The 72,089-nt window shown below is 45.8% G+C and overlaps 1 protein-coding gene across 3 annotated transcripts; it reads left to right on the top strand.

The window, feature by feature from the left end:
* Nucleotides 1-14,959: 14,959 nt before the first annotated feature.
* VGLL2 (vestigial like family member 2) lies at nt 14,960-40,689 on the top strand. 3 transcript variants are annotated; one of them, XM_078646870.1, is made up of 4 exons: nt 14,960-15,221; nt 23,620-23,914; nt 31,938-32,426; nt 38,879-40,689. In XM_078646870.1, the coding sequence occupies exons 1-4, from the start codon at nt 15,141-15,143 to the stop codon at nt 38,917-38,919; spliced, it is 906 nt and encodes a 301-aa protein (XP_078502996.1). In that variant the 5' UTR covers nt 14,960-15,140; the 3' UTR covers nt 38,920-40,689. The 3 variants fall into 3 exon arrangements, with proteins under 3 accessions (XP_078502996.1, XP_078502995.1, XP_078502997.1); XM_078646869.1 differs by having other exon boundaries at nt 38,715-40,689; XM_078646871.1 differs by lacking the exon at nt 14,960-15,221 and adding an exon at nt 17,708-17,805 and having other exon boundaries at nt 38,715-40,689.
* The last annotated feature ends 31,400 nt before the right edge of the window (nt 40,690-72,089 follow it).

Below are 72,089 nucleotides of genomic sequence, written 5' to 3'. Positions count from 1 at the left end.
AGCCTTAAAGCTATCCCAGACCATGCCGCTGGAAGCGCTATATCTATTAGCATCAAAGAAAGATTGGGACCACCCCTTTATATGTGCTATATAGTTGCTGTCCACTAGAAGTTTCCTATCAAAGGACCATGGTCTCATTTTTTCCCTTGGTTTGCTAACAGACATATTCAAGACAAGGGGATTGTGATCCGATATTAGCTTTGGGAGCATTGAAATTTCAACATTGCTAAGTTGTGTGGCTGATACAAAAAAATAATCCAATTTTGTATATTTATTAAATGGATGCGAAAAGTATGTAAACCCAGGTTCATCTTTCTTTTAGTTGCCCCAGACATCCTTCAGGCCATAAGAATGGATTATAGAGGACACCGCCCTAAATACTCGGGGCTTACGGCCACTATATGGGGTGTTACCTGTAAAATCGGCTGAAATATTAAGATCACCGCAGAATACCATAGGAGATGGCCGGTTAGTGAGCTCCCGTTCGATGTAATCCATCACCCCTGGGTCGTCCAAATTAGAACCATACACTGAGCATAGAGTGATGCCTAGTTTCAATTCGCAAATTGCCCATCTTCCCAACTGATCCGCTTTTGATTTTTTAGCCCCCCCCAATCCTACCCGGCCTAAAATGGCTACCCCCCTGATAGTTGAGGTCTGTGAGGAACAAGACAAGATTTCATACCCCCTTATATTCAACCAATGTTTCTTTTTCCATGGTAGGTGAGTCTCTTGTATACACACAATGTCGGCCCTGATTAATTTAACATACTCCTCAAACTTTTCCCTCTTTTTCCAATCGTTCAGTCCTCCTATATTGAGGCTGATTATCTTAATCCTTGACATACCCCTGGAGAGAGACAAGCCAACCTACTAACCAGTCACATTTTATCCTGAATCTAGCAATGACAAGTATAACCACTTTCGACATCTCAGATATATCAATAAACATATTTATTGCATGAACTTTCTTTTTGCTTCTTTTTCCCCCTTCCCCCCCTCCCTCGAGAGTCCCCCCCTCCCCTCCCCCCTGACCCCAACTCACTCCCAGGTGAGGCGCGCAGACTGAGTCTGTACGTGTGATGGGTGCGGCCCGGCAACGGACACAGTGCGATCAATAAATCCAACGATGATGGAATCAATTCACCAAGGAATAACTGCACATAGAGAAGAAACCCGGTCAGACAGCCTTAAATCCCAAGCTGCGATTAGAAAGATGAAAGCAGTGGTTAGAAAGCTTTCAAAAGCCTGGGTAAGTGTTGGAGACAGGGTCTCAAATCTAGAGGAGAGGGTGGTCGCCACCGAAGCTGAGGCGGCTGCAGCCACAAATAAAGTGGAAACGCTGGGAGCTCAAGCAATTGACGTCCAGTGGAAGCTGGAGGACCTTGAGAATAGGCAAAGAAGGAACAATCTCAGGGTCCTGGGTATTCCGGAAGGGGCTGAGGGTCAGGATGTTAAAATGTTTATTGTCAAAACATTTGAGAAAGCCTTTCCAGACATCGCCGGCTGGAACTGGACCACTGAAATACAGAGAGCACATAGGACACCCTTCAGATTGAGGAAAAACGCCAGAGAAGGTGATAAGCCTAGAGCAATCTTAATCTACATAGGCAATTTTCTTCTTCGTCAGTCCATATCAGAGAAAGCCCGGCCAGACTCCAAAAGAACCTTTGAAGGAGGGTCCTTCTTTGTCAGGCCGGATTTCTGCCATTCCACCGTGGAACGTCGGTGGAGATTAAGACAATTAATCAAACCTCTCCAGGACAAAAGAGTGCAGGTTTATCTCATCAATCCTGCTCAGCTAAAGATAATTCACCTAGGCAAGACCATATATTTTTCCTCGGAAATTAAGGCTCAGGAGTTTCTAGACTCTCTATAATATGTCACATTACTCATATAAGCCAACAAAGGCTAAGGTCCTAATTTTTGTCACTGGCTGAAGTCTAAGGTTTAGCTTAGTTTAAGTTTAAGTTTGAATTTCACAGAGGAAAGCGTGTCACGCTAGGGAGATTTGTGGGTACACACAAGGTCGAGGTAGAAGTTGGATTTATTGAAGAGTTTAACTTCTAGATTATCTAGGATTTCCGTGTCAAAGCTACCATATTGGGGGCATTTTAAAACACCATCCTTTCTGGTGAATTTGATCCACACTTCATTATATGTGATGGGGCCTACTCCATGTTTCACATACAGTTCATAAGTTGGAGTTCCAATTGGAGGAACCGGACACGAGTCCTCCAATCGGGTGTCCCTATTATAACCAAGACAAAACAAATTTCCAAGTCTGCTAAGACCAGGCATCTTCGCTTACTAGTCTAGCTTCAAACTTCAAAGGATTATCGAATACGATATTCTCGTGAATACACAAGTCCTTCGGCTTTGGTACTTGCAAGTTCCAAATCAAAGATCCCAAGGGGATACCCAATACTAAAGACTAAACTAAGGACTGGGAGACGCTCCACTTATACTTAAATGAAGTATCGATGACGTCACCAGAAGACTTCTATCGTTTCGCTCTACCAAACATCAAGGGTCCAAATCAGGGCGATAGCCAGGGCAGCAGTCCTTCGCAGCCGTCGGGAAGCGGGGAACCTCGCAGCAAAGTCTTTCGGACCACGTCGACATGCAGGGGTCGATGAAGTGGCGGCCTTCCTCCAGAATTTTTACACGAAGCTCCTCACGATCCTCTGGCTTGGACCGGTACCGCTGGTATCGCCCCACGTGGGCGCCAACTGAGGTACTGGGTTTTTCAGAACCGGTACCGAACCGGTAACCCAGCGGTGTCAGGGTACACCCTAAGACCTCGGGTACTTTCCTGATTCAGACACAGAAACTCAGAGTCTTCTAGGTGAAGCCAAAGATCGGACTTATTGGCTGCAACCAAGTAACAGATATCCTAGAAGTACAACACGGTGTATATTCTCAGGAGACTGCTCAATCTTACAAAGCCAGTCTTCTCTTTTTATACAGAATATTATGCTTCAGGCAAACATTCTTAGGTTTACAGTTGACCATTCACATATTTTCACTACAAAGAAAAAGCAGAGTCATGATGACAATCCCACATTTCAGTTTGTTCAGCCCACAATCAATTACCCGGCAAGGCCCAGTATTTTCATCAGATATCGACGGACCCCCAATAAAAACGGGCACCTCCTCCTCGTAAAGCAAGTCATAAAGTAGGAAACAGGGGCAGGTGTGTGCGAGATTAGGCATGGTTTGTGTGCGATGAAAGGTTTATGGCACGTTGTGCCTTGATACTATCTCGTTTGGCCACTGGGAGAGGAACTGACCGAACAGGTTTGGCCTGGGGCAGTGGAGTCAGCTTGCCCAGGTCGCAGAGAAGTCAGGAGAGGTGTACGTGTCCTTCAGGACCGTGTTTGGCCTTTATCATTGACCTATGTGAGGGCAACTCACAAAATGGCTGCCGTACACAAAATGGAACCCAAGGGTTCAGGACGAAAACTACGATTTCAAGGTGAAATCGTCACTTGAATATGACGAAAGTGCTTGTACATGGTGTACTAGCCATTCTCGGTCTTCTGATATAAAAATCGTCATGATACGATTATGTTTATAACACGGGTCCAGAAGTTCTACAGTTTCTTTTGGTTCTAGGTCTGGTAGTGTACATTTCTAATCCAACTCATATAATACATTTTGTTTACTTCACTGGTGAGAGGCGGATTTAACTTCTACACTGGAGGATGGCATTGATCCCTTGGCAAACCAGAGTAGATAGAACATAATTGAACATAGACATCAACAGGCAACAGGACAATTATGTTGTCAGCATATGTATTTGTCCTTATCTCTTATATGGAGTTAATTTTACATCAAAATGCTGAATGAAAAAAACATATGACTTGTCTTATTTTCTGGTGTCTTTTGGCGCGCTGCGCTGAGGAGAGCAGTCCCACCTGAGTTCAATGTGCAGAGACAGGCTGATAAGTTGCATGATTGTTTTACCACACACAATTCCCCCATCCTGAACTGATTTTTGTATAACTCATATTTATCAAGGCAGCAGGTGGACTTTGTGCATGGTTGAAAGGGTTGGCAGTGCGTGCACCCGCACTTTATGTGCCGTAAATCAATGTGACATTTTCTATTGGTTAGGGAGGCACTCGTTTCTCTTAATTGCCTATGTTTAAACCGAAACTCCAAATGGTGCTGCGACCAACAAGGGATGTCATCCCCTGTGTGTACTAAAGTCCAAACTGCTTACAAGCTGTGTAGCTTGCAACAGTCGCGCACTGTACACTAGGTGTGTTACCACAATTATATTCTCAAACAAATTAATTAATTGCTCTTTTCAGTTTCACTGTTATAGTTTATAGTTCATTTTTCATTACAATAAACCAATCATCATAATTATGTACATCGTATTTACAATGAATCAACTGATTTTTGTACATATTTCATTCTTGTACATATTACATAGTTCAACATGTTGGCTGTACAGTTAACATCTCCATAGCTGTTGCCCAATGCATTTTGGAACCTAATGGTTCCTTCCTCAGGGGCTAATCTTGTTTGTTGATAACGTGATCGTCCTTAAAGGTACCAAACCTTAGACCATCCGATGCCGTAGCACTGAGATGGTGATCACTTATACTCCCTTGTCTGTTGCGAGATGCCAAATGTATTCAATATCACTGTGATCTGTGAAATGTGCCAAATCTTGCTCTCCACTCGATAATCTCCAAACCGTTACATGTGGCTTGTGTCAATGTGTGCATGATTATATTCTTGTTTCAGGCACAAACCTAACCTTATACCCAGTTTTACCAGTCACTGTCTTTGTTAGAACAGATTCACAATAGCTTTATTAACCTTCCTGCTTTCTCAAATTTGCTTGAAAATGCACCATTTGCCCACTTTTTTTTCAAACTTTTCTCAGGGGGAGAACCACCCAAACCCCCCTTAGGTGGTTCGGGCTCGCTCCCTACTCTCACTCGCTTCATTGCCTTACTGTGTCACTAAATTATGCATGTCTAAAAAGTGTGTCACCAACATGAAAAGTTTGAAAAGCTGTGCCTCAACTAATGGGCAAAATGTTTCTGGGGCAACCCCTCACCACCACTTTTGTAGCACATCCTATTTGACTACCTAACATTTTACCATTCTTAGGGAAATCCAAGATGGCACAAGCTTTCTGTCCTCGGAGGGAGTTTGTGCAACATCAGGGATGTATTCAGGGAAATTAGCAGTACCCTTCCATGTGCCCATTCAAAACTGGTTCTGGGGTAGATTCCCTTCCACTGAGTTTTGAGACAGGCTGTGAACTCAGACTTTAAGCATTTCCCCTGGACGCTTCATCATCTTACTTGAGTTAAAGTTTTTTGGGTAAATCGTACATAAAGAAAAATACATTTAGTGAGGACTAAGAGACATAACTATATATCATCCTACCTGTCTTGACTGAATTTCATTTGTGTGGCTTCTCCGTGATACTATTTGTGTTTAATAGGTTTTATGAAGCACTTAATTTGGGTAGATCAGAGGAGGAATGGCTCTCAATCGGTTTACTTGTTTCCAAAAGAAACACATACATTTGGTGGAGCTTAGAACTTTCCTTTTCAAAACTATATCCTCCATCTGTAGCATACCTCAATTATCTATACTCCCATCTTATTTAGTATTTACATTTATATTAGGTACAAGTAGGTGGGGAAATTCAGGGAATTTTGTACTTGATTTAGAAGTATTAAGTTCCCATACATTGCAGAATCCTGCATAGTTAAAAGTCACTCAATCCATGAATTCCAGTGTCCCATCCAACAGGGACAGGACATCAGGATGCAATGATTGTTTATTTTGCTTTATCCTCTTTCTTTGTTATTCGATCCTCCTAGTCCAAGGGCAGGACATCCAGGAGCAGGAACAGAATTGATGTCTATGAGCCGCTGCCATTGTGCTTCCCCACTACAAACAGCATAGAAGCACAGTGACAGCTGAACTGTCACCTCACATTAGTTCCTCAGTCCGAGACGTTCTCCATGTGGGGTCTTCAGAACCATGAAACAGTGAAGGAGCACAGTGTTGCCTACTCTGTGTAATAAAAGATGGCCACAAAGTCCTGCATGGCAAGTGGACGTTCTTGCCACAGCAAAGTGGCCTCTATTTTTGACTTTTTATGTGTTTTTTAAAGAATATTGTCAGCTTCCCAATAGGTGACAAATTAACGTTATTTAAGAATAGCCCTGAGATGTGAGGAGTAAGGCTTCATAACTTCAACCACCCCTAGTTTGCGTGGCTCCAGATGATCAAATCAAAAAATAAGGGATTGTATTTGTATCCTGATAGGTGCAGCTACATCTACAGTGTAAGAAACTGGATTGTAGGTTCACCTGGGTGTGAGCCCTTGTTAAGCAGCAACCACAATCCTAGTCAGGGTAAAAAGCAGGCAACCCCTATATGAAGCTGTGCTCGCCTTCTGGTAGTTTGGCACAGAGCAAACAGGCTTAACCTAGAGGCAATGTGTACAGCATTTTAGCAACATTTTAAACAGTCAAGCAGAAAAACACCACACAAAATATTCTACACCAGATTAGAACAATGGAGGTTGATTTAATAAATGTAATAAATAAAACACGACAAAAACATCAAAAATCCAATAAGTAGAATTTGAAATATGAATTTTTAAAACATAAACTGTAAAATAGCACTGAGAAGCAATGAGCGCTAACTTGGGATATCTGGTTGTGCCGGACTGGAACAAAGTCAAAGGTTCAGGTGCACCGCGATGGAGAGTGGGCTGGATACAGGGACCCAGTAAAGCTCACTGAACAAAAGTACCTTAATCCTGGCTACGTCGAAGATGTGGGGTGCAGTCACAGTGATGCATTGGTGTCCATCCACACAGTGGTGGCAATGCGTCAGTCCTGATCCATGCAGCAGCGGTGCGGAGATTTAGCATTGTCATTAAGGATGTAGTCGATGGGAATTCAAAGACTTGTGCCAGGAAAACATTGCGCAGTGGTGATTCTGAAGGAGATGAGTTGGGGCTAATCCACACAGCAGAGGCTATTCGCCAGTTCTGGTCGACGCAACAGGGCTTATGTGCCAGTTTTAATCCACACAACGGTGGTAAAGCACTGGTTCAACAGAGGATGCATGGGTTTTGCTGGAGCAAGCACCTTAGGTCTACTTCGAAGGGTCCAAGTATGGAATGGCACCACTTGGCAGGGAAGACTCACAGGTGGCAGAGTCCAGGTGTAGAATCAGGATGGTTGGAAGTCTTTTATGTCCCTGAGACTTCAAATCAGGAGGCCACACAGCTAGCCCTTAGAGTCACTCTAGGTTCAAGTGATGCTGGTCTCCCCTGCCTTCTCACCCAGGCAGGGGAAAAGCAGTCAGCAGAGAAGCAAGGCAGGAGTCCAACAAAGCAGCAGTCCAGCAGAGAGGCAGTTATTCAGTAGCACAGCAGTCGATATTCCTGACAGAGTCTTCACAGGTCCAGAAGTGCACTGAAGTGGTGGTGTCAGAGTACCAGTACTTATACACAGTTGTGCCTTTGAAGTGAGGGACACTTCAAAGAAATGTCTTTGAAGTGTGCAGATATCCTCCCTGCCTGCCCTTTGTGCGGGGACAGGACACAGCCTATTCAGGTGTACATGAGGCTGGGTCCAGCTCCTCCCTCCCATCCTGCCACGATGGCCCATCAAGTCACACCTAAGCTCCCATTGTGTGTGGCTGTCTACAGGAACACACAAAACCCTAACTATCACCCACCCGAGACATGTAATTAGAGACGGGTAGTAGGCACTAAATGGCTAAAATTATAAAATGCAAACTTTCTAAAAGTGAACAACACAAAGAAACAAACATACCCTATATCAAAAAATTGTATTGAGTCACTGTGGTTTGGGCACTTTGTGTTGTTCACTATTGATATTAGGTCTAGCCCACGCCACATAAAGGACCTAACCCCTTTTGTTCCCAACTTTCTAAAAGTGGCATTTTCAAAATTATAAATTAAAAAGCAAATTTGCCATAAGTTAGAAATTTAAATTAGGATTCCAGAAACGCCAAGTAGGGAGGTCTATCTCTTCACAAATGGGAATTACATTTAGACCATGGTGTAAGGTAATCCTAATGTTATCCTTTAGAATAGATAGGTCTTGCAGTAGTGAAAAAACAATTTGAGAGTTTTCACTACCAGGACATGTAAAACTAGAAAGTACACATCCTGCCTTTAAAATACATTGCACCCTGCCCTCTGGGTTGTCCAGGGTTTATTTAAGGGGAGACTTATATGCATAAAAGGGAAGGTTTGGGCCTGGCAAAAGGTTTATCTTGCCATGTCGAAATGGCAGGGTAAACTGCACGCACAGGCTCTGCAATGGCAGGCCTGAGCAATGGTTAGAGCGCTGCGTAAGTGGGTGACACAGTAATTGCTGTGGCCCACTAGTAGCATTTATTTACTGGCCCTGGGCAAATGTAGTACATTTGACTAGGGACTTAAAAGTAAATTCAATATACAAATTAGGGATCAACCAATATTACCATGTTTTAGGTAGAGAGTATGTGCAATTTAGCACTCGTTAGCATTAGTAAGGTGCCCAGAGTCCTAAGGCCAGCAAAAATGAGGTCAGAAAAAATGGAGGAGGAAAGCAAAAAGTTGGGGGAAGACCACCCCAAGGCAGTCAGGTCTAACATGTGTCGCCCCCAGCTGAAAGTGGGGAGAGCTGCCCAACACCTTAGGGGTTCTTTTCACTAAAGGGGAAAAACCTGAGGAGACCTTCAGCATTGGCGTTGTCTGACCCCTGACAGTGTTCCACCGAGAAGTCCATTCCCTGCAGGGATATGGGCCACCTCAACAGTTTGGGATTTTCACCCCTCATCTGCATTAACCATCTGAGGGGCGTGTGGTTTGGCTGAACCAGGAAGGGAGTCCCAAACAGCTATGGTCTCAACGTCTTCAGTGCCTAGATCATAGCAAAAGCTTCTTTCTCAATTGCACTGTACCTCTGTTTCTGTGGGAAAAGCTACCGGTTGGTCTCGGCCCTCTTCATTCAATTATGCTAATACCGCCCTTACGCCATGCTCTGAATTGTTCGTCTGCACGATTAATTGCTTGGAGAAATCAGGAGCCTTGAGTACAGGTGCTGTATACATGGTTTCTTTGAGTGTATCAAAGAATTTCTGACAAGCCTCTGTCCAGATCACCAATCTGGACAGCTTCATAGACGTCAGCTCTGTTAAGGGGGCAACAGCGGTGCCATATCCCTTAACAAATCTTCTGTAGTGTCCTGTGAGGCCCAGGAAGTCTCTAACCTCTGTCTGAGTTTTAGTGGGTTGCCGGGCTATTATAATTTCAATCTTGGCCTGGAGAGGCAGCACTTTGCCACCACCCACCAGGTGTCCCAAGTACACCGTGGAACCTACCCAATCTGGCATTTACTGGCATTGCTGGTCAGGCCTGCCTGTTGCAGGACTGGAAACACCTTGTGGAGGTGATCCAGGTGTCCCTCCCAGCTGGAACTTTAGACAGCAATGTTGTCTAAGTAGATGGCACAAAATTAACTAACCTTTGCAAGGTAACAGGGGCATTCTTCAAGCCAAAGGGCATCACCCGAAATTGGAAGTGGCCGTCTGGGGTTGACAATGCTCACCTCTCTTTGGCCCCTCAGATCGATCTGCCAGTACCCAAGTGTCAAATCAAAGGTACTGAGGAATTTGTGGTTGAATGATAGAACAATGCTGTGAAATAGTCAGTATGTCTTTACCATGCATTTTTTACCCCACATTTTTTTGATTGCATATGCTCTTACAACATATGCCTTTACCAAGCATTTTTTATATATATATTTATATATGTAAACAATGAATCTGTGGGGGGGACATCCCACGCCCCTAAACTTAACCTTAAATGTGTGGTAAGTGCATATGTTATAAAAGCATATGCATTCTAAAAACATGCATGGTAAAGGTACAACGTGGTAAAAACCATGTTGTAAAGGCTGTTTCTTGGAATTTGACAGCTCCCAGCCTGTCAATGAACTCCTCAGCTCTAGGGATGTGGTGTGCATCAGTCCTGGTGATGGGGCTGAGTCCTCGGCAGCCTGCGCAGAACCGGAATTCTGGTGTGGCACCCAGTGGGACAGCCTGTGGTACCAGCACAACAGGGCTGGACCAGGGACTAATGGAGTGCTCAATCACCCCTAATGCCAGCATCTTGGAGACTTCTCCCTCGATGCTAGCCCTTGCTCTGTCTGACAACCTGTACATTTTGTTCTTCACAGGTAAGTTCTCCCCAGTCTCAGTATCGTGGACGCCCAGATGTGGGAGTCCATGGGTTAATGTGAACAGTGAGGCAACCTGTCCCAACAACAGGTGAGAGTCACTGTGATGTTCTTGGGTCAGGGTTGAAGAGAAGTTTACACCCTTGCAGAAGGAAACAATATTGTAATTGCACTGCGGTGAAGGCATTTTTACATTTTCAATGTGACACTATGCACAATTATGGGTGTAGATGTGCTGTATGGAAGTAATTGTGAATTCACAAAACTTTCCAGGACTGCTCCGGGTAATCTGCACTTTGTGAAGCTTTCCATGACGACTCGTGGAAACCACAATCCTAAACATCTGCACCCTAGCATGTAAGTAAATCTACTAAGGTGGGGAAAGGCAGATTTTTTTTAACGGCTCTATGACTTTTGTGCATGTGCTTTCCAGTGTGTTTGTGTGTCTTTTCTAGCCCTATGACTGGTCAGAAGCCACAATGCAAAAAATCATCAGATGTATGAGGGTGAGAGCAAATTTACATTTATTTTCTTTGCTTTTTTTATGGGAAACATTTTTCAGAATGAATAACTCCCCTTCAGTTTTGCAAAAAACTAAAGAGGCGGTTTTGGGGGGGTTCATTAGCACACTTTCCTACAATCATGACACCAATGCCTGCTTGAAGTAAGGGTAAGCTTGGAAGTGCTACCATTGTGGTAATTGCCCTTGCAGATGTCAGTGAATATCCACACAATTACAACGTTGTGGGTGTTCACACATAGTAATGACAACTCTTGTAGCGCTTCTTACAGAAACACAAATATCCTGCCCAAAATCCACACTTTCAAATTACATAAATCCAGCCACCTGGTGGATTCCACACAGCTGTGCCACTTGACACTTGAAAAAAGTCTTGCAACTCCTGATTGTGTGAATCATAATATGTGATGTGTAGTCTAAGATGCCAAGTGTGTACATCATATGATTGAGGATCAAGCTCTTAGCAACTGAGAACACAGGTGTCTATGGTGAGCAAGTATGAAAGAGGCACACTGTTACAGACTTCATTAGAGAGATGACCCTTTTTTCATTTCATGCACAGTAGTACAAAACTGGGGCACACTTACTGATCATATCTGTATCTCCCTTCAACGGAGGCCGACGTCATTATCGACCCTGTAACATACTTCCTACGTATGGATAGACTTCTCTGCCACATATTCATCTCTTAGATATACAAGCACTGGCACAAAACCAATAACTCTTGCTTACATTTTTGAGTCATGATTGAAACATTTACTTAGAAAACGCCTGTTATAGTGAAACATTTTAAAAAATAGATTGATTAATGAATCTATGATGTAAAAAATTGAATGTGTGATAATTCGATGTACTTTGAGAAGTAAAATGGTACCCTGTGCATTGTAAGGCAAGCATTTCAGAGAAAGTGGAATGATACACCAAACAGACAAAGCATGGATTGAGAGAGAAATATTGGTCTTGACCGAGTCAAGCCCACTCTATGTATATTTTACAGAATTGGCACCAACAGGTAATGTAGACAGGTCCGTTGTCAAGCTAGAACTTAAAACATGCATTTAATTTCTGAACTCTGTTTATCTGTACCCGATTTGGAACAGCATCGAGAGTCATCTATTCCTAGACTTTGATTTAATGTCAATTATCATTTTTTTCTGTAATACTTTCTTCTGGCGGTTAAACTACGACACATCTAGAGCACTTTTTAAAATCGTATTTCCGCAATGAGTCAACTGTGCGCTAATGGCCTCTGTTCTATCTTCATGGACCATTTAATGTGATTCTGAGAGCTACATTTGAGCTGCTGTGCATGTTGTCTGTGGCATTACTGATGATGACATGCTACCATGTTTAAATTGAATATTTCCCATTACGACTCGGAAAAACAAGATCCGATTTCGTTTCCGTCGTTTCACCTCATACCTGTGGAAACCAACACGTGTTATGCCCCGTGACCGTCCGAATGTGACATCTTGCTCACTGCGCAACTGAAGTGACTTTCAAGAAATGGTGGACTTCTTCCTTTCATGTGTTGTGGAAGTTGAGGAGATAAGCAGCTTTGCGCCCCCTCCCCAGGCCACACACACACCTAAATACCGGATTGCCTTTGTTTTCCCGTATGACATCACACGCGCGGCCACAAACATCCTCAGTGGTATACGGGCGCCATTGGCTGGCCCTGTCATTGTCCCGCGCAGTATATGTGACCATGTAATTTATGTTGTTGCAGGAAAACATAGTGACACTGATATTGAGAGTGATTTGGCCCATAGTTATGCTTACATAAAGCAGACATATGGAGCTAAGAATGTTACTTTTATCTTGATACCTTGTTGTAATTTAAGAATGAATCAGGTTATTTCAGAGTGACAGGCTGCAGACAAAACGTGCACGCGGAAGACGCTTGCTGTCAATAGCGTCCTCCAGACTGTTTAAAATGAGTCAAGGGTGTGTAAAATGTAAGGGCCTTATTTATGAAGGCCTTGCGCCGCCGGTGCGCCACTTTTAAAATGGGAAAAAGTGACGCACCGGCGGCGCAGGGCCTTCATAAATAAGGCCCTAGTATTTACTCGCTTTCGGCTGATTTTCTAAAGCGTTGCTGCCCAGTGGTAAAGTCCAAATGTAGCCTATTCGTTCTAAACACAGCCTCGCTATTTGACGGGAACTTTCTTCAAGGTTTGCGTTTCAGAATAACTACACGATTTCAAGCCTGTCAGTTTATACGAGCAATAAAATATATACATCGTCTAGTTGACAGTTACCGTTTCACACCTTAGAAGTCTGGACAAAATAAGTCAATTTAATAAACACTTGCATTTTTTTTCATCCAGTTTCTGCATCCCGGTTAAATGTGGTTGAATACGCCTAAACAGCAGCCGATGCAATCATTCACATATAGGTATTTGCTCACCCATTTCGGTAATTTACATCAGTGTATGTGATGCCTTGCTGTTTTTAACTAGTCTATATTCAATCAAGGCTGTCCCCCTTCGCTTTTAATGCCGAATTTGACCGAGATGAAAGAATAAGGGGAACATAGGTGATGCACAGCAAAACAGATAACAGAATAACGATGCATCGGCGGAGATTTCCAAATATAAGCCTTGTTAAAGTTAGCATTATATCCTCGATATGTTTTGTTAAACAACTTTCTTGTTACATTCCTGGTTCTTGTTTTATTTTTCACACCACTCTGGATCAATTCCGATCAGTATATTTTACATCACTCTTGATCATATCCGACTTCTGCACCCAAAAGAATGTTTGTTGTCCTATGTTGCAGACGTACTTTTTGTCTGAAGCGCGAGTGTAAAAACAGTATTATTTGCTTAGGATATTTGCAGTTGTCCTTCAGAACAGATAGAAAATATGGCATTGATGGCGTTATACAGGTATGTCGGCTGCATGTTTTTAAGTATAATATAAGTGAGAGCAAAACAAAATATGTGGTAATTCCTTTATTTTATAATTACATGTCAACCGTTTACTTGATGCTGAACGAACCACTGCAGTTCCTTCGTTGGATGAATAGTGGCTTTTTGTTGCAGATTCAGTGCTAGTTACAAGAACACAAATTGTATCCTGAGCACGCGGTGTTCAAATATGGTTTATCCCCACTCGAAGCGGCTGCTAGATTTGAGGACCGGTGTGAGAATTTCCAAACAGTCTCATTATTAATCACAGCTTAATATGCTTTATTTCCTCCATATCGTACTACACCCTAAACATAATTCAATAAATAAATGTTGTCGCATGCTATTAGCTGGCTGTCGGGTAGATATTCCGGGGGATTGCTCTGTGGAGCTCTTGAATCTGGCTAGACTAAGCATGGAATTATATACGCCCATGCAGACTTTTTAGTGGCATTCTTTAAAATAAGTAGCCCTATCTGTCAAAGTTTGGGACAGTTGCTGTAGCAGCTGCAGGCTCTCCAGCAGCACCCGCAGCTCAAGCCCTTGCTTTCCCTGGGTGGCCTGGTGTGCGTGCAGGTGGCTGCGGGGCGCCTGCCCTCCTCATTTCTGCCCCCTCTCGGCACACGCCCCCTATGTAAAACCTGTCTCTTTAGTCGGACAAGATGTTATTTACGAGAAGTTGTTGAATGGACGGCTGTAGCCTGCCACCCCCTGGGAAGCTGCTTAGCATATATCCAGAGCACTGGTAGAACAGTGCCAGCGCCTCCTAGGAATGCACCTTTATGCAGGTATACGCAGCAGCACTGTACCTTTCGGTGGCGGCCATATGCAAGCTGGAGATTTTCACTACGATAATGAAAACATTGTATTAGGATATAACAATTTGAAAATACATCAGAATTGAAAATGGTTTTAAATTTAAGCTTTATGGAGATTTCATAGTGAAATAAGAAGTAAAAGTAATTATTTTTTATCAGTTATATATTTAAAAATGTTTGTGCCTCGTCTTCGTCAGAATACCGCATTAGAGTTCTGTGTGCACCGTTTTAGCGTCAGAAATTCAAATGTTTTGACATCCAGTCCTTCTTCCATGTCTACGCAGCCGGGCAGCAAAATCTCTTCAGCAGTGTTGACAGCCAGATTTGGAGCCAGAGGCCACGCTCTCGGCCCGGCTCGCTCTCCTATTGGCCGCTGTTCTTCCTCTTCAGTTGACGTCACGCGTCAGAGCGTGCGGTTTAAATGCCTCCTGGGTGCAGAGCCGCGGCTGTTCCACTGGGACGACGCTGGGCCTCTGCGCTGAAGTCAGAGCGTGCGGGAAACTCGCGGACCACCAGCTGCACCTGCCCCCAACAACCCCCGCCATGGTCTAGGGCTGCGGGCCGCCCATGAAGCGACCGCCCGTCCCCTGCAGAACAAGAGTTGCAAGAACATAAACGAGCATACCAGCTGCCTCCAGCCATGAGCTGTTTGGATGTTATGTACCAGGTTTATGGTCCACCCCAGCCATACTTTGCAGCCGCCTATAGCCCATACCACCAGGTACGTCACTCCTCTTTACTGAAACATAGGTGCCAACATTTGATGAAAGTTTATTTTCTCATTTGCATTAACGTTTATAGCAGTGCGTAAGGCGATATTCACGGAAAGAATACGTTTTTTTCATAAAGATGTGTGAGTAAAATAAGAGTTTGATCCACTGCCTATCAGGATATATGTATTGGCCTGCATGCCCAGTCATACAGCTTGGCATGCAATGGTCTGAATCGGATTTTCGGATAGTTTAGAACACCTTTTCACTGAGAGCAAGCCGTATCAGAAATTTTGAGAACACCCCTCACCATCCTTTTTTGGGAAGTGTTTGAAGACTGTGGCCCTTATATGCCTTTCCCCACATATAAGGAATGGGTAAAACATTTTGATACATGCCTCTTACAACGTCGAGTCCTTAATTATGTTGAGTTCAGGTTTCTTTCTGAACCATTGCATTAAAGCCAAAGGGGAGGGTCTGTTTAAAGAGAATGGTGTAGGTTTGCTAAGAGGGGCAGTATAAGATGGTGTGGAAGCAACTGTCTGCAAAGATAAGGGTGCCACCGCAATGAAACGATTGTGGGGGAGGCTTAATGCGGTTAATCGGTGGGTGTCAGTGTGACAGCTGGGCTCGCTTGTTGCTGTCAGAGATCGCATGTCTTTCATTGCTATTATTGTGTCTGTGAGTTTATTGGTGACAGAACTAATATCCATCTGAACGGTCCTTGTTTAATTGCATCTGCATAATATTTCTAACAGTTTAATGAGTCATTTACCGCGCGCACCACGTCCACCTGTGCACCCCTCCCACGCCTCGTGGGCTCAAACTTTCAACATTACAGACGCTGCCCGCCTGGAAGGCTCGTGTGCGGCATCCCTTGTTGATGATCCGGGGGAAGGGGTAACAAAGGTGCGAAAGTGGGTGAAAGGTTTAACAATGGATTTTACACGATGAAGGCGCCAAGTATAACGCGTGACAGGAGAACTTTCATGCGAACCCTGCAAAGGAAACTGCCTTGTTTACACTGACCGTTCAACCACGCGTGAAATCTGTGTAAGTCGAATTAGTGACAAGCTGCGACACTGGCTTTTGCCCGTCTGGGTCTTCCGTTTCTTCTTGCTGCTGTGCGGACACCATCCACAAAACAGACACTGTGGTCGTGACTCAGCTTTGCTTTTAATGAAGATAATGGATGCATTGGTAAAACGATCCTTTTAACCAGTGTGCCGCAACCCTGGTTAAAACGCTATCGGCTCGTCGCCGCTTACAAGTTACTGGCACGTGTTAATTCACTCATTAATCGGTTGTTTCAACATTACATCAGCAAAATGTGCGTTGTGGATTGCGCCCCCCTGCTTGTGATCTGCCTCCATGTAACCCAACCCGACTGCATCACTTCGGACATCGACGTGCGAAGCAGCACTCGTGCCACCCTCTGCTTTTTGTGTGCAGTTGTGGTTCAGTTGTGTCGGTAAAACTTCAGCACGTGTTCCGCTGGATCGCACCCCTTCGTTAAATCCGCCGACTCCACAGCAACCGTTCTGTCTCTAAGAACCTCCATGCAGCAGTCTGCACCTGTTCCTGTGTTGTTCCGGGAAAACAGAAGCCAGTATGAACGAAATTCGTTTTCCAAATGACAAATTCAAAACAGATGCTGTTTCTTTTAGGTCCTTCGCGCTGCCTGTATGCGCCGTGATTTGACCCTCGGCAGACTTAGCACTGTTAAGAGTGGTGCAGTTTGGGCTGGAAAACACATCCCGTGTTTATATTTGTAAAACAGCATTTTACAGCTGCATCGCTCGGTTGCACACTTCCTGCGGGTCCTGGTGCCCACGAATGTGTGGACTTGAGAAGCGGGATCATTTTCCAGTTTATAACACTAGTCCTCAAATAAAACTTAGCATCAACTGTTATGGAATTTTTACTTAAAATTGAGCGCGGAAGCATTTTGATGCTTTATTTTTATATACTTGACAGTGCACACAAGCGCCACGAATTGGAAACACGCTGAAGGAAATCGAGCTAAGTGCATCCAGCGCAAAATGGGTGGCTTGTGTCTCTGATCTGAAATGTCTTGTGCTCTTTTCGTGGAATCGTGATCCTTCCACCACAGGGCAGCCATGTCACTAAAAGTCAGTCTGAGCAGGGATCGCTTCTAACACGGCGCATGATAATCTCAGGTTCCTGACAGAACCGACGCTTCCCTAAAATTGATGCGTTAAACCTACTAAACCTCAGTAGATAAACATCTGTTACTAAGTGCTATTTTGAAACGGTCACATGTTGTTTATAAAACATATATAGTTACCATAGTGACAGAAGGTACTAGTTATGCCCCCACCTTGCCTTCCCACGGCTCGTATTGCAGCACCCTGTTGCTTGTTTTGCCCAAGCGATCTCAAATGTATGTAGCAACTTCATATTTATAATGCCCGCTGTCCCACTCAAAATTGTACTTCACCTCGGGTGTTTCTGCGTGGGATCCACCAGAGGAGCGGAAGCCAAGCTCGTGGATCTGTTGGCATCTCGGCGCTCTGCCGACGCACCCTCCCCTCTTGCTGCCAGTTCTAAAATATACATGAACACAATAATAAAGTAAGTGCTGGGGTGAAATGATTTTCCAAGGAGCCCAAGCTCGGAGCTGCCGAATGCCCGGGAAGCCGAATAGAAAAGCTGCCTCGTTTTTTAATTCTTTTATTTCACCTCATGCCTTTGTCGTACACCTCTCTAAACTCCCTCTTTATATCTATTTCATGTTCACGTTCATCACTATCTCCCATTTTATGTTATGTTCGGTTTCTCTTAATCTTTCTCGCTCAGCCTTTCTATCGCTTACTCGGAATCAGTCTGGTGAGAAATGTATCCTGATTCCCCCAAAAAAACACCGGTGTTTTCTCGCACAAAGTAAACACTGTTTCCTGCTCCTACAACAACCCAGCATTCTCCGCGTATTCGGAGAATCTGGCAGATTAGATCTTGTTAGCAGACCATGCCCCCCCCTCCCCCCCCCCCCCCACACACTCGCCACTAGTGCACTGCAGGCTTGCATCGCCACACCAGTGCAAAGCATGTGCACAGGTTTGCTGACCTAGAAATGAATAGGTTTGCACTGTTGGTGTATGTTACACATTTCGCATAGCTCACTACGCGCAAATATCGATTTAGCACTAGTTCGGGATGAGCAGCGTTCTTGCAGTGTGTTATTGCACTGGTGCAAGGTGCACGCGCTCTCGGTCCTATCCTCGCACCCTGTATCCTGCTGCGCATTCTCTTCTGACGCACGGGACTGCAGCGCATTTGCTGTCACGGGCAACGCAGGAGCCACGTGTTTACTGGAAATTACGTTTTTGTTCATAGCCAAATAAACAGCCACTTGAAGCTCTGGCAGTGGCTGGAAGCAGACGCGCGGTTTGAGCATCCAGAACTGACGCCTCGTCTGATCCTTGACAACCACGGAGAGGCGGATGCAACTGAGCCCGTGTGTCTGTGTGCGCGTGATTTAGAATACTATGGCAGGGTGTCCGACCCTTCTCTGCCATCTTAGTTTTACCCAGAGGCGTGGCTTGGTGCAGCAGGTGCAGTGACACCGGGGCCCAATGGATACTGGTTTTTGCTGTATGTTATAGTTCAGACAACAGTCTGGGTCACACTGGCTACGCTGCTGGTGCCACCTACATTTTTACACGCTCGATTCCTGGCAACGGCGACTCCACGATTATGGCTCCAAAGTCGACATACCAAACGCTAGTAAGTTATTTTATAATAACAAAGCCGCTTATATGCACCGCTGTGAAACAGCTGCACTCCAGGAACAGGAGCTTTATAAAACACGTGTAGTGATGACATCAGCCGTGGTGTACATATGCTTGTGGAATCTAACAAATAACCACGTGTAGTTGCAGTAATGCACTTAATGTAGCCCATACTATCAACGCGCGCAGATCAGACGGAGTGCGTCAAACACGTTTACATTGAGCTTGTGATGAACTGGCCGCCGGTCACTGGAGCGCAGGAAGCCGTCTCAATATGTTAGCGTGACGGTTTAAGTTCAGTACTAGGGGGCGGCCGTGGGTCGGGCATCCTTATGAGAGGTTCCAGTCCAAGGCTATCCTTCCATAAATTGTGCCCAAGGGCTCAGACAGGGCGCGCGAGCCCTAAAAACGACGCATTCAGTTGTTTGACTGCAGCCAGTGGCCTAGTGCGCAGTAGGAGCGACGGTCTCTATAACCAAGGGACATCAGAAGAGGCAGGTGTGGTAAAAAAAGGACAGAAAAATTGTCGCGTGTCACACCCAGAGAAGCTAGAAAATCGTGTTTCTGTAGGCCGCAAAGATTAATTTGTGCAGGTACTGGGTACTCACGCTCATTATTAGGGACCTGGACTCGCTCTAAAACAAAGACGGAAAAGAAAGGAAGAAGTGGAGTGATACCCGGGGAGAAAACGCACAAAAAATAACATGCAAGAGTGAGGTAAAAAGGGGGACGTGTGTGGTGGTAGAAATAAAAGTTATGAGGTGGAATCGAGATTGGGCAGCTTTGGCATCCAGCAGCGCCGGTGACACTCGTTTGAAAAACGCTGGGCACGGACACTTGTTTTTTTTCATGATTACGATTTGCAAATTTAACTCTAATTGCGACGAAGAGACTGGGCGCAAGTCGATGTTTTTGGATCTGCCTTACTTTACTCTCTTCTTAGCCATTTAAACGGCCTTGACGTCTGGAAATCAAATGTTAGTGTCAAACTGCAGCAGGGACCCCTCGCTATGTATTTCTGCTTCCACGATGAGTCGATGCACTTTTTTGAAGGATTGCTGGATGGATGGGTTGATGAATGTACGGGTTGTTGGTATGTTTGAATGGATGGGTAGATGAATGACTGGGTTGGTGGGGTGGAGTGGGGGAACTAAGGTACATCGACAGCAGAATACCCTCCTGGGTTGGTCAGTGTGTTTCTAAAGAGATGTTCATTTTCCAGCAGTGCTGGAATTAGAAAACATTTACTCCGGGAACCCATTAATTGGGGCTCCCGGTGTGGCAGAGGAAAGGGGTCGGAGTCACGAGTGGCAAGAGCTTGAAAAGCAGCCAGTCAACTCATACATTTATTTTAAAAATCTGGTGCAAATAAATTGACATGACATATGTGACAGTAAATCTTTTCTAGCAATTTTGATGGGATGCAATAGTAGTTATTAAACTCTAGTGGATAACAGTTCTTAGAAAGTTCAGTGTACAGTCACAGTTTTGACTCCTAAAGTAGCATCAAGGGTTAATGTGCCTACTTCAAAGCACATAGTGTAACATTCAGATCACAGATTTGTATTTTATGTAGATGGGAAAGTGGACTACTGCTTTTGACACAGAGACCATGTTGTTACTTCTAGTTCATAAGCTGCAATCTTTCTAATATAGCGCAGTGCTCTATTTACTGGCTTCAATGTGCCGCATGCAAACTGTCAGTCATGGGTTTAGCTCCTTATTGGTTTCTTTTTTGATCTGTTACACTTATATTGGAAAGAAGAGAAGTGTACCTTTGGGAAGTAATGAAATCTTTGTAGTACAGACAACCACAATCGCTGCATTAGGTTTTATATCCTGACCTTGTGTTTTTCCCGACCATTCACTCTTAACATATAATGTCTTAAAGTATGGATGATATGTGACTCCTACACCTTATAACCCTTGTTGTCTTATGCTACATTTCCCTGATATTGGTTTACACACTTGTGTGATTTATTGTGCCTCTCTGTGTGATGTAAATCCCTGAATCCCTGCACTGGGATTAGTAGTGCTGCAAAATAATTAAGCTAATTGTGTAATTATTCTTTATTTATTTGTCTAATTACTCATACACACACAAATGTGCATTCTTACAGTGCATGCATATCTCTTTCATAGGGTGTTGAACAAGGTTAAAAACCAGCCTCCAAGTCAGTTTCTCTTAAGTACTTGTTGAAGTGATAAGCTGGGTACCTTAATATCCTTGGGGCAGATTTAGGAGTTCTGGCGCATCTCTGCAGATCAGCAGGGATACGCAGAACAGATGCGACACGTAATTCACTCGCTGCGCCACCACAAATGTGTTGCATTTACAATGCGGAGCACCGTGGCGCAAGGATAGCGCAATGCTTTTTCTAAACTCTTGGAAAGGCATATACATTCTGCTCTTACCGTTTTCGCAGAAGAAAATGCCCTCCTCCACTCCACTCAGTCAGGCTTCAGAGCCGGATACTCCACGGAGACTGCTCTGCTGGGTGTTACAGAAAACATTAAGAGACTTCTGGATGAGGGACAAACGGTCGCACTCATTTTATTAGACTTGAGTGCGGCGTTTGATACCATCTCCCATAGTAAACTCTTGGCTACACTCGAGAATAATGGTATCTGCAGGGATGCCCTAAAATGGATAAGGTCCTTCTTGACTGATAGGACATTCCAGATCAAATCTAATCTTGCCTGCTCAGACTCGTTCCACTCCCCTCATGGAGTACCACAGGGCTCTATCCTGAGCCCGCTGTTTTTTAATCTGTACCTTAGACCCTTGGCCGACCTAGCGGACTGTGCAGGATTAAACCTCATGAGCTACGCAGATGACTCACAAATTATTTTTTCATTGTCAAACTCAAATCCCTCAGCTCCCTCTGTCCTCAAACATGGGCTCCAGAAAATCTTCAACTGGATGACCACCAACCAGTTGAAACTAAACGGTGATAAAACCGAGATCCTTCTGTTAGGTAAAAATAAAGAACTCTGGAACTCCTCTCACTGGCCCACCGAGTTGGGAAATTTTCCCACTCCAGCAACCCATGTAAGAAACTTAGGAGTTATCATTGATGATGCCCTGTCAATGAAACAGCAGGCAAATAAAGTCGTAGGCCTCTGCTTCACCATAATAAAGTGGTTGAAAAAAATTATATGGATGTTACCACCCGCCACACAAAAGACCATAGTCAACGCACTAATTACATCCCGTCTTGACTACGGCAACATCCTCTACCTGGGTTCAAACCAAGCAGTCATCAAACGACTTCAGCTGATCCAGAATTCAGCCGCAAGACTCTTGTGTAAAATACCAAAAACTGCAAGGGTGTCAAAACATCTGAATGATCTGCATTGGCTCAGGGTCGAAAACCGTATAAGTTTCAAAACCCTGAGCCATATGTTTAAGATCAAATCTAAAACGGCACCAACCTATCTGCAAGCATTAGCCACTCCCTACCTACCAGCAAGAAACCTGCGCTCTCAAACTGCAGCAAACTTTGCTGTTCCCAGGTATAGACTGCAACGAATCGGCGGAAGATCTTTCTCGGTCAAGGGGCCCATCTTGTGGAACACACTTCCCTTACACATCCGAAAAGAAGACAACTACGCCAGTTTCTGAAAGAATGTAAAAACTTGGCTCTTCCAGAAACAACTGTGCTAAAACCATGCTCTTCATATACCTTTGTTCATTTACATGTCAAAGGCGCCGGGAAACCCTTTTTGGGTAGCTGTGCGCCATATAAGTGTAAGAAATAAAATAAATATATAAAATAAAATGCGTATCGCATCCTGTGGCGTAAGGGCGGCGCATTGCTGGAGTCGTGTTGCAAGCATGACGCGGCTCCAGCAATGCTTAGGGGCGCCCTATGCCTAACATGCTGCGTCACTCCTTACGCCTGCTTCAAGCAGACGCAGGGTATGGACGTAAAAGTGACTCCGTGAAATATTGTAGATTTCACTGCGTCACTTTTACAAGGCGTTTCTGCGACGGAACGCCCACCCTGCGCCAGAACGCCTACATGAAAACTAACGCAGGTTTCATGTGGCACAGGGCTTTACAACGTGACGCATCTCCCTAGATGCGTCACGTCGTAAATAAGGTGCAAAGTGGCACATGGTTTACGCCATCGCTGTGTCACAGAAATGACGCAATGGCGGCGTAAATGTGGCGCATGGGGCTTGTAAATCTGCCCCCTAGTATTTAGGTGGTAGGCTCCAGTTAGTGCCAGGATGATAGTTGAAGAAAAGAAGGGATGACGACCCTTTAAATCTGGCCTTTTTGTTAGGCACTTTAGGAAACAAATATAAGAAAGCCTCCTCGCTGCTCACAGGTTGCTACTCCAAAGAGAATGCAGGCAACATGCAGGCACTGCTGAGTTGTGACCCAATGTCTGAAAATGGCATCAGGACAAATTCAGCATGTTTCCCTGGGTATCCGGCCCAGAAATGGCTGCTGGAACTGTGTTCCGGTGGGTTCCCCCTACTTTCCAGCATTGTTTTCCACACACACTGCAGTCTTTGCTTTTTGATGGAGTGGTTTCAGTCTAGATGTTCTCGCCGTCAGGTTTACTGTGGCTCTTGAGCGTGTGTTGCTGACTGTTTCTGTGCTTCTAAGTTGGAGCTGACTGGATGTCTTTGGCTCTCTCCCCAGAAGCTCGCCTTTTACTCGAAGATGCAGGAGGCCCCGGAGAGTGCCAGCAGTGGCAGCAGCAGTGGCAGCTCCTTCTCCAGCCAGGCCCCGGCCAGCATTAAGGAGGAGGAGTGCAGCCCCGAGAAGGAGCGACCGCCCGAGGCCGAGTACCTCAGCTCCCGCTGCGTGCTCTTCACCTACTTCCAGGGCGACATCAGCTCCGTGGTGGACGAGCACTTCAGCCGGGCCCTGAGCCAGTCCAGCAGCTACTCTCCCAGCAGCTCCAAGGCGTCGAGGAGCGCCAGTGCCTGGAGAGGTGAGTGACGCCGCGGTGGTGAGTCTGAGCCCAGGGGCTCAGAGCACTGAATGGGAATACGTTGGGTGGTGATAGAGCACAGACAAGGCCCAGCCAGGCCTCCAGTCTCGCTGACTTCAGGGAGCCTGGTACACTGAATGATGATGCAGGGATGGATGCTGGGATACACTAAGAGAGGTATGTTCACTGACTGTGGATGGTGGTGGTGGGTTGAAGATTGATTGAACATAGCCAGGACCTTGTGTGTTACTGATCCCAGGGAGCCTGGTGCACTGGATGATGATGTAAAGGAGAGATGCTGGGATACACTCAGGGAGAGGCCTGTTCACTGCCTGTGGATGATTGGGAGGGGCGGGTGATGGAAGGTTGATAGGACATAGCCAAGGCCTTGAGTGTTACTGATCCCAGGGGCTCTGTGTACTAATGGTGTGGGGAGGTGTGAAGCACTTTATCCCAGGAATCCATGTGCACTGACTGGGCTGGGGAGTGGGGGCAGTGGTAACGGACCACAGCTATGGCCTTCAGCCTCACTGTCTCCAGGGAGGCCAGTGCACTGAATGGTGTGGGGAGGGAACACTGTGTTCTTACTTTGGGGAGGGGGGAACAGAAAAATACAGTCAATACTTTTATAGTCATTTTCCCCAAGGAGCCACTGTGGCAACTGAAGCCTGGGGATAAAGAATACAGCCATGGCCTTCAGTGTAATGGTCTCCAGGTGGCCTCTGTGGACTGAGTGGTGTGGGCAGGTGTGATGGGACGCATCGATGCAGACCTGACTGCTTCATGGAGACTTACTGAGGAGGCCCTGAATTTCACTGACCCATGGGCAGTGCTTAATTTGAGAAAAAATAAGTGCCAGGGCTATCGTCAGGAGGCCACTGCAGCTTGCACCACACATTACCCCTGCCGTGCTGCCAGTGTTTTTTTTTTTTTTTCTCATTCGCTGTCAATCTCACTTCAAAATCCACCTTGGGCGTCTGTACTCACTCCCATAACACTGAGGAATGTAGTCTATTGGAATGGAATGGAGCCCCGCCTACTGGTACTAGACACTCCCTGGGTATCAATGAAGAGTCCACTGAGATGCCCCTTCTGCCAAGCTCAAGAGCAAGCTGACTTTCGCCGAGAAACCGCCACATTACCTGGCGGCACACGGCTTAGCCAGAAGGGTATTAACAGCATAATCATAGGACTTAAGGGGGACAAAAAAAGACACCACAATTTGCCTCGACATCTAAGAGTTCCATTTATGTTGCAGGGGATTCCAAAATGCTTTCTTGCTGCTACCCTGTCTGGCTAAAGCAAGCTTGGAGACTGACAAAACTGATGACTGCCAATCCGCAAAAGTGGGAGGGCTAGATTCCGTCCATTTTATACAAATTTGCCTGCTGGCTAACAGGACAGAGTAAAAAAGCAAAGCTTCGGCATAACCAATGATGTTTTCTGCGAAACCAAATATTATTAATGGTAGATCTATATTGATAACGCAGCCTAACACACTTGTAAAAAAATCTCCAACCTCCCGCCAGAAAGTAGCAAGAGAAGGACATTCCATAAACATATGTATATCTGAGGCGCAGACTAGGCCATATTTTTTACAACTAACAGGTGGCCCAGCTGAGATGTTTGTCAGTTTATGAGGAGTAAAGTAGGCCCTGTGGATAGTGAACAGGTGGTTTCTCCCTAGCCAAGCTGGTTTCACAACTTCAGATAAGATCTTACATGATTTCTGCCATAGTTTAGCACAGTCTTGTGTGGGCAAAAGCACCCCCCCCCCCACAGTTCCACAGCAAGCTTGAATTCACAATCTACTTTCTCCAGCAGGGTTTGGTACCAAAGACAAATTTCTTTGTTGGTAACAACACACCTACTAACCATTCCACTCCTACAGGTGTGACTATTTCAGGCCCCCAAAGCCACAAGAATGACTTGGGCGGCAGGTAGTAGTCATTTTTAATGTATACTAAATTAATAACTGTTGTTGTGGTCCTCTCTAAATTAGCCAGACAGTGCCACCTTGTGGCAGACTGTCACAAGCGCCAGTGTTGACAATTAAGTGCCGGTGCTGAGCACCGGAAACCACTGGCTCAAATTAAGTACTGTCCACAGCGATCCCCGTGCATTGCATAGGGTGGAGAAGGGCTATAGAATACAGCCAAGGCAAGGATCTTGCAGAGACGTACCAAGGCATGGGCAAAGAATGCAATTGCCCACAGCTCCCACCTTCCATGGGGTCCCAGTGAAATGTAACTTTTTCTTTATCTCACCCCAGTCTATTTCTCTATCTCAGTCTTTAAAATGTATAAGTAATTATCGTTTGTCATCATGGGGCTTGAGTTGGTAGATAATTGCTAATACAAGTTACAGCTACTCTGAAGAAGGGCCAACAAATATTTCTTGCCCTGGGCCCCCAAAATTCTTAAGATGACACTGAAGCTTGGTGCGCTAACTAGGTGGGGGACGCAAATTTGTTATTTTAGTGATGAAGAGGACGTTGATGAACACTATATTTTGATCCGTTGGCTTTGTTCTGTGTCTCTGCATGCAGACTGTTGTCTGCCGGATATGGCCTTTCCGAATGAGAGTTCTGTAGGGAGATCAGCTTTGTGGCCTCTCTTAAGACCTGTGCAAGTGTGATCAGTGAGTCTTCGGTGTTCCACTTATAACATGCATGGCGGTGTCTCCCTCCTCAATTGTCAGTGGCTTTTGGCCTTTGTGCATATATTGGTGTTTCCTTGGTCTAGTGTCCCCTTACTACAGTGTCTGCCTTTTGCTGTCCCATGCATATCTGTCTCTCCACTCAGTCAGCATGTCACCTTGTTTGAACCACCATGGCCAAATGTGTGTACATTATCTGTCCTGATGTTACTGTGCTCCTGGTCGCAATGTTAGGGTATTCTCCTCCTCCGTGCCAGGACATTTTCTGTTTCTGGGCATGTGTATTTTTTTCTCACCGAGGGAGTATTTTCTTATCCAAGTCTCAGTATTTATTTTCTGCATAGTTTTTACCTGCCTAAGTGCAGTAGTGGCTGCTATGGGGCAGTAGTGGTGTGGTGGGAGATTATAAAAAATGAAGATAATGTAACTTATCTGCCGGCCGCCATCTCTCCTCCGTCCTCTTCGGTCAATGCAGAAGCACACAGGCTCCCTGACTCCCCTAAGCCTATCACACAACTGCGTTCATCAGAATGACAGCAGTGTTGTGATTGGTCTGAGCAGCCTGGTTTGGTGCTCAAAGAGGTTGTGGGAGCCTGTGCATGTTCTCCACCCAACTGTGCAATGCAGCCGGGTGAAAAACATGCTAAGTGTGCATGTCCATTTGGCCAGCCCAAGATGGCTGGCCAAACCATCATATACAGTTATAAAAGTGCCCACCGCTCCTTCCCCTGCTCTGTGGGCAGCCCCACTTGTACCTACAGAGCCAGTACTGAAAATAAGATAATTTATTTGCTGTTTCCTTAGCTCTTGCCTCATATTCGATTGCAAAGTGGTGTACCAACTGTCTTATAGTGATATTTATAGGCAGCAGAGGAGTACATGCTTTATCGACACTAGCTCAACTGTAGCACTCCCTGTTCTTTCTAGGTGCCCCCTGTACAGGCATCTTTTACCTCCTTAATGAAAACCATTGACTAGAACACTAAGGATAGATATGTACATAATCTTGCCTGGAGAATTTTGATGTCGAGGTGCTAAGGTCTGCTTTTATTATCCTTTTCTGGCCACTCATTCAATACGTTTTGAGACTGGGGCTGTCATTGTTATTATATCTAGCTGAGCTCCAAGCCCTTCTTTTTTTGGCTTAAATAGGATAGACGACTACAGACCATGCTCTGGTGTAGTTAGAGGCCCAGCTGGATTTTTGAGAAGCTAGAGGCTTCAATGTGAATAATGACTCTTGGGTTCCGCACAGCCACTCCGGTGAAAGCCAGGAATTGAGTCTAGACCCGCTAAGCAACTTTCATATAACTACTTTTGGGTTGGGTATATGGCACAAGGGCTACTGGACTAATTCCACTATCAAGTTTGTTGAAAAGTGTAATGTGAATAACTTTTTGATAATGCTTTCGGTTAAAAGAAGTAGGTTTTTTGAAATGCCAGGATGGGTTTAATGGTCAACTTCAATTTCCCCTCTTGTGTGGGTTGACATAAACATCAAGGATACGGCAAGCAAATAAATGTTAAAGTTGACACTGTAAAAATGCAAATGACTGAATGTCAAATTGGTTGTCATTGAAAACCAGGTGTCAAGGCATCGCGCCTGGCAAGCTGCCTATTTTCAAAATAATCTTGCAAACAACAAAAAGAATCCAAGTATAGTCAACCCATGTTTTAATATAGACGAGTCGCTCCTGGTTGTCTCCGGCGCTGTAACGTAAAACCAGTCGTTGAGCGGATATAAATGGCACTCCTGCCTTGATCTGTTGTTGGAAGTCCTATTCTGGATACAAGAGGATGCAATGGTGTGGACGGGCTATTATAGGGAATGGAGAAAAATGAACTGCCAGGCTCTACTATCAGTCAAATCGACATGTTTGTCCAAGACGTGTGGATAGTTTAGAACCTGCCACTTTACACAGAAACAGACAGGATTATGACTGTGAACACATGGGTCCGGTGTGCTTCCTTACAATTAGTGTTTAGAGGAAATTAACTGTGGTGTTATATTGACATTTGTACAATACGTCTTTGTTATCACACTAGGAAGGGTGGACGTCTCTGACCAGCATTTCACCACCTGTTGTGGAAGATCTTTGGTGCAGGAACCATTGCCGACTGACCTCTCTTGCTTTCAAGAAAGTGTAACACTGGCTTGTTTTCCACTACAGAAAGCCATTTTGAAGTAAATCGTGGGACATCATTTAAAAGATTTTGCGCCAGCTTTGACAGGAGTGAAGTTGCTACACTGCATTGTATGAACGGGAGAGATCAGAACTGTGCCTTGTCTTCAAAGAAATGGCACAGTTCTTCTTTCTCCATGTGCTCGCACCCTTGTGGCTGCCTAACACAAACCCAGGCACCCTTCTGCCATAGTGTAAGGGTATCTGCATTATGGTCAGGATCGTTTTTGTGAAGGAAAGGGTTCCTTCCTGCACAAAAACGATTCTTTGTGGCTCTCTGCTCTTTGTATGTGTGCTCCAGAATGCGAGGCAATAACAAGGACGAATAAAGATATTTCTCCTTGCCACATAAGTTTCAGGCAGACACACCGTTGTGGCTCAAATCAATGTCTACAAGTCTTTGTATTTATGGGTTTACATCCAAATCCTTGTGTTGATGCATTGGAATGCCCATGCCCCACCCATGGAGCTCCTACCTTCTCAAAGTATCTCGATGCAGTGCCAACATAGATAACGATTTGCTTTAGTTTGTAAATACCAAAAAGGATTTTGCGTCAGGTCTGCGTCAAAAAGGTGATACAAACCCAATTCAAATCTGGGCTTGTATTTACTGTGGTACAGGAGCCAGTGCACGAAAACATAAGTGGTCTAATGAGGAAAATTGTATAATCGCACCTTTTCCAACCTGCTCGGCTTATCTTTAGCTCCTGGAGTACTACTCACACATGAATGGCACTGATATGTTGCACCGTTCTATAGAATGTCACTCAACCTATGTGCAAGGCATAGTCAAAACACATAACCTGTAGCTTTTATCGTGCCGTTTGTAATGATCGGTCTAAAGTTTGAAACAGAGGTGCCGAAGTTAATGACTTACTAAAATTGGTGCTAAATCCGCCTGAGGTGTTCATGTTATTTAATTGAAGTACAAGTTGGATGTGAAGCTGAACCCACTAGCACTGCATGGTGGACTGGACTCGCAAGAAGAATCTTCAGGAGAGAGGCTAAGCTGCTAAGGCAAAATTGTCATGAAGGTATATAAGTGATTTTGAAAATATTAATTTAGCAAATTGTGTAAAACTTATTAATTAGGCAGGTGAATGCTTCCCAAATGGACACCCCTACTAAGCAGATTAAAAGGGAGGGGCAGTGAGGGTGGAAACACAGCTATTTAGAATATGGTGACGCTGTGACTGAGCTACAGCAAATGCTTCTGGTTTTGACTTTATCTTTCCATATCTGCTAATGACGCTGAAAACTGAGATACTGTATGTAGTTTACATCAAGCGCTGCACCACCCGGAAGTGATTTTTGGCACCGGAAGGGCCGGCCAACACTGTCAAATTGGGTGGCTGCTCATTTTGAGAGTATTTATCTTCCTACTTGCTAACAGACTCGATTTAGGCGGAAGGCTAGCGATTTTTAAAGCAAAAAAGCTTTATTTTAGCTGTCTCCCGCCTTAAATGTGCTCTGTTTCGGTATTGGTCAATGGGGAAAATAAATTTCCCCTGATTTTGTTGTGTTTTTTGTTGTTGTTTATTTTTCTCACTACCTCCATCTTTCCTGTTTCGAAATGTGTGCAACCTGCACGAGCTGCCTCTTTCAGTAATATAAGGCACTTTTGAATCTGACAATCTACAGCCTACTGAAGGGAGACCCAGTATATAACTGCTCAAAATTCTCTTACTTCTATAGCAGTATGAACTAAAATTACATAGAGGAAGAGAATAAATAAAATGTGCCGGTGGTGCAAACACCTTCTTGTTTGTGGTGCTAAAAGGGTGGAATACTGCTGGGGTGGTAGTGGAGTATAGGGATTGGTATTATGACAGTGTGATTTGGAAGTCTCTTTCTGGGTGGGTGGAAGGGTGGTGCAAAGGAACTTTGATTTGTTGGCTTAGTAGCATGCTGCTGGAATTTGGTTGTTTGGTGCTTGAGGAGAGGGTAGTGCAGAATAGTGTTAGCGTGGAATTGGAGAGTGATTGAGTTGTGCTGCGGGTGGTAATCTGAGGCAAGAGGTTGTAGGGCTATTTTGGTGGTCGTGAGGTCATTGAAAGTGGCAATAGTATTACATTGGTGCTCGCTGGTAGTGTAGTGTAGTGGTGCAGTCCTTGGGGATCATAGGGTGCTGGTGAGGTTGGTAGTGCAGTTGTAGCCTTGGTAGCCTGGGACTCTGGGGTTGTAGTGCAATTGGTTGGGTGGTAATGAAGGCATCAAGGGGTCGAAGTGGAGTAATGGGGTGGTAGTCATCTCTGTACAATGGTTAACCACAATTTCCAGTTCATCTCTATTAGTCCAGATGCCTGGACCAAACAAGGCCTCGTCATTGAAGAGGGACTGCATATGTTTGGTGAAAGCAAATCAGGGGCAGCGTGTTTAATAGAACAGCGCAAGACGTCATGATCCGATGAACTGATGAAAAGCCCAGAAAGCAGTAGCCTCCTTTAAGTTTCTCGTAGAAAAACCTGCGCAAAAATGGACAACCATCTATTAGCAGGACCGAAAAATGAGCTTGAAATGGATAACTGCGTTTTTGCAATCTATGCTCCTTTCCTGGATGACTCGTCATTCCATATATTTCTTTAGACAGCAATCCGGTGTTAAAAGTTCACACAGATACGATGCCCAACATTTCCAAGTATCAAATGGTTTTGGATCGAGCCGAAACAATGTGTCAATAGTTGGAGGTGGAGGGTCTAATTCAAGCATGCATTATCGTGTGTGCCAGGGATGTCCTAAAGCGCCTTGGGCACCTCACAGGTGAGTAGTGCACTTTATAAACCCCTGATTGATTGATTGAATACATTCTCATCCATTAAACATGTACCATGGATTTATTGAGTACCTAGTTATTTCCACTACAAACCTGGCGCTTATTTTGGTTGGAATTCCCTGCTGTCCATGTAGGTAGGAAAAGTCATCTCTGGCAACGGAAGTTAAACAAATTGTAAGGAAACATCACTCTGAAACTCTAGTTTGATGGTAGTACACACTTTAAATGATGCACTGGGACAAACGTTTTGTTTATAAAGGGGAGCTTAGTTTGTGCAGTCTAGTACTGCCTATGGGAAAGGAGATTGCTTGGACTGAATTCTTCCCTTAATAGTGTGATATTTTTTGTATAAACATGTTATGAAAGCCAAAGTCTCCACCTCGTACTTACTCTCAACTTCTTTCCACAGATGCTTCTGGATACCCAATGAGCCAGAGGAGTTTCCCTCCATCTTTCTGGAACAGCACATACCAGCCTTCTGGACCCTCCTCGTCCCTGGGAAGTCCACTCCCTGGTCCGCACCCAGACCTCCCTTTTGGCTCTGACCCATACTCTGCTGCAGCTGCTGCATCCTTACACAGTCACCTGCATCAGGGACCCCCCGAGCCCTGGCACCATCCAGCTCACCACCACCATCATCACCATCACCACCAGCCATACTCCCTTGGCTCACAGAGTTCAGCCTACACGCGGCCCTCCTCCATGCATGAGGTCTACGGCAGCCATTTTGACCCTCGGTACAGCTCCCTACTGGTGCCCACCTCTGTGAGGCCACACCGAATTCCACCGCCACCAGGAACATCACAGTGTGACCTGGGAAAGGGCGAGCCTTCTGCATGGACAACACCAGGCCCTTTCTCAGGGCCACCGGGCGACATGAGTCTCAATGTGGACACAGGTAAGGACACAAGGGTGCTATGATATCATCAACAGCAAATGGAGCCCCCCCCCCGATTCTTCCTGCTTGCTGCAGGTGAGGCCCTGTACTGGCACATTAGCGGGAGAGGTCCCCCCCACCCATCAGAAGAGTTGACTTACCAGTGTAGCATATAATGGCTCAGTCATTAAAATGTGGGGTCTGTAATTTTTCAGTTTGTGTAGTTGAAAAGAACTTTTTTCTTAACATGTAATGCCTTGAGGACATATACTGAAACAGTTGATTAATTATAAGCCTAATTATTGGGTACAGGGAATGCTGGACAAATGGTCAGATAATATTAAATTAATAGTTTCTTTTGGCAGTCTGATTTATAATGTTTACCTAGTATGGGAGTTCCACAGGAGGCAGAATCAATGACCAAATTTCGTTTATTAGAATCTCCTCCACCTCCATTAAAATCCTTGCTTATCAGTCAAACCTGGTGTTTCTCCAAACAGGCTTACTCTTCTTTCCTCATGCTTTTACCGCCTACTTTTCTTCTGTCATTGTGACACATCAGCTTACATGTTCCTCATCTAACCATGCTCCAAAATCTAAAATAACCTTAAGTGTTCTCATGAATATCATTTGGTAATGTAGCTGTTGCTAAGCCTTTTCATGCCCTAGTGTTGGCCAAGCTGGAAAACGCACTCTACATTTGCTATTAACGCTGCAGCAATGTCTGCATTGTAGGCTTTCACAAAATGTGACCGAGAGGCCTGCACCACCTATATACCCACAGCCTGCCTGTTATTGGCTTTCTCTAAAGTTGGGGTGGGACCTCTGGGAATGAAAATGAGGTGGAAAATTGAGTGGTTTCTCTAATTTTAGAAGTAGGCAGGAGTAGAAGGTGGACAATGAGTCTTGCTGTGGCTTGACATCTGTTTGACTTAAAGGCCATTGAGAGATGAGGCTGGTACTACATCCACTCAATTCAAGGTGGTTGTTGCTTGGGAAATAGAGACACAAGCATGATCTTCTGGAACTAGTAATAACTAGTATCAGTTTAAAAATTGGGGACCAATTAATGAATCAAGATGAAACAGAGCATACTGGATTGCTTAGAAAAGGCCTCAGTGCAGTAAGTGAGTTTGCATCTACTAATAAATTATGAAGACTGCCTTTTGAGCGGAGTATTGTAAATTCATTTCCGGGAAGAAGGCATTAGAATGTGGGGTCTCTTGATCAGATGAGTTCAAATTGTGTGGTTCACTAAATGATTAAATTCAACGTACTATATTAATGGAAAGGATTTTAATGAGTTGGTCATGTGAACTGATGAGCTTGGAATAGCTAATGATCTGCTGATAGCCAGTTTGAGGGTTGAGACCTAGGATTAACTATCAAGGTAATTATGTATTTCCACATCCTCTAGAATTGTAGAGACCTTGAACCAATCATATGTCTGCAAGGATAGCCACCAGGAATGCTCTAATTCATCTCCAAATATGACCAGGACAAATTAAGCTTTTGGTCACAACTTCTTTGTGTCAATTATTTAGCTGGATCAAAGTAATAAGATAAGAACAGATACATAATTTATTTATTGGCAATTAGAGATCTGGCCGCAATCACAGACACAGATGTAAAATCAAGTAGGAAGTTTCGATACCAACTGTTCTGCTTCATCAATGAATGTGGTTGTTCTTATTTATTACCTTCTTCCACAGTTTGAGGCAGCTACAAACAACATAAGGACTAATTAAGACACTTGGTAGGCAAATATTGAGAAGGCAATATGTTTGTACCAGGGACATATAATGAGCAGCTGTGAAAAATGAATTTGTAGGGTCTGATTAGATAGGACAGTTAATGAGGTCCGGCACTGAAGGAGCCACTGTACTAATATATTGACAGTATTGTGCACAAGGGTGAATTCCCCCCCCCCGCTTTAGCAGCTACAGCGGGAGGGGAGTTCTTGATGGCTCTTCTGTCTGCAGCTCGGCAGACAAAGGCCCATAATTAATGTGAAACGGTGGGTCGGTAAGTGAGTGACAGGATGGATGAATGAATGTGTGCCTGAAGGCTGTATGGGGAGTAGAAGGGTGGATGGAGAGATGGCTGGATGAATGAGTGAATGGATGGATGTAAGGATGAATGAAAGGGTGGACGAATGAATGAGAGGATGGATGGCTAAGTGAGTGAAAGTATGGATGGTTGGGTATGGTTGGGTGGGTGGGTGGTTGAGTGAAAGGATGTATGTGTGTAAGGGTGAAAAGATGGATGGGTGGAAGGGTGAAAAGATGGATGGGAGAGTGGGTGGATGAGTGAAAGGATGGATAGATGAGTGAAAGGATGGATGGTTGGGTGGCTGAGTGAAATGGTGGATGGTTCAGTGAAAAGGTAGATGATTGGATGGAAAAGTGAAAGGGGATGGATGGAGTGAAATGATGGATGGTTGAAAGGATGGATAGATTCATTGGTTTGATGGATAGGGTCGGAGATGGATGATAGGTTTGGACAGGTAAACAGGGGCATTGTGATTCCCCACAGGTGAACAGGGGCATTGGGATTCCCCACCCCATGCTTTAGCAGTTAGAGTGGGGTTGAAGTTCTTGATGGGCCTTATCTGTCTGCAACTTGGCAGATAAAGGCTCATAATTAATGTGAAAGGGTGATGGGTACGTGAGTGGGAGGATGTATAGATGAATGGATGTAAGTGAAAAGATGGATGGATGAGTGAAAAGGGTAGATGAGAGATGGCTAGATGAATGAGCGAAAGGATGGATGTAAGGATGGATACATGAAAGGGTGGGTGGATGGGTGAAAGGGTGGATGGATGAGTGAGGATGGATTACTGAGTGAAAGGATGGATAGTTGCGTGAAAGGGTGGGTGGATGGTTGAGTGAAAGGGTGGATGGATGAGTGAAAGGGGGGATGGATGGAATGAAAGGATGGCTGAGCGGATGGATGGTTGAAAGGATGAATAGATGAATTGGTTTGATGGATATGTTTGGAGACGGGTAATAGGTTTGGACAGGGGCATTGTGAACCCCCTTGGCTTTAGCAGCTAGAGTGGGGGAAGGAGTTCTTTTATGGGCCTCATCTGTCTGCAACTCGGCAGACAAAGGATCATAACTAATGTGTATGAATGAGTGAGTAAAAGGTTGGATGGGTGACTGAAAGTGTGGATGGATGGATAGATGGGTGAATGAGTGAACGATGGGTGTAAGGATGAATGAGTGAAAGGGATGGTGGATGGATGGGTGAAAGGATGGATGAATGAGTGAGTGGTTGGACGGATGAGTGAAAGGATGGATCGATGTGTGAAAGGTAGGCTGGATGTGTAAAAGAGAGGATGGTGGGTGGGTGGATGAGCAAAAGGATGAGTGAAAAGGTGGATGGAGGGATGGATGACTGTAATGGTGGTTGGGAATCATGGATGACTGAAAGGATGTATTGATAGGTTTGAATATGGATGGATGGACAAAATGGTGAAAGACGATGAATGGATGACAGAATGTAAAGGGGAAATGCTATATTTCAGTGAGTGGATGGAGTGATGAATGGATAGATGCTTTGATGGAAGAGGCAATTGAGCTTTTCTGGGGAGGGTTGCAGTGACTTGCTACGCTTGCTTGGTGCCATAAGAGCTTTGGTTCAAAGTGCGGATATTTTAATATTCTGGGTACTCCCTTGATTGTGCAGTTTCTGGGCTGGAACCAAATATCCTGTTTAGAGCCTGCATGGTCTTGATGGTTCCTGAGAGCTGAAGCCAGGTGTGAATGGGGGATTTCCTTAACTAAAATATGTGAGATACACGTACAGTGAGTCTCCTTTAAGGGATGCTCGAGGAGAGGTGGTGTTAATTGAGGATCATTTGGCTGTGCTAAAAAAAAAACTCAGTGTCTGCAGGAATGCAAGGGAGTGACCATGGCTTAGAGGATCAGTTAGGGCAGAGGGGTTCCCTCAGTGACACATCAGGAGTTCGGTCGAATGAATGAATTGTGATTTTCAAAATGCAGTAGATGAAATGAGAAATTAAGTTAATGTACATTGCCTTTTGTGCATACATTGTGATTACGAGACGCTCATTAGCTAACTGTTGGTGACCACTAATGGGCTACACCAATTGATGAGCTGGAACAGTTACTGAGCTAGGAATGAATCATCAGCAGGGCCATTTAATGAGTCTGCAACATCTGGTGGCAGTGAACTTAACGGGGTACATTAAAAACAATGGAGAAGAAACCAATTTGTAAATATCAGTGACAACCGCCAGCCTGTTGAAAGATTGATAAACTTTGATTAACTTGCAACGAGTTTATTCACTTCTTATTCAAATCCGTGCATTTCTGGAGCAAATATTTAGCATCTTGGATTTGTAAATTATTTAAGATTGATTAATGAGCAAGAGTCACGTAATAATGTATCTGAAAGATAAGTAAGTAGGCTCCAGTTAATGATCCGAATCCAGAAAATTCACGTTTAATAATGCGGGCCATTTTTTGGGGACAGTTTCCAAACTTCTGGCACAAAATATTGTACATAGTTGAAAAATCAGTGCGCTTCTGTTAACAGTTATTGAAGGTCTACAGGAATGAACACATTTCTTTGCCAATAAATATGCTTCCAGAATGATGAAAGATATTCTGTGGGAATTTTTTAACTACTTTATGGTCTGCTAGTGCAGACAAAAATTACAACATGTCACCAGATCATTAATTAGCTTAATGCATTTATTAATCAACTAATTATGCTAAAGACTGATCTCTCGCATTTAAAGACTAATGCCAAATGAAGAGATGTCTAGAGTTCATTATTATGCTTCCATGATAACTTCATTCCAATCTGGGACCATTTGTTGAGCTGGCACTAATTGAATGCCTGTGATTGATTCAAGAAATCCGATTCTGTGATGATCAAATAATTAGTGTCTGGGATTGACCATTAACCTTTTTAGTGCACACAAGCTTTTGAATCATCCGGTCCTAGTGCAGAGCAGATAAATGAATGCCAAAACCTTACCAGTGTGAAGGAAAGAATTGTGTGTGGCGTGAGAATATCAGATCGCTGGGAGGGAGGATGACCTGGTCAATGCAGAGCCAAAAAGCAGATCTTTGAGGTCAGTAATCTGAATACTCGTGGAGAGGGAAGGGCACAGATGGTTGCTGGAGGGGAAACATAAATACTGAAATAGCTCATCATGAGGGACGTGCCTCAAACGCCACTGGGAAGAGACAGTGAGAGGTATAGAAAAGATAACTGAAGGACACATCAATCAGTACTAGTTTGAGTTCAGACCACAAGTTATAGACTTAGCGTCGGCCTTGACCATCTGTGGCAAAGCTCCTTCTCTGCTTGTTTTTTTTGTTATTCATTCCAATTTACCGAACTATCGTCTTAGGTGCCCCCACTTTCCTGGAGGATACCTGCACTCCTCTTCATCAGGCATGGGGCAACTTTGGGATCATGCACTGCTAACTTCAGCTGGATCTTGATGCCTTTGTCAAGAAACCTTCTAAACTTCAGTTTTGAAACGAAGTGGTCAGATAATAAGTGACAGGCTAAAACAGGGTTGATACCTTTCCCATGCAGTAGTGAATTGGTTTCTTGCCTTTCCCACCTGTGAAGGGAGTGCCAGTGCCCTACAGGGGCTGGCACGCTGCCTGTCGGTATATGGGAGAGTAGACAATCACATGGAGGTTTTTGATTCCATCAAGAGTATTTTTGGTTGTGGTGTGCACTTCTGGGATACAGATTTTTACATTTTCACTAGTTTACAAATTCTTGTTTCTATCGGTAATATGCAGAGTCTTTGGAGGTACTTTGGTAAATCACTGATGGGGCTGATCCTCTGTCTCCTGTTCCCTTGTACTGTTCTCCTTAAGGCTCTGTGAGTGGACTTTCACAACAGACAGGGCATGCTACTTGAGTAGCATGTGCAGTGTCGCTGCCTGGTGGGAAATGGCTATTCTGAAAATTCTGTAAGAAGGGGCCTTGTTTATTGTGGTTGTTCTTTAGGTAGGCAACTGGGAACCTGTCTCAGGAAATAATTAGTCTGACAAGAAAGGGAAGGGCTAGGCGCGATTAAGATTTCCAGTAAGTAATCCGGCGATTGTTCTAGATCACTCGAAGATGTCAGAGGGGGCCCGGTTCTCCCCTTTTAACATGTCCTCTTGCTCTCTCCTTGTTCTGCTAATTTACTTTCATGCTCTACTGCTACAAACCAGCTTTCCTTTCTTGCAGGAATTCTCTTGTGTACCTTTCTCTGTCCTTAAACATCTTGTGCCTTTTCTCTTTTTCCCCACCTCTTTGCATTCTCAGGTTTGCAGCCTCAGGATAAGAGCAAGGATCTTTACTGGTTTTAAGCGGCCCTCCCTTCAGGCTCCCTCCCCCTGGTGGTAGCGATCCCTGGCCTGGTAGAGTGGGTGGCACTGTCAGCGCTGCAGTGCGCTTGGTTTGTAACCACTTCTGGTCTTGGTTTGCAGCTCGACGATATTCCTTCTGTGGTGGACCCCTAATGAGCTGACCTGATAAACGCTGAACCAAAAAACAGACCTCCGCCCGGTAGAGCTGCAAAGGAAAATGGGTTGACTGCGTTGCCACCAGGGCATGGACACTTCTGGGTGCCACACCACCCGGAAAGATGCAGAGACGCTGGGGCAGAAACCATGCACTATCCACTGCAAGGACAACCCTGAAAAAAGGGGCAAGGAAACCCCGGATACTTGGCCTTTAAAGAAATAGCAGTGATTTCTTCGAAAGCTTACGGCTAAAAATGCTGGTGGACCTTTTGTTGTGCAGCTGAGAAGTTTTCCTGAACTGTACTGTGGACAGCTGAAGTGAAGGCTCGCATGGGCTCCTTACTTTTTACTCTGGTGTTGTGAATATTTTTTTTAACGGATGTGAATTATTTCTTGCCAGTGGTGTGATAGCTACTGTATATATTTTAAAAAGAACTGGATTTGTATATTTTATTTTGTTATCTTAAGACTGTTCATGCAGGACAATGAACATTGACCCTGGAAGAATGTTTGCAGGGTAAATGAAACCTTCTGGACTATTAAAAGCTGCAAGATCTACAACGTTTCAGAAGGTTATGTGAGTGGTAGGGGCTACTAGCAGCCACCTGCCGTGGGCTTACAGGGAGCAGCTGTTCTGGGGACAACTGTTCAGACTCCAGACACATGGCTGCCAATGTGGTGGATGTTGCCCTCGAATGGCTGTAGGGTTTTTTTTCTCTCTTTTTTTCTTTTTTGTTTTGTTTACTAGAAGCCACTTGCAATTCAGGGGAAAACCTTTAGGAAACCAATATCCGTTGATACAGACTAGACAATGGCAGATGGGCGACAGGTTTGCTCTGCCCATAAAGCAGGGCTGGTTTCTGTCCTTTCCTACCGCGTTTGTGTGTTTCCTCTGATTTATTTTGTATTTCCTCTTACATGCCATGTGTCCACTGATTTTACTTCTTTCCTTGTGTCTATTTTCTCTGCTTTACTTTCATCCATCGCCTTCAGCATTTTATTTCATCCTCTCTCTTAATCCTTCATTGTCTCTATCTTGCAGTTTACTCGTTTGTCCCTTTATCTACTACATGCTAGTCCCCATCCTTCGCCCTCTTGTACCATCGTTTGGCACGGTCAAAAGTTAAATTACATCACTCTTCTCTTCCTCTGAACAAATAGAATGAAAATACTCTACTTTTCTGTGTCTCACAGTAATTGTTTTCTTGCTTCTTTGTTCCTCGCCAGCTCTTTCTCTCAAGCTGTCTGAGTCTTGCTTACTCTCCTTTCTTTTATTTCTTTTTTCTCTGCTCTCTTTTACCTTCTGCATCTCCTTATTTTGTTCTTTTGTCCTTTATTTGTTCAGGGCCCTACCCTCTAATTCTCTCATGTTTCACTTCTGTCCTTCCAACCACTCTACCCTCAACTTCTCCACTTTCAGGCGCTCCATCTCTCTTTCTTGTGCTTTTACTCTCTTGCTCGCTTTAGTTCTGTCTCTCTCCCTCTTTTCACCCTTTCCCTCTCACCCTGTACATCAATATTCCCTATGCTTCTCAGACTTCCTCTCACCACAATATATCTCTTCCACTGACTGCACCTTCCCTCATGCACACAAACACAGCGATCATAATCCATTCCTCTTGTGACCCCCCTCTCTCTGTTGCCTCTTTCTTGATCTCTCTGTCTCCATCGCTACACATCCCCTTTCCCTCGTTAACTTTCTTGTTCTGTTTATTGAACAAAGTCGATGGTTTCAACATGGAAGATGCCACATTAAATACAATATGCTTCCTCCATGTTCGGCCATTGTTGATTTACTGAGGGAGTTCGACTACTTGTTCAATGCATCCAGAAGCGGCAGTGACTGTCCAGGCGATAAGTTTATCTGCCCCAACAATCAATCAATCAATTAATCAACCAATCAATCAAGGGTTTAGGAAGTGCAACTACTCACCCATGGGGTCTCAAGGCGCTGGGGGCGCAGCATCATGATGTTCATTAGGGTTTGTCGAAGAACCAGGTCTTGAGGTCCTTCAGGAACTTGGAAAGTGTTGGTGTCTGCCGGAGGTGAAGTGGGAGGGTGCTCCATGCATTAGCTGTGAGAAAGGAGAAGGACTGTCCTCCTGTTCTGCTTTTATTGATGTAGCTAGGGAGAGCAGGGCTGAGTGGAGGGATCTCTGGGGTGCGAGGAACTAGAGCATGGGTGAGAAGCTTGAAGGTGATTCTCTTTTCGATGGGAAGCCAATGTAGTGTCCGCAGGTGTTTAGTGAGGTAGTTCGAAGACAAGTCTGGCGGAGGCGTTCTGTCTATTCCAGTGGCGGCTGGTCCATAGGGGCAGCTGGGCAGCGCCCCACTAAGCAATCACAAAGAGAAACTGCTCACTGAATCGGGCAAGAATGCAAGCAGACTATCGTCTGTTTACATTTCCGACCTGTGCTGGCAGCAGCTTCACAAGTGAAAGTGCGCATGAGTCAACAGACGCACAGCGCACGCAGGTGAGAGCAGCAGGAGTCCAGAAATGGACTCCGACTGCGCATCTGCGAGAAGGGCGCTTTCGTTTTTCAGCTCCCCACTCCATTGACATTACATTAGGTATGCTGCGCATGCCTAGTGTAGTGGTGGAGTCTGAGGATAGGATCCTGCTCGGGCGGTGACGTAGGGTCGCCCTATGCCCTGTCCCATGCCAGGATACAGCCGAGTAGCTGCCCCCATTCTTCTGATTTGCCAGTCCACTTCAAAGAAAAGAGCGGGGAGAAGTTAATTCCACTGACATCTTGTGGGTGAGGATACACGGGACCGGAGCGGGAGATGCCTGGTAAGTTTATTTATTTGTTTTTATGTAATCATTAAATGAAACGCCTTCCCTCTCACCCCCCCACCTTCCCCAACCGCCTAGGTCATCCAGTTGGACGTCACTTTGAAATCTGGTACTTGTAGTTTAAGTTTTGTAGCAAGACCTCCCTCCTGCACCACAGAGCAGCTGAACGCCCGGCACTGCCTTCCAAGAAACCCTCGAATGTGGCAGCGGCACGTCGGCTCTGAGTCTGAAGGAGGGAAGATAGTAAGGGATGCCGAGGTGAGGGCGTGTGGCAGGAGCAAGAGAGAGAGAGAGTGTGTGTACGAGCAACACGGCCAATCATTATGCAATCATTATGCACAATGCTCCAGCTGACACCAGGCATTCTCTCTTATTATCTCCTGGTCTGCGAAACTGAAGCTATCCGTCCTCGTACTTTGTGCTTGAAATGTAAAGAATAGGTAAGGAGTTCCAGCCTCACTGAAATATACCATTGTTGAACGGACTGCCCAGCGAAACATAGCCTAATCTAAACCGGCGGCAACGCAGATCTCTACTGGCTACATTAGACAGGGAGGGTGTGGGGGCTAATGAAAAGAGCAGAGTTGTGGACTAGAGAGCGCAAAATAATCAAAGCATTTCAAATTATTAAAAAATAAAGTACTTTAAAGAAACGCTGTGCCTTATAGTCCATAAACATGGAGTATTATCATACCATTTTCTAACCAGTTTATCAATCGTACTAATGCCTCATTTTACAGTGATAAAGGCATTTCATGTGCTGTAAATTGGCAAAGCTTCAAATCGCTCCTAATTGATGTTAACATTATTTCAGCAGGATACTCGTGTTAGCCTTTTTAGTGTCCAAAAGTTGCAAGTATGCTACGCCAAGTTTCGGAGAAAAACCCTAGGGGTGAACATATTTCACTGGTGCATGTGCGCCAATCCACGAATACGGTCTCAGACAGACTGCAGATTTCAACAGCAGCATGAAAAATACATTCTTGCGATAAATTGGAAGAGGAGGAGGGAGATAGACTGAGGAGGGCAGAGGCTTGAGGGTGGAGAGGGGAGGGACTGAGAGGGTGCGGGGCCTCGGAGGAGGAAGAGAGAGAGAGGCTGAGACTTGAAGATGGAGAGAGAGACTGGAGGGAGAGTGGAGCAGGCGCGGTGCGTCCATTGGGGCGAATGAATGAATGATGGATGAAGGATGGATGGGTGGATGCATGAATGAATGATGGATGAAGGATGGATGGGTGGATGCATGAATGAATGATGTATGGATGCTGGGTGGGTGGGTGGATGGATGGGTGGATGGATGTGTGGATGCATGAATGAATGAATGATGGATGCAGGATGGATGGATGGATGCATGAATGAATGATGGATGCAGGATGGATGCAGGATGGGTGGATGGATGGGTGGATGCATGAATGAATGATGGATGCAGGATGGGTGGATGGATGGGTGGATGCATGAATGAATGATGGATGCAGGATGGATGGATGGGTGGATGCATGAATGAATGATGGATGCAGGATGGATGGGTGGATGCATGAATGAATGATGTATGGATGGATGCAGGATGGGTGGGTGGATGGATGGATGGATGGGTGGATGCATGAATGAATGATGGATGCAGGATGGATGCAGGGTGGATGGATGGATGCATGAATGAATGATGGATGCAGGATGGATGGATGGATGGGTGGATGCATGAATGAATGATGGATGCAGGATGGATGCAGGATGGATGGGTGGATGGATGGATGGATGGATGGGTGGGTGGATGGATGGATGGATGGGTGGATGCATGAATGAATGATGTATGGATGCAGGGTGGGTGGGTGGATGGATGGGTGGGTGGATGCATGAATGATGTATGGATGGATGCAAGGTGGTTTGGGCTCGCTCGCTGCGCTCGCTCGCTGTGGTGCAATATGCAAATTAGTTTACGCCTCACCACTTTCAAATGTCACCAGCCGCCACTGGTCTATTCTGGAGTTTGCGGTTGAGGTTTTATGTTGATCCTGGCGTAGAGTGCGTTGCCGTAGTCCAGTCTGCTGCTGATGGGGAGAACTTCAGACCTCTTGAGGCGGAAGCCGGGAGAGTCACCCTAGCGATTTTTAAAAATTATTGTGTGTAAAATGATGTGATTTTAAAACAGTTTTACCTTGTTTGAGTGTATACTTTGTGAAGCAATACAATTGTACCTCGAGGCCCTGTGCCACGTGATACTCCTGGTGTGGACGCCTTCCCCGGGGACACGCAGGCCACGCCCACCACCCGTTAGGCCACGCCCCTTGCGACGCGCATTTAAACAGCGCGCCAAGCGGAGCGCGAGGCAGAACTTCAGACCTCTTGAGGCGGAAGCCGGGAGAGTCACCCTAGCGATTTTTAAAAATTATTGTGTGTAAAATGATGTGATTTTAAAACAGTTTTACCTTGTTTGAGTGTATACTTTGTGAAGCAATACAATTGTACCTCGAGCCCCTGTGCCACGTGATACTCCTGGTGTGGACGCCTTCCCCGGGGACACGCAGGCCACGCCCACCACCCGTTAGGCCACGCCCCTTGCGACGCGCATTTAAACAGCGCGCCAAGCGGAGCGCGAGGCAGAACTTCAGACCTCTTGAGGCGGAAGCCGGGAGAGTCACCCTAGCGATTTTTAAAAATTATTGTGTGTACAATGATGTGATTTTAAAACAGTTTTACCTTGTTTGAGTGTATACTTTGTGAAGCAATACAATTGTACCTCGAGCCCCTGTGCCACGTGATACTCCTGGTGTGGACGCCTTCCCCGGGGACACGCAGGCCACGCCCACCACCCGTTAGGCCACGCCCCTTGCGACGCGCATTTAAACAGCGCGCCAAGCGGAGCGCGAGGCAGAACTTCAGACCTCTTGAGGCGGAAGCCGGGAGAGTCACCCTAGCGATTTTTAAAATTATTGTGTGTAAAATGATGTGATTTTAAAACAGTTTTACCTTGTTTGAGTGTATACTTTGTGAAGCAATACAATTGTACCTCGAGCCCCTGTGCCACGTGATACTCCTGGTGTGGACGCCTTCCCCGGGGACACGCAGGCCACGCCCACCACCCGTTAGGCCACGCCCCTTCCTCCACCTCTACTTATTATGTGTTGCCACCGGAAGCGCAGCGGACGAGCGCAGCGGGAGCGCCGTTTGCGCGCCGAAGGCGCGCCTAAGGCAAGCCCGTCTGCGCCCGTCCGCGAACAGACCGCGGCCGGGGCCAGACATGCTGCCGGTGGCGGAACACAAGGTGGACAGATAGCGTGGTCAGGTGAGGACCTAAGGGCATTCAATCCCCCATCTAAATGCTGCCCTCACTCTATGGACCCTATAACCTTTGACTCCCTTCAAACCTGTAGCAATTGCGGGATAGCGTTTGGCAGCGCTGCCCCCGCGATACCCCCCAATCCCAAACCCCCACCTCAAACTAGCCTCAGGGCGGGCTTACTTAACTGTAGATCCCTCGCCAAACACACAGATGAGGTCTGGCTTCTACTAGTAGAGCAGGATTGGGATATCCTGTTCTTAACTGAAACATGGATCAAGGAGGATAACCTGACCTCCATCGCTCTTGCAATCCCTCTGGGATTTAAAATATGCCTCGCCAACCGCCCTGGGACAAAAAGAGGCGGTGGTGTAGCTATTATTTTCAAAGAGTTTCTAGTATTGACATCCTCAGCCCCCACTGCTATCCAAGGAATTGAAGGTCTCCACTTCTGCTTCCAAGTGAGCCCTCAGCTCTCACTAGCAGGACTAGTGATATATCGCCCCCCGGTCGGCACGGACCCCTATCTAACTACCTTATTAGACACGATTGTACAGAGCTCGCTCCTCCACTCCCTTTTTTTAGTGGTAGGTGATTTCAATATCCACATGGATAAAGCAGACTGCGCCATGGCAGAGCTGCTCCGAACAACGTTAGATGCTGCCGGCCTCAGACTGATCAATGAGGGCCCTACACACTCTGGGGGCCATACTATTGATCTCATCTTTGCTAATATCAAGAATGTGCGGTCTGAAACACCCCTCCCTCTGACATGGTCAGACCATTCACTCGTCCCATTTACTCTGAACGTACTGAATGACATCCCGGCGTCAAGCAAATGCTACTTTATGAAAAGGCAATGGAAAAAACTGACCCCTGATACCATGGTCCCGGTCTTGGCACAAACCACCCCCTCCTTGACAAATAATTCCAATACGGATGCTATACTACTCAATGAATGGATAGGAAAGATGGTTTCCTCCATTGCCCCAGCCTCTCGGGCTCTATCAAAAAGAGAATCCCCCTCAGCTCCCTGGTTCTCGCAGGAACTTAGGGAGGAGAAAGCGACATGTAAAAGACTGGAGAGACTCTGGAGAGTAAACTACGGTTTAGAAGAAAAAACTAGTTATAAGGAAGCTTCCAAAAAATTCCGGAAAGCCATTAGAAATAATAAAAAACGCTTCTACGCGGACTCGATTCTACAGGCAGAACAGTCCAGTAAACAAGTCTTCAAAGTGGTACAGTCCTTCTTCAAACCAAAATGCATTGAAAGAGAGGTTGTTCCCACACCTAGACTATGCGAGCAAATTTCAGAATACTTTGATCACAAAATAAAGAAAGTGTACGACTCTTTTGGCCCAGTAATAAATACAGTGAAGCAGGACACAGCGAACACTGGCGAGCCAGGAGAAACCCTCTCCCAGTTCATGCATATCCCCCTGAATGAGGTGAGGCAGGAACTCAGCCGCTGTAAATCCGGCTCACCTGACGACCCCTGCCCAGCTAAACTATGGAGTGCCATAGCGGACTCGGTAGCTCCCACACTCCAATGTATTTGGAACTCCTCCATCACGTCAGGAGTTTTCCCAGACGTCTGGAAGCATGCTACTCTCCTTCCCCTAAAGAAAAAACCAAATGGGGACCCAGATGACCTCACGAATCTCCGCCCAATATCCCTCCTAGCCGCCCCGGGAAAAATGCTGGAAAAAGTTATACAACGCCAACTGTGTAAATTCGTGGAAACCAGCAACATTCTACATGAAACTCAATCTGGCTTTCGGCCCGGCTTTAGCACAGAAACAGCGCTCATAGAGGTAGCCGAATCAGTGAGGTGGTCGATGGATGCAGGAAATTCAGCAATGCTGGTACTCCTGGATCTGTCGGCCGCCTTCGATACGGTGGACCACGCCAGATTACTCAGCCGGCTGGCAGAGATAGGCATTCAAGACAGAGCGTTGGGGTGGATAAACTCCTACCTATCTCAGAGAACGCAGAAGGTGGCACTTGGGACGATTTCTTCCACACCCAAAACCCTCAGCTGTGGAGTCCCGCAGGGCTCGGCCCTTAGCCCTCTCTTGTTCAACATCTACCTGGCCCCCCTCTTTACGCTAATTGCCAACTGGGGTGTCAAGGCAATCTCATATGCCGATGACACCCAGTTGGTATTTCCATACTCTGAGGTGACGCAGGACTCTTTCTCAAACTTTAAAGGCTGTCTCCAGGACATTGCTCACTGGATGAATACGAATAAATTAAAACTAAATGCCAATAAAACCGAAGTCATCTTCTTCGGCAAGGGTCCCACCCCCGCCCCAGATCTCTGGTGGCCTTTGGAGATGGGCCCCCCCCCTTCGCCCAGTCACTCGGCAAAAAACCTTGGAGTGAGATGGGATGATAAAATGTCCTTTACTTCCCATATCCAACAAGTGGCCGGATGCTGCTTGAGCAAGCTAAGAAACCTCCATGCAACTGTCACCTCACGGCTGGACTATGCCAATGGTCTATACCTGGGCCTCCCAAAATACCTGACCCACAAACTTCAGGTAGTTCAAAATGCGGCTGCGAGACTGTTACTGCGAATCCCCTTCAAGCAGTCAGTCTCTCCGCATCTTCGAACCCTGCACTGGCTGCCAGTGGCCAACCGTATAAAATTCAAAGCCCTGACGCTTGCGTTCAGAACTTTGCATGGCTCCTGCCCACCTTACCTAAAAAAACGCCTTCCAAGATACTCCCAAAGACGCGCACTACGGTCTAATGACCGTGTCCAATTGGTCGTCCCGCGAGCAAAAAAGGCCCGCCTTGGCGGTCGTACCTTTTCAGCAAACGTCTCCGCTCTGTGGAACTCCTTACCACAAGCAATCCAGCAGGCCCCCTCCGAATCCTGCTTTATGAAGATGCTCAAGACATGGCTCTTCACCCAGCCACCCTAGTTCTCCTATCTTTGCCCCAGGCTATCTGTGTTCTACTAGCGCCGGGACACCTCCTCGTGAGGTAGCTGTTCGCGCTGTATAAAATCCAGTATTATTATTTATTATTATGGGGGCGTGGGTGACAGTTTTCCTGTGCTCGAGAGGAATCCAGTTGAAGGTCTTTCGTAGGAGACGGATGTGTGGAAACAGACAGAGGTGACAGCGTTTATTTGGTGGTTCATTTTGAGTTCGGAGTCCAGGATGATTCTGAGGTTGCGTGTGTGGTCGGTGGGGGAGGGAGGGTTACTGAGGGCCACCAGGTGTTGTTCCATGCGTCTTGGTTAGGGCCCATGATGAGTACTTCAGTTTTATCCGAGTTGATTTGAAAGCAGCTGTTCTTCCTCCACCGTGTGACAGCTTCCATTCCTTCTTGGAAGTTGTGTTTGGAGATGTGGGGTTTGCTGGATAGAGAGAGGATGATTGTGTGTTGTCTGCATAGAATACCATAATGAGTCCATAGGATCTGGCGATGGGTGTGAGCGGGGCAATGTAGATGTTGAACAGGGTGGGGCTGATGGAGGATCCTTGCGGAACTCTGCAGGTGGTCGGTGTGGGGTTTGATAGGAAGGGTAGGAGTCTAACCCTCTGTGTTCTACCAGATAGTAATGAGTGGATCCAGTCGAGAACCTTGTACCAGATTCCTTCGTTGTGTAGTCATCAGGCTAGGGTGCGGTGAGATACGGTGTCGAAGGCCGCGGAGAGGTCCAGGAGGATGAGGCCCACAGTCTCTTCTCTGTCGCGGAGGGAACGGATGTTGTCTATCTCGGCGATGAGGGCGGTTTTGGTGTTGTGGTTCTTCCTGAAACCGGATTGGGAGGAGTTGAGGATAGTGTATTCTTCTATGAAAGAGGCGAGCCGGCTGTTGACAGCTTTTTCTATGACTTTCGCCGGGTACGGGAGTAAGGAGATTGGTCTGAAATTTTGGAGGTCGGTAGGGTCAGCCAAGGGTTTTTACAGGAGAGGGTTGATCTTGGCGTGTTTCCAGTCGTCAGGAAGGAAGCGGTCTTGAAGGAGCGGTTGATTCTGGTTTGTTTTTGTTGGAGTTGTCCTAGATGGCATTGATTTTGTGATGGAAGAAGGTGCTGAGTCTGTTGCAGAGGTCCTGGGAGGGGGGATGTCAGTTGTCTCACTGATGGGTTGTGCGAACTCTTTGATGATGCCGAAGAGTTCCTCACTGTTGTGTGCGTGGGCGGAGATTCTGTCCTAGAGTGCTTTCTTCTTTGTGTGTCTGATGAGCTTGTGGCGGTGGCTGCTTTGAAGTTGTCATGGTCTGCTGTGGTTTTGGAGTTCCTCCATATCTTTTCAGGGCGCCTACAGGTTTGTCTTGATTCTTGGAGTTCGACGGAGAACCAGCTGGCTTTCTTGGTCTGTGGGTTGGTAATGTTCTTGAGGGGGGGCGATGGTGTTTACGCAGTCAGTGAGCTAATTGTGCAGGGTTCGGGTGGCGGCGGTAGGGTCATCGGCCATGGTGGTGGGAGCGGCACTGCGGAGAGAGGTGGTAAGCTGGTCATTGGCGATCTTGTTCCAATTTCTGCTTTGGACCCGGTGTGGGGGTTTGTGGGTGATGTTGGAATTGAAGGTAAAATGTACGCAGTGAATGTCCATCCATGGGAGTTCGGAGTGCATGACTTCTGGTACGATCTGTTTGAGTCCAAAGTTGAGGAAGTTGTCCAGGAGGTAGGAGGAGTTGGGGTCTTGAAGGTTATCGAGGTGGAAGTTGAGGTCTCCCAGCAAGGTGTAGTCAGTGGAAGTAATGGCTTGCGGTGTGATGATGTCGGTAATGGAGTCGGTGAAGGGTGTGCAGGGTCCGGCGGGGTCTGGAGACGAGGGTGCCTCAAAGGGTGGTGGTCGGGTTGGTCTGTGTTGTGAAGTGAAGGTGTTCCATCAGGTATGTGGGGCCCGTAGGTGTGGGTGTTCAGTCAGAGTTTGGATTTGTGAGCAATGGCGATTCCTCCTTCAGAGTAGTAGGGGCGGTCTTTCCCGGTGATCTTGTAGCCTTCGGGGATGGCGATCGCAATGTCACGTCCTGATGGGTTGTTCACCCAGGTTTCTGTGAGGAAAGTGAAGTTGGGAGAACTGCTGTTGAGGAGGTCCCAGATTTCTGTGTTTGTGGAGGGAGCGGACGTTGAGGAGGATGCTTTGCAGGGTTTTGGAGTGTGGTGGAGTTGCGGCGGTATTGTTGGGGTGGGTCCTGGGAGTCGGCGAAGGTGAAAGGTCCGTGGGTGCCAGTTGGTGAGGAGAGCCTGCAGTTGTTGTCCTTACCGGTGTTGAATGCGTGGAGTCTCGTAGAGTTGGAGCACTGGTGGGTTGGAGGACCAGGCGCTGGTCACGGTCGGGTCGCAGACGGACATAACGGCTGCCATTAAGTAGGGGTCGGGGGAGGGCAAGACAGCTGGGAGGCAGGAGCAGGAGAACGCGGGAAGGGCCGCAGGGGCAGCAGCAGCAGCAGCGGGGAAAGGCGAGGATAGAAGGTTTGAATAAAGAGGAGAAAAGGCAGAAATAGAAGTAGGCAGAAGAAAAAAACAATAGGCGTAAGAAGGGCAAAGAGCAAAAGTCCCACAGGCAGTGAGCAAGAAGTGAAAGAAAATAAAACGAGCAACAAACGAAGGCAGAAGCAGACTAAGGACTGGGGCACAGGGGCCTCGAACCCTGTTGAAGGCAGCAATTGGGGCAGGCCACTCACAGTGGTGCTACGTGGTGGGAAAGCAGTTTCCTGCCCTACAAATGAGCAGAGTCGTTATCGCATTGCTTGCCTTCACACTGACGTGCCTTGTCTGATTTCCTTCACGCAGATTGACTACACTTCAATTCGAAATGAATATTCCTGGATATATTTATACAAAAAGTCTGTATAGTATGGAAGGGGGAAAATGATGGCAGTCCACTGATTTCATTAGCATTGTCCCCAAACTAGATGTTTAAAGAGGTCTTACGTAATCAACAAGCCTAAAGTCTACTCTACAAAGTGTTGTCATTATCCATGCAAGTTGTACAAAATAGAACAACAGGTGTGTGTATAATTCAAACATTTGACAGTTTAACTACCTCACTGGTATGTAACTGGGCCCCAGTGTTCACATCATATATGCATGTACATACATGCACATAGAACAGGTGCTTACATCCATGTTTCTAGGTTTGTGCATACATCACAAATGTGTAGCATTTGAAGCATTTTGTGGGTTACACATTTTTAGCAAAGCAAAACAATGATTCACATACACAGGTAATCTTCTGTTAGCAGCAACCACAGTCCTAGTCAGGGTAAGTGTCATACCTGGCATCTTTGGTGTGTTTTCCCCTTTCTATTTTGCTTCTGACCTGTTTTTTGACTGTGTGCATCATTTCGTTTTTGCTGGTTTTAGGACTCTGGGCACTTAAAAACAGGTGCTTCCTGTGTAAGTGGAATCTGTAAATGGATCATTGGCATTTTTGATTTACTGGTAAGTCCCTAGTAAAGTGCACTGTGTATGCCCAGGGGCTATACATCAAATGCTACTAGTGGGCCTGCAGCACTGTTTGTGCTACCCACATGAGTAGCCCTGCAACCATGTCTCAGACCTGCCACTGCAGTGTCTATGTGGGCAGTTTTAGACTGCCATGTCAACCTGGCAATTGCACCCACTTGCCATGCCCAAACCTTCCCCTTTCCTACATGTAAGTCACCTGTAAGGTAGGCCCAAGGTATCCCCATGGGCAGGGGGCAGTGTATTTGAAAGGTAGGACATGTACGGGTGTGTTTTAAATGTTCTGATAGTGAAATACTGCACATTTTGTTTTTCATTCTTGCAGGGCTATCTCTCCCATAGGTTATCATTGGAGATGACCTGTAACTTCTTACAAGTGTTAACTCCAAGTAGGAAGAGATAGAGATTTGGGGCTTGGGGTCTCTAAACTCACAATTTAAAAATACATCTTTTAGTGAAGTTGGTTTTTAAATTGTGCTTTTGAAAATGCCGATTTTAGAAATTGCATAAGAAAAAAATTACCTATGCCTCTAGTGACTTCACAACACTTCTTCATATGAAGTAAGATGAACGCAAACTAATACGTTTACCTTAGCAGTAATTTCTGCCTTTTATTTCATTATTTAAAAAATAATAATAATAATATAAAAAAAATAATGAAATAAAAGGCAGAAATGACTGCTAAGGTAAACGTATTAGTTTGCATTCATCTTACTTCATATGAACAAGTGTTGTGAAGTCACTAGAGGCATAGGTAATTTTTTTCTTATGTAGTATAACTGGCCCTACCTACCCTCTAATCCTTTGGGCCAAACCCCTCCTTTTTGACGATTTTAGAAATTGGGCATTTTCTTGCTTTGTCGTTCTGTGCCTCTGCCTGCCTATGGAATCCATGTCTGAGTGAGGGTGATAGTTGGCAGTTCGTGCATTCAATCTACATAGTCCCACACAGGGAGCTGAGGTGTGCCCTATGTATCCTGATGGCCCATCACCAGGCTGATTGGTCTTCCTGAACTAGAGTGGTGGGCGGAGTTGTCGCTGACACCTGAATAGGACTGTGTCTGTCCTCATACACAGCTGTGTCTACCCCCTGTAGTGCATCTGGAGCCAGGCCAGGGAATGGCAGGGTCTTGTGCACTACAGAGACTTTCCTTTGATGTTTGCCTACTTTAAAGACAGAAACTGATATAAGTACTGGAACAGTGACACCATAACTTCAGAACACTTCTGGACTAATAGAACATCCTGCTAGGATCAATAGCTGGATGCTGCAGGAGGAGATTGACACTTTGCTTTGTGTGCTGGTCTGCTGCTTGCTGCTCCTGTCCTGGGAGTGAAAGAACTGGACTTCGCTTTCTACAGCTTGCTTTCCAAGGTTCTCCAAGGTCTTGTGTGTGCTTGCCTCCTGTTAAGAAGTCTCAGGGCCATCAAAGACTTCATCTGAAGCCCCAGAACTCCTCTGCAGGGAGTTCTGATCTGCCAAGTTGTGGCAATTCCAGTTCTGAGCCATTAGAGGTAATTTTGCTGCTAAGAACCAAGAAAATCCAGGGATCGACTCTCACCTGTTGCGCCGCATCGACTCAGCGTCTCCAGATTTTCACCTCATCGTCCCTGTGCACCAAATTCTTCATCAACTTTGCCCAGCAGTAAGGAACCGAGGCCGCGTGTCTGGAGATAAACACATCACCTCCCCTGACAGTAAGGAACTGATGAATCACCTCCCCTTACAGTGAGGAACCAACGCACCTCCTCCCCTGGGAGTGAGGAACCGACGCATCACCTCCCCTGGCAAAGAGGAACAGACGCATCACTTTGTCTTTCCAGTGCCTCACCTCCCCAGTGCCTGTTTTCATCTTTGATTTTGATGCATCCTAGGTACTTTTTTTTTGTTTGTTTACTTTATTTTTAGATTTTTTGTTGCACCATACATAGCACTTCACATTCCCACCTCTGGTGGATTGGAAACGTAATTATATAGGAAGACATAAAATAAATAGTAGCTCTTGTTACATAGCAGTGAGATTCATCAGTATATAAGATAGCAAAAGAGTTAAAGAATTGACATGTATCACCTCAAAATTGACAATGGTTCAGCATAGCAGACAGTTCTCTTAGTTTTACCTTGTGTATTTTACCCATTCGGTGTTAAGTGCACGTTAGGGAGAGTGTCTGTGATCATTATTCCTCTTCAGGGGAGTCGAGTGTGAGTAGTTAGTCCCTAAGTGGTTGCAAGATATATCGGGGTCTAAAGGTGGGTGGTTGGAGAGAAACATAAAGCTCACTGTAGGTGTGGCGAACATTATAAACTGGATCCATGCTTCTGAGGTGGACGGGCATTTATTCCCCCATTGCATGGCTCCTTCCCGCTTGACAAGTAATAAGGCAATTGCTACAAAGCGGCAAATTGATTTAGGCACGTTGTGCACATAGCACAACAGGGCCAGTAAGGGGGAGGGTTCTTTGATGGTGTGGTTAATAAGAGAAAGATTGGCAAAGATTTCTACCCAGTATGGGGAGATCTTATCGCAAATACATGTCATGGGTGCATAGTCTGCTGGCGATGTCTGGCATCTTGGGCTATCAGATAATCGAGTTGGGTCTAACTTAGCCGGCATACCGTATGCTTGTTGTAAAAAGTTATAGTGTACCATCTTATGGTGAAGGTTAAAGGACATTAAGCATGTCTGCGTGCAGGAATTGTGCCAAACCTTATCTGTTAAGGGATGTCTGGGATCTGTTTCTCAGGCCGTCCTATGTTTAAGAGTCGTGGGCAGGTAATAGGTTTCAAACTAGCATGGTACAGCTTCGTAATTAACCGGTCCCTTTCTAAGTGAGTAATTATCAGTGTTAGTGATACAAATTCCTCTGGCGCCAACAAATGTGATAAAACCTGGGCTCTGAGTGCCCTCTGGAGCCTCTGTAACACAAAATGGTCCATATAGGGAGCGTCCTGGAATCTTACATCTTCTGCGCTGGAAAACACATGCCCTTCAGGGAAAAGATCACCAATGGTGTTCAGTGAGTATTTCAGGATAATGCATTGAACTAACTTCTCTTCCGTTATGGGGTTAGAAGCTAGAGGTATCTCAGGTGAAAACAAGGGGCCTCATTTATGAAAGCCTTGCGCCACCGATGCGTCACTTTTTCCCATGTTAAAAGTGACGCACCAGCGGCGCAAGGCCTTCATAAATAAGGCCCAAGGTTTTTCCACTGAGCAGACGGAGAAATCTCTGCTAGGCCCAGCTAGTTGGAGACAATGTTTGTACATTGCGTGGATCTCATGGAAGTCCCATAGGCAATAAGACTTTTAGCTGAGTTGAGTCAGCGAGCTCAATCTCTAGCCTAGAGTATGATATATGTATGTCTGTATGGTATCAATGTCTGGAAAAACTGCACTGCACCACCAGGTAGTACAGGTGCATATGGGGAACTTCCAGGCCCCCATGTTTGGGAGGGAGTACCAGAGTATCTCACCCTATCCTGGGTTGTTTGACTCCCAGACTAGTTGTGTGAGTATACCACAGAGTGTTGCAAAAAAGCATTGGTAAATGAGATGGGACTGTTGTGAAAAAGGTACAAAAATTGGGGCAGTACAGTCATTTTGATGATAGCGATGCGGCCTGCTATTGATAGAGGAAGGTGGATCCATCTCTCTAGCTGGGCAATCAATTTATCTTCTGCTGGCCATAGTTGAGACTTATGATCTGCTCTCTAACGCTATAGATTTGAATACCCAGGTAGCAGACTGATGTATAGCACCATTTAAGGGAAATTTGAGCCATGTTTGTGTGGTTACTGCTGTCAGGGGAAATATTTTGGACTTGGGCCAGTTTATATGCAGACCAGATAGCGTTCCATAGCGAGTGATCTCCGAAGTATAGGTGCTAGGATTTCAGCTGGATGTTGCACATAGATAATATAGTCGGCTTATAGCGTGACCAGGAGCAGGGTGGGTTTAAACTGTAACCCCCCTATGTAGATGGTTCATTTGAAGATGTTGTACTAGGGGGTCCATTGCTATTATGAACAACAATCGTGAGAGGGGGCACCCCTGTGTTATTCCACGTGAAATTGTAAATGGGCTGTCAGCTTGCCGTTGGTTATGACCATACACAATAATGCAGTGAAGACACTACAAAGGGACACTGCACAAGTAGCTATAGTAAAGTAAGTATCTTTATATAGGCTTAACACAACGCTCAAAAGCGATCAAGAAACCATAATGCACATAATTACAGATTCACTTCACAAGCAATAGAGGACTCAAAAAGGGCATAGAACGAACTTAGTTCGAGGCCGGGGTCCACGCGACACGGAGATGCACAATGTACCTGAGATTTAAAGGGGCACGGCACGCAGCCTCATAAGGAGGCCACGGTGATGACAGATAGACTCGCAGCGGCCACAGCTCCCAGCTGTAGCGGTCCACTTCATGCACTCATGATAATCCTGGGACGGGACTTAAAGGCAGGCACCCAGCGGCACATGCAGGTGATAACAAGATCCTCAAAGTGGTGACTAGTGTGGGCACTCAATAAACAACTACAAATTGCCAGTACTGCCACTTATTCAACAAATTTGAAACACGATGAGACAGAATAAAACTGACCCTTCTAAACCACTCTTTCAGTTTGAGTTTATCAATTTATTCTTCGAAATGGAATTCAAATCATTTCAGTTCAAGGAACCTTTAGAAAATCTATCGTCACAAAAAACATTACACGAATCCCCACAAAGAACCTTCGCACATAAAAAGAACCTCATTCTTGTCCATGTCTTCACAAATTCACAACAACATTCTCTTCCTCAGACGCACAAGTGACACACCATTCATACTAGTGTTTCAATTTATTCACACATTCCTACATAAACCATGTATACAATCACTAGAAACCCACCCTGGGGTACCAGCAGCTAATGATATCAATACGTAAATCACTTTGTTCAATATTGTAAACCATAAATACTAGATTTGCAAATTTCTACAAAAGGCCATCTAAACATATAACACTACAAAATTCTTGAAATTATGACTTTGCTTGACTGGCCTAGCAAAAAACGTGGTCGGCGCGTTTCGAATTCCTATGGAAAAGGAACTCTTCTCAGGACCAAATAAGTCTTATCAGTCATTCGGCATGTTCTCTTTGGGATACTTTCATATGTTCCTTGTGGTCTTCTCGGCGCTGAGCGCCTCGATTAAGATGCTGTATTTATTTTAGTGCACAATGTCTAGTTGGTGGTTTTCTGTGCAGGTCCAATAGAAATCCAATTTTTCTTAGTTCCTTTTTGCAGTCCACATTCTTAGTATCTTTGGACGCAGTTTGCTTGTGTCCTCCATAGTGATTTTTTGGTTCTCACCGATCACAGCTCCTCAGCTGCAGTGCCCCACAATAGCGATGATTCTCGTAGGACGGCAAATGCGGGCACTCAGCGGCACAGCTCCTCAACTGCAGCGGCCCACAATAGCGATTGCGACAATTCTCGTAGGACGGCAAATGCGGGCACTCAGTGGCACAGCTCCTCAGCTGCAGTGGCCCACAATAGCGATCACGATGACTTTGGTAACACAAGCAAAATGCGGGGTCTCAGCGGCTACAGCCCCTCAACTGCGGCGGCCCACAATAGCGATCACGATGACTTTGGTAACACAGGCAAATGCGGGCTCTCAGCGGCAACAGCCCCTCAGCTGCGGCTGCCCACAATAGCGATCACGGTGACTTTGGTAACACAGGCAAATCCCCGCAGTAGATCCAGAGGCTCTGGAATTCTCAACAGAGGCCTCACCTGCGAGTTGAATCCCCCTCAAATAGGAATCCGGACGGCTGATGGGTGAAGTCTCATGTCCCTGAGACTTCGGCAGGAGGCAAGCTCAAATCAGGCCCTTGGGTAGTTGCTTCTGCAAGAAGGATGAACGTTTCAGAGTCCTTTCCCTCTAGTTACACGGACAGAGGTTTGTCTTGACATTCAGAAGTAACACACCGTGCAGGGTTTTTTAGCACAGATCTTTATACCCCAAAAGTCTTTGTTCTCAAAATGTCACAAATCACTGAACCCAGCCAGAACCAGTTTGGTGTCATCCTGGAGCACCTTGTTTACCAGGCTGTATCCTGCTTTTCAGGAAGAGGGGGTCTGCCATCAGACGCACAGTGGGAGGTGGAGGCATCATTCACCTTGCCAGGCACAGCCCTGCTCAGATCAAAGGGTCACCCCTCCCCATACTCCACTGCAGATCTGTCTATTCAATTCAGGTCGGGTTCAGCCTGCCCTGATCCTCCAAAATCAGACAGCCAATACACATAACAGCAGAGCACACTAAAAGGTTTATTCAAGAAAAGACCTACTTCCTAAAAGTGGTATTTACAATCACAGAATATAAAAATAATCATCACTAAAAGATGCACTTTTATATTTGGAGCTCAGGCATACTAAATTTGACTTTCCTATCATGTTCCTTGGGTCAAATAGGATTATACCAATTCATGCAGTCAATTTACAATAGGGAGCATTCGTGCTGTGGCACTGAATGCCAGTGGCACAGCGCCCAGAGCATCTAACACAAGCAAACACATAGGAGACAAAAGCGAAAAATGGAAGGGAGACCCACGCCAATGGTGCCAGGTTTAACAGCATCCCTCTCTTCTGTTTCTCTGAAATCCCCAAGCGAAGCAGCCCGGCCCTACAGATAATCTGCAGAGTTCTGTAGGACTGTGGTCTCGTCTAATGTCCCAATTCTGTCTCTATTCGGGCCATCGATCTACGTATGTCCGCGGTACTCACACATGCTTGGAGATGCAGACACCTCTTGTGTACGCCTTAAAGGCTTCCCACAGTGTAGCCAGGGATTCAACAGTGCCCTTATTGAGTTTGAAGTATTCCATAATAGCAGCTTGGAGTTCCCAGCGGAATAGTTCAACTTGTAGCGCCATGTTCGGGAATCTACATTGTCGCTCAACACCCACCTCCCTGGGGATGCGCAAGATCAGAGTTACAGGGCAATAATCCAACAGAGTACATGGGAGGTGTGTAACAGAAATATGCCAGGGAATGAGCATGGATAGGAGCCAGTAATCTAGTTGTATCCAAGTATTGTGTTGTGTTGAATGAAATGTGTAGGCGGACTTGGTAGGGTTTTGCTGGCACCAGGTACACGTATCTCATAGGTCTTGTGGATTGAGCCTAGATCAGGGTTTGCCTAATTGAGTCTGTGCAGTGCTGTCCATTGTTGCACCTAGGAGTATATTAAGGTCGCCCCCCCCCCCAATGTGGTCCGCCTCTACCTGAATGATCTGCATCTGTACTTTTTGGTAAAACTCTAGGTCATCAGCATTTGAAGTATAGATATTTACCAACAGTACGCGGTACCCTAGCAGGTGTCCCGCCACTAGAAGATATCTGCCTTCTGTGTCAGTATGGATAGTGTATGGTTGAAAAGGTAGTCGTTTATGAATCAAAATAGACACTCTTCTCCCATAGGTGCTATAACTGGGAAAAAAACGGTGTGGTTCCCGCGTGGTTGCAAAAGTAGGTGTCTGACTAGGTGATAGGTGGGTCTACTGTAGAACGGTGAACATTGGTGTACAACAAAAAATAACACAAGGTAGTCTTTCAGATGGAAGGAACAATCTTGAAATGATGTTGGTAGGAAGTTCAATCTTTTAATTCCTTGCCACAGACAATGCACGTTGAACAAGCCAGCCGACATGTGTTTCGTCGCATTAAGGAGAATTGCTCCGCGACTTCTTCAGGGCTGTGGAGCACAAATTTGGTCCGGGTATTCGCTACCGGGTACGAGTGACTTGTCGTGGGGGCCGCGTTATATATTCTGCACTAAGATTGGATATTTAAATTTAACTAGACCGGAACGATTGGCCACTTTGAAGTTTGCCCCACGACCTGTAGCCTTTCAGCGACACATGTACAAGCACTGTTACTCAACACGATTGACCATTGCAGTTAACTTTCTGAATCTGTTTTAACACTGACTATCTGGAACGTTATATTTTGCCTGCATCAGCCCAGCCGGCTTGGAATTATCACTGACTTAGCGAATACCCGGACCAAATTTGCGCTCCACAGCCCTGAAGAAGTCGCGGAGCAATTCTCCTTAATGCGATGAAACACGTGTCGGCTGGCTTGTTCAACGTGCATTGTCTGTGGCAAGGAATTAAAAGATTGAACTTCCTACCAACATCATTTCAAGATTATTCCTTCCATCTGAAAGACTACCTTGTATTATTTTTTGTTGTACACCAATATTCCCATTGACTTGATTATCTTTTATGTGTGCCTAGGCGTTTGAGTTTTGCTTGTTTTGTGTGGGTGTTGCCCACACTTATTCAAGGGGTTATACGGCTTATCCCCTTGCCTAGTTTACACCATACTTACCATGTTCTTAAATTAGTACCTTTGTGCGTATATCAGCTGAGCGCTGGATCAATCCCTGACCTAACAACCCTCATTGAAATACGTTTCTACTGTAGAACTGCTATGTCTATAGTGTGGCTTTGTGAGTATTGCAACACTTGTTTACCTTTTTGCAGGTTATTTAAACCCCGCACATTCCCATCACATGCAGGTGACGTCTGCGAATGGGCGGATATTAACATGAAATGACATTAGGTAGGAAAGAACAAGAAAATACTGCAGTAGTATGCATGGTATGGTACAAGGATAAAATGCTGACTTATGACTGCTGAATAAACTAAAACATCCCTGAGATACCCATCCCCCCTTCCACACCTGCCGTCAATCTGTCAAGTGAACCCCAAAATTAGCAACAATCTAGAAGACACCATTCCTCTAATCATAGAGTAGTATACAATTAAACGTTTGCATGTGTAACACCTGGGGGGGCGTCATTGCTATCCTGGGTCTGCAAGATAGAGTGCAGAATCATAAATTGGGTTGTCTAAGCAGTAATTAAGCCATCACAAAAGTGGAGAGTAATAATAAAAGTTCCCTTGGACAATCAGTAATAACGTCATCAACTGTGAAACCATGGAGAGAAGAATGGTCTGGAACGTCAGCCGAGAGGAAAGAGATGGGATCTTGTGTCGGACAGGATGTTTGGTGGTGAGTTGTTGGGAGAGTTCTGCTGAGATAGTCTCCTCAGACTATCTGTGGCAGAAGGCATGGATATCAGCAGCGGTGTCAAATACTTGTGGTTTACGATTCACCTTCACCCTCAGCAGGACGGATATATCATGCCATATCGAAGGCCTAAATTGCAGATTGGAGTGTGGCCTTTACACCTGTATATTTGTTGCAGGCCTCTTGAACCATAGCGGTAAAATCAGGGAATATGGAAATAGAAGATCCTTACCAAATCAATGGACATTTATTCCTGGCCAGACGTAGGTCAGTAGCTCGGTCCCTGAAGTTTAGCAGTCGAGCGATAAGTGTCCTCGGCTGCCAACCCGTGTTGGGACGTGGTCCCAATGTTTGGTGGGACTGCTCGATCACAAATGTTGAGGTTAATGGTTCCATGCTAAACAGTTCCGTCAGTAGCAGTTCAACAAACAGATTTAATCGGCCAGTATTTGTGGACTCCTTGTACATGAATATTGTTCTGCTGCTTCTGACTTCTAGGTCTTCATTCTTCATTGCAACTGTCTTCATTAGTTGTTCAAGGAGAATCAATTTCTTTAGTCATCTGAGCTGCTGTGACTTCCAAATCTGACACTCTCCCTTTGGCCGCTTCAAGTCGGTGGTCATGGCCATCAAGGCGCTCACCCATTGCACAAGTCTCTTATCTAGAGTATCGAATTGGCCATCTATGGCTCGAAAGTCGGACCATAGTTCAGCCATTATTTAATATTATGCTGGTTATGGAGGTAGGTTCTCCACTATGTGTTGTACTCCCCTCTGCCATTTTATGATGCTGGGTAGTATAGGGGTTTCGGCTTGTTGTAGGTTAGGCAACGCTGCTTGGGGTCCCCACAGACCATATCCCGCTAGGCATGGGTCAGAGCAGGAGTTTGAGCTTGAATGGGTCTGTGTTGGTATTAGCCGGTGTAAACAATGCCTGTTCGGCGTATCTCACCTGTGGGGAGGTTATGTATAATGTAAGGATATGCTAGCAGGCAGATATTATAATGCTGCTATTAACGATATACATAAGGCTAAACACAGTTCCAGGAGAGTTTAAAGCAGTGTTCTTTAGGTCATGGACGTAGAAGCTTGCCACTGAGGGGTGACTGTTAAAAAGGTCTACCAGTAGCACCCAGGCATTCAGCAAAGTGCCAGCAGGACCCATCTTGTTTCCACAATTAGAAGTAGCCTGGTGATTAGGGCAAAGATGTGTGTCTGATAGCAGTTGGCGGAGTACAAGTGAGCGGGGCTAATCAATGCACCATGTCTGATTTTACCAGGGGAGGCTGGCCACCATGCAATTAATGGTTGTCGACGTCTTGCACCTCTGTTCCACTGGGGACTGTATCCATTTAGGCCACCAGGGGACACTATAGTGTGTTTTTTAGTGGTGGGTCCACCGGCCTCCGATGTGCCAATGGCGGTCCGGGGATCCCAGTGAATGTAGCCCGCACCTCCAATTCCCCAAAGGGCCAGCCAGCTGCACTGTGTGGATGGGAGGAGGCAAGGGCATAGTTTGTAAGCATGAGAAGCAGCGGGCTGGACCGACCGGCCCGGTCACTGGCTCCCCGGGCCTACCCGCAAACCCTGTCACCACGGGGCCTTACCTCGTGCCCTGGAAAAGTCCTCTGTGGTAGATCTCCTCTTGCATCCCGTGCTGTGCCTCTTGTTCTCCTCCACTCCCATCAAGCACCTTCAGACAGGGCTCTGCAGTGCTCACACAGGCATAGGCCCGTACAGTGAGAAGTTGCTCCACAAAGCTCCTCCGTCCGCATGTACAATCTCAGCTGGGCTTACAGGTCATAGTGCGATGGGGTGCAACAGGATCAGGTGGGGTGATTTTTCTGCTTGGCACTCTCACCAGTGCATGCTTTTTAGAGCGGCACTTCGCAATCCTCAGTCGCATACACTGCAGGCGCCGCAACCATGACACCTGAGCAGGCCTCAGGCTCAGGGCCAGTCAGGGGTTTCAGATAGCCTGCTCCGACTCCCTCGGTGCCGCCCTCCCCCAATTCACAGCAGGGGAGCCCCCAGGGCACCACCATTTTTTTCAGTTGGGAGATGGTGTTTGTGTGCCAGTATTATCGAGGGTGGTAGGGAGTTCCAACAGAGCTTCAATGCCATTCGGCCATTACGGTTGGTTGCTTGCCATGCCCCATGCATCTCAGGTACTTTGTGCTAAAAGTGACGCATCCATAGTTTCTTATGGACTGAACTATTTTGAACTTTTTGAAAGTGATAACTTTTCTTTTGTATGGATTTTTGTTGTTTTGGTCTTCTGTTATTACGATAAATATTGGTTATTTTTCTAAACTGCTGTGGTGTCCTTTTGAAGTGTTTTTACTGTGTGTATATTTACAAATGCTTTGCACATTGCCTCTGAGGTAAGTCTGACTGCTCGTGCCAACATACCAAGAAGGTGAGCTTGGGTTATCATAACTGTGTAATCCCCTTATCCTGACTAGAGTGAGGATCCCTTCTTGTACAGGGTGCAAACAACTGCCAACTAGAGACCCCATTTCTAACAGTAAGGCACAAGCAATTCCTAAATTAACCTGTTCTCAACCCCCTCGTAACTTGGCACAGAGCAGTCAGGCTTAACTTAGAGGTAATGTGTAACGTATTTGTGCAACACTTCAAACTGTAAAACAGTGAAAACACCACACAAAAAGATCCCACAAGTTAGGACTCTAGAGCTTAATATAATGAATAAAACAAGACCAACATGACAGAATTCCAAACAGTAGAACCGGAGTTATACCTTTTTAAAGAATAAACTGCAAAATAGCACCTAAAAGCATAAAGCGCCAACCGGGGATATCTGATTGCAATTGACCAGGTCAAAGTCAATGTTCAGGCCAGCCTCAATGGAAAACGGGTTGGATACAGTCTCAGATTAGTCCCACTGAAGGTTTACCTTCTCAAGTTTTGTGCCAAGAGTCCTGTTCACGTTGAAGGTTGCCAGCAGCAAGGAGAGGATCACTGGAGGTGGTCGGCGTTGGGTGTGGAGCTGGCAGGGTATTATGGACTGGCAGGCTGGAGCCTCGTCTTGGCGGGCCATGCTGGCTGACAATGCTTGCTGTGCGAAGGGATGTACTTGCAGTTGCTCGCACTGTTTTTCCATGTGAACGGCATGGTTACGGTGCGAAACGGCCTGGTTGTGAAGAGCTCAAAAGCTTGACTTTAAGAGTTTGAGAGCCACACCGAGGGACCAGGACCTGAGAGGCGTCTCTTGGGGGTCAGGAACTCACTGAAGATGGGTCTAGGAACTGTTGGGAGCCTGTTATGTCCCTGAGTCTTAGATCAGGAGGCCAGCAACCTAGCCCTTTGAATCACTCTGGGGTCCTCGGTTCAAGATGGAGTTGCAGGTCCAGTTCTTCTTCCCCAGACAAGACGGCAGCAGTGCAGCACAGAAGGTCAGCAGTTCTTTGAAGAACAGCAGTCTAGCAGTGTGGCAGTCCTTGCAGCAGCACAGCATTCTTTCTTCCTGATAGAGTATCCACAGTTCCAGAAGTGTACTGAAGTGGTGGTGTCTATAGTCTTTCTTTTATACACAGCGGTGCCTTTGAAGTGGGTATATGCTTCTAGAGGCATGCCTTTGAAGTGCACAGATGCCCTGCCTACAGACTAACTACAGGGGGTATGCAGCCCTTTGTGTGGAGACAGGACATAGCTTATTCAGGTGTAAGTGAAGCTGGGCCCAGCTCCTACCACTCACCCTGCCAGTGATGACCCATTCAGTCACACCTAAGCTCTCATTGTGTGTTGCAGTGTAGGAGGCATATACAAATCCCAGCTGCTCCCAGTCAAGTGATCAGAGTAAGGATGCAGGCACCAAACGGCTAAGGCAATACAATTTAAATATTCCACAGGTGGCATTTTCAGAATTGTAATTTAAAATCAGAGTTGGGATTTTAAATTACAGTTCTAGAGGCACTAAATTGAACCAGTTATCTCTTATCATTTGGAAATTACACTTATAAAATGGCATGAGCCTACTCCAATGTTATCCTATGGTAGAGATGGGCAATGTAGGGGTGAAAAATGAATTTAAGAGTTTTTTATGACCAGGACATGTAAAATTTAAAAGGACATGTTCAACGTTTTAAATAAACTGCAGCTTGCCCTCGGGGCTGTCTAGGGCCTAACTTAGAAGTGACTTATATGGATTAAAAAGGAAGGGCTGGGCTTGAAGAAGGTTTATTTTGCCCCCACAGGCTCTGCAGTGGCAGGCCTGAGACGTGTTTAAAAGGCTACTTAAAGTGGGTATCACAAACAGTGCTGAAGGCCCACTAGTAGCATTTAATTTACAGGCCCTGTGCAAATGTAGTGCGCTTTTCTAGTGTTGGATAGGTACATTAAATATGCCACTTGGGTATGAGCCAATGTTACCATGTTTTAGGGAAGGAGCACAAGCACTTTTGCACCGGTTAGCAGTGGTAAAGTGCAGAAAGTCCTAAGGCCAGCAAAAATGAAGTCAGCAAAAACAGGAGGTGTGAGGGCAAAAAGTTAGGGTAAACCGCTCCACGGAAGCCAGGTCTAACATCTTCCTACACACATTTTGATTGCGTACTTCACTCCAAGTTCGGCACAATATAACCCTGGTCCATACAGGTGTAATTGAGATGCTCAGATAAGTGTAGCAAGTGTGTACCTAAAGGGTTGCAAATGTCTCAAAAGGTACTTCTTTGTAGGAGGGATCCACATTTCAATTGTATGGTCTCGGCTCCTCCTCTTACACTTTTCTGGCTACACCCCTTTTTCCATTTGCAGTCAAAATGCACACAGTGCTTTATATGGTTAGGTACTGTCCACTACTGAGTACCGGCAATTCTTTAATTTGAAAGGGTGAGTACCTGTGTTTCTCATCGCTGCTGCAACATATTTAATGGAAGTGTACCAGCACTTCCCATGAGTAATCAGGTACACTATGTTAGAAAAAAAATGCCTTAGCTGTGTCTTTTATATGTTATTCTGCATAAGTTAGCATTTGCGGCACCATTTTATGTTTGGCTGCCATTTTGATCCATGTACGAAACTAATCTCTCTCTGCCTCTGCGAGAAGCAGCTTTGGTAATTTTCCTTTTCTCTAAGGTTGGGCCTTGCTGTACTAAAGAATATACTGTTCCTTTTAGCACATACCTTTCCCACTAGCTAGAGGCCTGATTCCACTAGGCCAGCGATGGGCACAGGCAGAACGACCTTAGCACAGAGATAGTGTGTGCCTGGTCTCAGGATCAAAACTTATCCTTCTGTACCTCCTTTGTGTAGCTGCCTCCTTCTGGAAATTTCCAGTCTGGGCGTGTCTTCATTGGTTCTGAATTGTACATAATGTAGCACCATGTTTTCTGAAGTCTGTCCTCTCTGCAGCACCCCTAAGCTACTGGGCAGACGGGGCTCCGCTCAAGTCTGTCTGAATAAATATATACTTGGTTTGTATTTTCTACTCTCTGACTGACTCTTCATTTGTATGGAAGGCTGAGAGGTGGTCGCGAGTAACCCAGGTGGCCCTAATCAGGTCACTTCCTTCAGTTGGCGCCCGAATAGGGACCCCATCGGGCGAGTGGCCATCACACCCTGAGGACGGGTGGGGAAGTTGAGGCCGCCGTCGGGTTGGACGGACGGACCGGGGATCCCTGCACGAGAGAGTTCCTGAAATCGCAGCTGTCCCATCTGTCCGGCCATATTGTGCCTCGACCAGCGGTCATCCCGACTGGGGTCCTGAATGGCGAAACCCTTGGATCTGACCGTTTGGTCCGAAGGGTCGGCAGTGGAGAATAAATTTGTTTCACTTGTCGGCACCAGGTGAGTTTGTTTTGGTTCTTTTTGAATATGGTATCATTTTGGTTTGCATTTGGTGCGGTCTGAGGACCGATTTTGGTACAAGGTGTTTGTGAACACTTCGCCAGGTAACATAACGAATTTGGCTCATTTTTTAAAATGCCTGGATTTAGCTTTTTCTTGTTTTCTTGTTGTTGCTCTGCAGATCCTGGATTGGAAGAAAGTCAGCCGGCGCCTCCAAAAGGACCTCTGAATTTTGATATGTATATATGTATGTGAAGCATGGCCTTGGCCCTATTATGTTTATTACGCCATGGCACCAATATACGAGGGACAATGCCGAGTTGCAGTGGCCGTTTACGGGCACTTGTGATGAAAATAAAATTGGGTTTTTACAGGAAAAATCGTTTGCAAAAAGAAGTAACAGTCTATGTTTGATTCTCTTCAAACAAAGCAAAAGAAGGCTATACAGAGGCGAATGAAAGCTGAGAAAGAGTCCCGGAAGGGGAGAATGCAAACATTGACTCAACAAGCTGTAGCACATGATAGAGAGAAACAAGAGATAGGAATTGAACGTGAAGATAGGAGGTTTTGATTGAATATTGATAAATGTTATGTGACCCAAGAAGAAATGATACATTTTGTGGAACAATTGTTGGATACTCGACCCCTACACCCATATGCCCCGCAGAGGATATACCACGCTCTTCCCTCACAGGCTCAGCTACCCGGTTCCTCTGTCTCCACTGTTTCTGCTTCTGTTACTGTTGATCGGACTGCCTTGGCCACAGTACCTCCTGTCCTTTCTTTGTCCTCGCCATCAGTGGCAACTATGACTGTTAGTACTCCTGCGACACCTATTGCTTTGGCGTCTCTTTTGGCATCTCTTACACCTGCAACACAGCCGGCAGCGACGTTCATGCCCACTACCTCTGTTAGCATTCCCACTGTGTTCTTCCATTTCTCCAACATTACCGAGTAGTAGGACACCAGAACGAGGATATGAGGATAGAGATAGGACAAAATTTAAGGAAAGTATGGGGCAGACGTTAGTCTGATCTGATGTGGGAGATGAAGGGAAAAAGGTAGTGGCTAATCAGGCTGCACAGTGGGCTCGGAACCCCATTTATGGTGTGGAAGATGTGTGGAGTGTGATAAAAGATTATGAGCCCTTAAGCATATGTTGAAAACCTTGATCAGTCTTTGGGAACAGTGCTTCAATGATGCAGCACCGCAGATTCTATATGATATTAAGGATCATGTATATGATACTGATATGGCGCTTGGTCAAGTTTTTAGTAGTGTTGTGACATTGGTTGCGTACGAAGGTAGGCTGTTTGTGAAGAGCCCCACCATAGTATCTCAGTTTCCGATGCGGGAGGTTCATCCTATCATCACCCCGAAATACCAGAGCTAAGGGATCAGCACAATGCTGTTATCAGACCAGGTGAGGCAACATGTTTCTAAGAACAGTGGGTTATACTCCATGGAAAAGGAGTGAGGTTTTGTCCCTTAGGACTTAGTTACCTGGCCCTAGAAAAAAATCCTACTGCATATTATAAAGAATTGACTGAAGCTGCCTCTTCTACAGTGATGACACTTGCTGATATTGAAATGTTCTTTGGCTTACTAGTTCCGGTTGATATTTGGAGACAAGTGCACACACAGGATCATGTTGCGAAATTAGGTGGTACCTGGGATCAAATGAAAGTATGGGATCAGGAGAGGAAGCCTAGTGAGAAGCCTAAAGCAGAGCTACTTGCTTTGCCAGGCCGCATTATCTTGTATATGCCTTCCCTTATTCCACCGAGAAAGGTTGATTGGGACAAGTTATCGGCTTGCCGTCAGAAGAAAGATGAGAGTGTGTCTGATTTTTTCACTCTGTTTGAGGGTGTGTTTCTAGACTATAGTGGACAGGATTTGTTGATCAAAGGTGGTGCCCATTGTTTGTTCATAGATTTGTTCCCAATTTGCTTCCCGAGATTGCGACTCGATTACAGGCTTCTGAGAGCACCTGGTCCACCTCTTCCCTTTCTGTTATTCTGAATATGGCACAGTATTATCAGCATAGAGAAAATGAGGATAAGGAGAGGACAGTGAAGAAGCACAAAGATTTGAAGACAAAAAGCAGGCTTCTAGAGGGAATGGTAGAGGACGTCGTGGTTTGGCCCGGCAGCTTCCAGCGTAGTAGCAGGAATACTACGCCTGTAGGGCCGAATCAGTGTACGTATTGTAAAGAGGAGGGACATTGGCGTAGGGAGTGTCCTGTGTTATTGCAGAAGGTGGCCATCCCTAGAGAACGAGGTTCTCGTGGACGGGGTCATGGAGCTGGAGGAGCGGACAGGGTTCAGAATGCTGCGGCCTCACAGGGTCGTTCTGATCAAAATTACTTTGATGACCCTCAGGGAGGACAGTATTTTCATGATGATTATGACACAAATGAGGTGACAGGAATGTCTTACAGCTAGGACAGCCAGGGACAGAGTAAGGGACCAGTTCCCATACCTGTAGATCAACGTGGGCTGTATGTGAGTGCGGGGGTGCATGGTTTGACTAAGGAGTTTTTGGTGGATACAGGTGCAACAAACAGTTTTATTTCTCGTTCCTTGGTCCCTGGGGCGGCTCTGTCTGACCATAATAATGTTTCGGTAGGTCTTTCTGGTGTACCGTTTGTGAGCCCCATTTCAAAACCCGTTGTGTTGACTATTGGTACTTTCAATGTGGATTCACCATTCTTGTTGACATCTAATTGTGGACAACATTTGATGGGTTTGAACCTGTTGAAGAAATTGGATGCCACGGTTTACTGCTCCCCAGAGGGTGTTTACATGACAGTGGGTCCGGATGTCGTGCCCCCTACGTAGTGCCTGTCCAAAGAGGCTTCCTGCAGAGTGTAAAGATGTACCGCCCTCCCTTTGGGCGACAGGTGATACAGATGTGGGACTGTTACAGATACTGCTAGTTTCAATTTGAGTTGAAGACAATGCTATTCTACCTGGCATCCCGCAAGATAAAATACTGCAGGCAGGTGAATGAGCTTTATTGCACATTGTACACGTCTTGATTGAGAAAAGAGTGGTTGAGGAGACGACTGCTAATGTGTGTAATAGCCCTATTCTTCCCATTCTCAAACGGACAGCTTTGGGTTCCTCTGACGATCATACAGATGTGTATTGCTTTGTGATTGACTTGCAGGAAGTTAATCAAATAGTGAATCCCCAGTTTCCGGTGGTCCCTGATGTTACGACTCTTTTGACAATGATTCCTTCTTTTGCTACATTCTTTTCTGTCATTTACTTGAAAATACATTCTTCAGCATTCCCATTCATCCTGACAGCAGGTATTTGTTCGGGTTCACCCTAGGTGGTAGAAGCTTTAGATTTTGTCATGCTCCTCAAGGCTATACAGAGAGTCCGAGTATCTATAGTCAGGCATTGAAAGGTCAGCTGGATTCCTTGTCACTCCCTACAGATAATGTATTGTTTCAGTATGTCGATGACTTGCTCATCGCCTCAGATACAGAACAAGGTTGCAGAGACAGTACAGTTAAATTGTTGTTACATGTAGCTCAACATGGCCATAAAGTATCCTTTTCCAAATTTCAGTATTGTCAACAGGAGGTCACCTACTTTGGCCACCTATTGTCGAAGGAGGGTAGGAGATTGACCCCTGAGGGCATCAGTACCATTGTTAAAATGCCCATTCCTCGAACTCAAAAAGATGAGCGTGCTTTTATTGGCATTACTTCCTACTGTCGCCAGTGGATTCCAAATTATTCCCTACTAACCAAACCCCTGCTTGCTTTGACTACTAAAGATGTGCATGAACTCCTGCCTTGGACACCCGAATGTCAGCAGTCTTTTGAGCAATTAAAAAGTGCCCTTTGTTCGACTCCAGTGCTTGGCATGCCTAACTGTAACAAGCCAGTTGTATTAAATGTCCATGAGATGACTGGTTGTGCGCTTTCTGTTCTAACACAAAAAGTTGGAGATAAGCAACGGCTGTGTGCTTATTTCTCTGCTGTTCTTCACCCTATAGCAAGAGCCGTCCCGAGCTGTCTAATAGCGGTCGCGAATGTGGCCGTCTCGATAAGACAATCAGCTGGACTCGTATTTGATACTGACCTCACAGTCATGGTACCTCATGCTATGGATAGACTTTTGAATAAGACAAAGACACAGCACCTCACCAGTGCACGTCTGACAGGTTAAGCGTTAACACTGTTCGCTAAACATATTATGATCAAACGATGTGCCACTCTGAACCCAGCCAAGTTACTACCCCTTCCTTCTGAAAATGATGAAAATGAGTAACATGATTGTATCTTCCAGACGAAGAGACGGGGTAAACTTGACTGATGTTCCCATATCTGACCCTCAAGGGGAACTATATGCCGATGGCTCTTGTTTCAAATTATCAGATGGCACTACAACTGTTGCATATGCTATTACTACGTTGCGTACGGTAGTTGAGACATCACAAATTCCCTATCAGTCAGCCCAAGCTGCAGAGCTTGTTCCCCTAATATGAGCCTGCGAGTTGAGTGAGGGACTGGTTATTAATATTTATACTGACAGCCAGTACACCTTTGGAGTTGCCCATAATTTCGGCCAACTCTGGGCAGAGAGAGGCTTCCTTACTTCCCATGGAACAAAGATTCAGCATGGTCATCTTATAGATAGGCTTCTGTCCGCACGACACTTCCTAAGAAATTTGCAATAGTAAATTGCAGCGCCCATAGGCAGTTACTGACGATGTAGGCAAAGGAAATGCTTTTGCAGATCAGACAGTTAAGGAAACAGCAAAGACTAGGATGAAAAGAATGTTCGTAGCAGGTCCTGCTAGGTGGGTGCCCAAGGTCACCATGTTTGAAGAGACACTTGAGAACGTGAAGGAAATACAGAGTGAGGCCACAGTGTAAGAATTAGCAGTGTTGCAAGAAAGTACAGCACAACTGAACGATTAGGGATATTGGATTGACAAGTCTGGGAAGCAAAGAGGGATGTTGCCAGATGCATATGTTCTTCCTGTAGTCACAATGGCATATGGCCCAGCCCATATCAGTGCTAAGGGTATTTGCAAGTTTTTAGACCCAGTATGGCAGAATGACAACATCTCCAAAACTGTGTCAGGATCCATCAGACTGCCCACAACCTTCCACAATCCAGCAGTAGTGGGGGAACTATTCAGGGTGAACCTCAGGGTGCCAGGTGCATTTCACTCACTTAAATCCTACCTAGGAAGACTGCCTGTTGGGTGGGAGCTCCTAGCAGGTTTTCAACAAATGCCTCTCGTTCTCGGCTCATCCCCTCTTTTACTCCCCGTGTTCCCAGAGGAAGAAAAGCTGACTTATACTTCTTTAATTCTCTGCTCCGGTATGAGTTGGGGTTTTTCTTTTCTTTGTTTCCAGGCCACGCCAGAGCTCGACTCAGCAACCTCCACGACTCAGGAGCCCCCGTGACTCAACAAGCCTCCGTGACTCAGCAACCCCCATGAACCAGCATCCTCCATGACTCAGCAACCTCCATTACTCAGCAGCCTCCGTGACTCAACAAGCCTCCATGACTCAGCAGCCTCCGTGACTCAGCAACCTTCATCACTCAGCAGCCTCCATGACTCAAAAAGCCTCCATGACTCAACAGGCCTTCATGACTCAGCAAGCTCCATGACTCATCAGCCTGGCAAAAGGTATTTAACTCTCATCCAGGCTCATCTTCAGTGCTTCGCATTGAGTTTCCTGTTGAAGATCCTGCGGCATGACGGCTCTTCACTACAGATGCTGGTCGGGCGAGTCCTG

The sequence above is a fragment of the Lissotriton helveticus genome, chromosome 6 (assembly GCF_964261635.1).
Source record: "Lissotriton helveticus chromosome 6, aLisHel1.1, whole genome shotgun sequence".
Classification (NCBI taxonomy): Eukaryota; Metazoa; Chordata; class Amphibia; order Caudata; family Salamandridae; genus Lissotriton; species Lissotriton helveticus.
The sequence above is the reverse complement of the archived record's forward strand: the minus strand, read 5'-3'. Positions and strand labels throughout refer to the sequence as shown.

What these genes read in the sequence shown, in the direction of transcription:
- VGLL2 (XM_078646869.1), top strand. Translation starts at nt 15,141, where the DNA reads ATGAGCTGTTTGGATGTTATGTACCAGGTTTATGGTCCACCCCAGCCA. An exon ending in CCTATAGCCCATACCACCAG is followed by an intron (nt 15,222 to 23,619) that starts GTACGTCACTCC and finishes CTCTCTCCCCAG; the next exon opens with AAGCTCGCCTTTTACTCGAA. An exon ending in GAGTCTCAATGTGGACACAG is followed by an intron (nt 32,427 to 38,714) that starts GTAAGGACACAA and finishes TTGCATTCTCAG; the next exon opens with GTTTGCAGCCTCAGGATAAG.